Raw genomic sequence first — 72089 nt, 5'->3', positions numbered from 1 at the left:
CTAGCCCTTGCCTCCACATGCTGATAAGAAGCTCTGGCTGCCGTGATCCATTTCGCTCAGTGAATTACTACACTCGTCAACAACACGGAAAACGGCTAAAGCCAATTCATGTCAGCACACTGAACGCACTAGCAATTTCCTTTAGTCTTCCGTACCAGCAGAATAAGTTGGTCAATCACGGAGGATCGCTCACTTCCCATTCCATATTTGCAACAATTAAGATGTCACCTCAAGAGAACCCACGACTTAATTCCAACACTCCCAATGGTGCAAATACTGAAAAACAAAATAAGTTAGGTTAGTCAATTATTTCTGAGGAGCTGTAGGCAGATCGCCGAAAAGTAAGTTCACAGAGATACTCTGCTGAAGTTCTACAGGGTGACTTTTTCCACCGTGTACAAACTCAAGGATTGATCGATGAGAGAATAAGGAACAAAAAAGGATTAATGAACTTATGTCCCGAAACGCATGGTTTCAATCATACAGGGTTACAGAGACTGCGGTCTAATACGCGCTCTACCACGCAGTCACAGTTACAGAATGTGCTGAAAACGGTTTCCATGTGCCTCAACGCATAAGTGTACGCTTCGTAGCATGTTCTGTCACACGTTCACACAGGCCAGGCTGCATCCGAATAGTGTCATCGGCAGCATGAATACGCTGCTTCAGTGTCCCGACATCTGGAATGGACTCTATAAACGATACTTTTGAGAAGGCCCAAAACCAAAAACCGCACGGGTTGAGATCCGGTGGGCCCCCTCGTCCGATCCATCAACCAGGTAAGACACGACTGAGATGCGTCCGGACGTTAACGGCGAAGTGGGCTAGAGCATCACCATGTAGCCGCCACACAACCCTTCGGGTCATCAATGGTACTTCTTCCAGCAGAGGCGGCAAAGTCACCCGCAAGAAACACCGATAGTTCAGGTCTGTCGGGCGACGTGAAAGGAAGACTGGTCCCAAAATACGGTCACCAATTATCCCGGCCCACACATCCTGGCTGCACCGAAGCTGATCATTCACTGTCACCATACCATGGGTGTTCTGCATACTATCCCACTCGGCGTAAAGGTGGCCTGATCTGTGAATAGGGTGAATGACACAGATCCCGGAATCGCTGTTGTCTGGTGGAGAAACCGGTGGCAAAACTGCTCCCGATGTGGAAAGTTTGTCGCTAATGAGCCTTGCACACGCTGTAAGTGATGAGGGTAGTAACAACTCTCATGGAGAAGGTTCCACACGGTCGCCTGGCTTACCCTGTACTGACGGGCCAGCTGCGTGGTACTGACACGACGGTCGCCTTCCACAGTGTTAATCACGCTTTGCTCCAAACCTGGTGTCCGAACATTTTGGGTAGACCATTTATGATTTCCTGCTTGATGAAACGACCCTGTCTCAGTCAAACGACAAAACACTCTGCTGACATTGAATGCCGTGGTTGTTTTCAGCGGGGATAGATCTCCTGATACAACCTTGCTGCTCGCCGCCATTTGCCTTGGAAGTAAGTAAACACTAAGCCGGCAAGCTTTCGAGCGAATACGGAACCACTGTGTACAACGGTGTACAAGATGAGTCAGCAAGAGAAGTGAATAGGACACAACGTTACCAGTTACTATGGCAGGAGAGGGCGCTAGGGCATGACGTATGAGGAACAAAACCACCCGCTCGGAGGAAAACATTCATTCTGTTACTGCAGCCGAATGCTACAGCGCGTATTAGACTGCAGTCTCTGTAACAATGTATGACTGAATACATGCTCTCTAGCATGGAAACCATGCATTTCCGGAAGTAAGTTCATTAGGCCTGATTTGTTCCGTAGCTTCTCATCGATCAAACCCTAGAGTTTGTACACGGTGGAAAAAATCACCCTGTGCAAGTTTACGGCTACGACTCCACTGCTCTGTGGATGCGAAAACTGGACGCTAAAATATTTCATGCTCTGGGCATTCGCAGCGGTTGAAAAGAATCATGTTAAGAAGAACTCCGCAGACAGCTGCTAAGATTATTGTTTTGTTGAAACACAACCGGTTTCACGGCCTGAAGCCGTATCGTTATGTGCAACAATGTTAAAAGTGTACAGCTGTACCCATCGCTCCTATCAAGATATGTTACTCAGCTGCTAGCTGAATTCTTCCTAACATCGAGGACCTTAAAGAAGAGAGATGAAAGGAAAACGGAAGCATGTGAAGTGAGCTTCCTCAGATGCGTGGCTAGATATACTTTAAAGATAGCAAGAGAAATGACGATATTAGCGCTGGATCGAATATGTAAAACATTATTCACATAAACAACATTAGTGAAAAAGGAAAGAACACACAAAGCGTACATCAGATGCTAGAATCACTAAAATAATGTAAACCAAGAGACAAAAGATCTTCAGGAAGACCAACGAAGAGATGGTTTCACCAATTTTGAAGGGGACAGAACGGACCAAGACTTCGAACGCTTGACGTGGGTGATGATGGTCGTTCGGGCACGCCAGGCGGTAACGTTAGAACAGAGACGGCTGTGAGACGAAGTCACCCAATTGCATTCTGACTGACCCCTTTCCAGTACGACAACGCGATGGCAGCGCCCTCTACACACAGTTGTGCGAGTTCTACGGGAAGAGTCAACACCAGCTATCTGAACAGAAGCATTCACTGTATTACTCCTCTTGTATTACGAATTGGATATGCTGAAGAGATTTCTTGTTTGTCTGTCACCCTTTGCTCCCGACACATCTGTAATTCTCAAAGTTAAGTATTTTCATTTATTTTCTGTGAATAAAATCCGTTAATAGATTTGCTTGAATCGTCGTGTAGTGATCCGAGAAGGAAGGTTTCGTAGGCGCCCCGTATTTAACGAGTAGGCCCCAAGCACCACTACAATTGTTCCTAGATGAGGCTTTATACACAAGACAGATTCAGGAGTAATATGCAGACATTTTCGTTGGCGATTTCTCTCGAGGGCTAACAGAACTCCTCTCGCAGATACTACTATCTGTGGGGGCTTCTTAAAAGTTTATTTCCAGTATATGTAGAAAACACCATCATGGGAAATTCACTAATTACTGAGCTAGAGTAGTGGACTCTTACAACAATCTAGTCAGAAAGATTACGAAAAGACGGACCTATCATATCGGGACGGGACGAAACCTCCTTCTCATGGATGCTGGTAACTAGCTCTGGGTTTCACAATCAGCAAGGAGATGAGCGACAAGATGCGGCCAGGAATGATTCGCTTTTCGTAGAGGATTCTACGAAAATTTCAGCCTCTGACAGTTACTCCAGAAATCTCCAATGATGCACGAACTATTACTCCACTCGTCACTTTGTACTAAGATTCCCAGTTCGTTAAACCCCTTTTATGTGTACAGCCGTTGATTCCACAGTCAACACGTCGCTCTCTTTACCTGTAGTACATGAGTGAATTCGTCCCAACTAATTCAACACAATAAATAAGTTCTATATTTCCATGAATGGGAGCAATTTCTTCACGTGCCTGCTGGTCACAAAGTCATCAGATAACTGGAGCGGCACATGTGCGTTTAAAAGACTTTATATCCTATACAGGGTGTTACAAAAAGGTACGGCCAAACTTTCAGGAAACATTCCTCACACACAAAGAAAGAAAATATGTTATGTGGACATGTGTCCGGAAATTCTTACTTTCCATGTTAGAGCTCATTTTATTACTTCTCTTCAAACCACATTAATCATGGAATGGAAACACACAGCAACAGAACGTACCAGCGTGACTTCAAACACTTTGTTACAGGAAATGTTCAAAATGTCCTCCGTTAGTGAGGATACATACATCCACCCTCCGTCGCATGGAATCCCTGATGCGAGCACGAAGAGTCTCTACATTTGGTACCGGGGTTGAGTAGACAAGAGCTTTCAAATGCCCCCATAAATGAAAGTCAAGAGGGTTGAGGTCAAAAGAGCGTGGGGCCCATGGAATTGATCCCCCTCTATCATTCCATCGGTCACCGAATCTGTTGTTGAGAAGCGTACGAACACTTCGACTGAAATGTGCAGGAGCTCCATCGTGCATGAACATGTGTCGTACTTGTATAGACACATGTTCTAGCAGCACAGGTAGAGTATCCCGTACGAAATCATGATAACGTGCTCCATTGAGCGTAGGTGGAAGAACATGGGGCCCAATCAAGACATCACCAACAATGCCTGCCCAAACGGTCACAGAAAATCTATGTTGATGACGTGATTGCGCAATTGCGTGCGGATTCTCGTCAGCCCACACATGTTGATTGTGAAAATTTATAATTGGAATGAAGTCTCATCCGTAAAGAGATCATTTGCACTGAAATGAGGATTGAAACATTGTTGGATGAACCATTCGCAGAAGTGTACCCGTGGAGGCCAATCGGCTGCTGATAGTGCCTGCACACGCTGTACGTGGTACGGAAACAACTGGTTCTCCCGTAGCACTCTCCATACAGTGACGTGGTCAACGTTACCTTGTACAGCAGCAACTTCTCTGACGCTGACATTAGGTCTATCGTCAACTGCACGAAGAATTGCCTCGTCCATTGCAGGTGTCCCCGTCGTCTAGGTCTTCCCCAGTCGCGAGTCATAAGCTGGAATGTTCCGTGCTCCCTAAGACGCCGATCAATTGCTTCGAACGTCTTCCCGTCGGGACACCTTCGTTCTGGAAATCTGTCTCAATACAAACGTACCACGCCACGGCTACTGTCCCGTGCTAATCCATACATCAAATGGGTATCTGCCAACTCCGCATTTGTAAACATTGGACTGACTGCAAAACCACGTTCGTGATGAACACTAACCTGTTGATGCTACGTACTGATGTGCTTGATGCTAGTACTATATATATATGTATATATATATATATATATATATATATATATATATATATATATATATATATATATATATATACGGCCACCCATGCGCGAATCCGTGACCGTTGGTATCGCATTCTCACGCGCTAACTAACGCCAAACAACAGACACGTGCTCATTTGTTTTAGTATTGTGTAGAGGAACGTAGACTGACTTCGTTGCCAAACGGTGCTCCGTAAATCATAAATGGGTGATAGTTTGGAAGGTTTCCAATATCAGGCTTCACATAATTGCCTTCCATTGTTACTTGAAAGTTGGCCGGCCGTTGTGGCCGAGGGGTTCTAGGCGCTTCAGTCTGGAACCGCGCGACCGCTACGGTCGCAGTTTCGAATCCTGCCTCGGGCATGGATGTGTGTGATGTCCTTAGGTTACTTAGGTTTAAGTGGTTCTGAGTTCTAGGGGACTGATGACCTCAGATGTTAATAAGTGCCATAGTGCTCAGAGCCATTTGAACCATTTTTTACTTGAAAGTTGTAAACACGTTTCGATAATTACTAACTAACCTATTTGTGGGAAAAAGTTCACAAAGGCACTAGTAACGTCAGTTCACACTCATGTAATGTACGTAAGCAGTGCCGATATCTTGATATTTAATGGTCTTTAAACTCTTATTTTGAGAGAATATTGACCGAAAACTTTTTTTTGTATGTAATCATTCACAGTAACAATCTAACCTAACCGTATTTCTAACAAAGGAAAATAGTCTATTACGAACGCACTTTACAACTGGGTGCGTCCTCAAGTGATTCTTTAGTAACACAATCACTAAATCCAAAGCTGAAACCGCTAAATATGTTTAAAATAACAAATTATAGGTGTACATAAACCACAGCTCACCGATCGACAGGGCCAGACCGAAATCCAAAACCTCTCGTTACAACTGTCGTAAAGTCGGTGGAAGGACCGTTCGATAACAAGTCTCAGATGCTTACTGAATAGGATATTTCGATAAAGAACCGAAAATGACGTCACTACCGAGACTAACCTACTACACCGATCGGTATGAACGATACCGAATAGGGCCCCTGGCAACGCGATCAAATCGGATTGAGGCAGACAGCCGTAGGGTTATTTTTGGGGCAGGCCACATATTCCACGTAATGGGCGTAAAGTATCTTACGCCTTCTTCTCTGTCGTTCACTCCACTTGTCAGACTCATACTTTATGAAGAGCTTTCGGTGTAACATGTGGAAATGGGCCTGCAGCTACTGCCGTTGCCTCGGTTACAGTGCTGATGCACGAGGGATGCCGGCCTGAGAGCGCAGCGGCCGCCACTGTACAGAAAGACCTCGAGGGAGAGCCTCGGAGCGTGACGCGCGCCGCAGAAGAAGCGCGCCCGCTTCCGGCGCCGGCGCCGCAGACCGTGCGACTGGGCGCGACGCTACGCCAGGTGTCCGTCACAGCTGCCCGCGGCCTGCTGCCTGCTGCACGGCCGGCCCATCATTTGCTACTACTCCCGCACCGAAACTAGCACTGCCGATATTGTTAAAAGCTTCGGGAATTCGATACATCTACACTACTGACCATTAAAATTGCTACACCAAGAAGAAATGCAGATGATAAACGGGTATTTATTGGACAAATATATTATACTAAAACTGACATATGATAACATTTTCAAGCAATTTGGGTGCATAGATCCTGAGAAATCAGTCCCCAGAACAACCACCTCTGGACGTAATAACGGCCTTGGTACGCCTGGGTATTGAGCCAAACAGAGCTTGGATGGCGTGTACAGGTACAGCTGCCCATGCAGCTTCAACACGATACCACAGTTCATGAAGACTAGTGACTGGTGTATTGTGACGAGCCAGTTGCTCGGCCACCATTGACCAGACGTTTTCAATTGGTGAGAGATCTGGAGAGGGTGTTGGCCAGGGCAGCAGTCGAACATTTTCTGTATCCATAAAGTCCCGTACGGGACCTTCAACATGCGGTCGTGCTTTATCCTGCTGAAATGTAGGGTTTCGCAGAGATCGAATAAAGGGTAGAGCCACGGGTCGTAACAAATCTGAAATGTAACTTCCACTGTTCAATGTGCCGCCACTGCGATCAAGAGGTGACCGAGACGTGTAACCAATGGCACCCCACACCATCACGCCGGGTGATACTCCAGTATGGCGATGATGAGTACACACTTCCAACGTGCGTTCGCCACGATGTTGCCAAACACGGATGCGACCATCATGATGCTGTAAACAGAACCGGGATTCATCCTAACAAATGACGTTGTGCCATTCGTGGACCCAGGTTCGTCGTTGAGTACACCATCGCAGGCGCTCCTGTCTGTGATGCAGCGTCAAGGGTAACCGCAGCCATGGTCTCCGAGCTGATAGTTCATGCTGCTGCAAACGTCGTAGAACTGTTTGTGCAGATGGTTGTTGTCTTGCAAACGGCCGGCCGCGGTGGTCATGCGGTTCTAGGCACTGCAGTCCGGAACCGCGGGACTGCTACGGTCGCAGGTTCGAATCCTGCCTCGGGCATGGACATGTGTGATGTCCTTAGGTTAGTTAGGTTTAAGTAGTTCTAGGTTCTAGGGGACTGATGACCTAAGATGTTAAGTCCCACAGTGCTCAGGAGCATTTGAACCATTTTTTGTCTTGCAAACGTCCCCATCTGTTGACTCAGGGATCGAAACGTGGCTGCACGATCCGTTACAGCCATGTTGATAAGATGCCTGTCATCTCGACTGCTAGTGATACGAGGATGTTGGGAGCCAGCGCGGCTTTCCGTATTACCCTCCTGAACCCACCGATTCCATATTCTGCCAACAGTCATTGGATCTCGACCAACGCGAGCAGCAATGTCGCGATACGATAAACTGCAATCGCGATAGGCTACAATCCGACCTTTATCAAAGTCGGAAACGTGGTGGTACGCATTTCTCCTCCTTACACGAGGGATCACAACAACATTTGACCAGGCAACGGCGGCCAACTGCTGTTTGTGTATGAGAAATCGGTTGGAAACTTTCCTCATGCCAGCACGTTGTAGGTGTCGCCACGGGCGCCGACCTTGTGTGAATGCTCTGAAAAGCTAATCATTTGCATATCACAGCATCTTCTTCCTTTCGGGTAAATTTCGCGTCTGTAGCACGTCATCTTCATGGTGTAGCAATTTTAATGGCCAGCAGTGTATATTTTACAAGGTACTGTTAGCAACCGCCGATGGATGGAAAAATTATCGATATATGCCAGGAACAATATCGAAGTACCGGTGTTTTAAAATATCGCCTGCACATTCTAAATATACTGCTGGATTTATGGCTCTATATTTAAATACCGATTTATTGTGAGATATTCTGCACATCAACAAGCTAGCAGCCTCCTTATCCCCCCCTTACAGCTAGAATTGAAAGGAAAAAGATGCACGTTCACGCTTGTCAGTAATAACTTTGCTACCAATGGTAACTGAATGTAAGTGGCACAATAAAAGGTGTGCGATAGGTACGTCGTTTGGTTTGGTCACGTCCCGGACTTGTAAAGAACACTTCATGCCGACTTCCCTGTTTTATGAGTTCTGCAAACGCAGCGACCCTAGCATTTGTAACGTCACTATTGTGTGGTGAAGTTAAAAGTTGCAGTTTCTACTGGTAGCGTAGAGCGCGGATTACGTCGGCATTTCCCCTTACTCGTCTCTGCCCACTCCAAAGACCAATCTTGTCATTTACATTTTTGTTCATCATTTTCAGCACCTGCTTTTAAAAAATGCCGATGTGAAGAAATAGCCCACTAGTTGCGTTAAAAAAATTAATGCAACTGGTATGTTATTTCTTCGCATCGGAAATCTTGTTATTCTATGCAACCACCAGCCCCCACTTCAATCGGACTACTACTTTGTGCCAACTATACTTGCTTCACATAGTCAGAGAGAAAGACTGGACGTGATGAAAGCTCAAAAAGTAGTAAGACTCCTTCACACAGTGAAAGTAAAATTATGTCCCACTACGATTTCAAACGGTTTCAAATATTTACCGAAAATTTCGAACTAAGTGTAGTACAAACTGAAAACTTCGGCACTCGATATTCCCATTTCGGTATCGGTAATCGATATTTCTGTGAAAAGTTTTATCTTGGATATCTATCCTTTGTTGAAGTAGTAGATATGTCGATATTTTGTGTATAGCTATACTTCACATAGACTGTGTTACTGCTCAAAACTCTTTAACTCGCTTCGCGTTTCTGTATCTGCTCAGTTAAATTTTACTTCAAATCAGTTAAATCCCGTATTGCCCTGGTATTCATCTCGCCAATTTCCTATAAGAAATGAAAACAGAAACTTAATTATGTTTGCGGTTAAGTATCGAAAAAAGGTCATTTAAATGTATTCGTCAAAGCATCTGCCAAATTAAAAAACAATCTTCTTCTTCTGCTTTCACGGCCTCATTGGACCACTTCAGTCAATCATTTCTGGTCCTCTTCTTTGGTATTTTCCCCTTCCCAGTGGCCCAGTATCTCTTCATTCGTTCCGATGCTTTTCGTCGTTCCTTATCTGTAAATACCCTTTTCATTGTATGTCGTTTGTCAATTTTTGGTTTAAATCTTATTTCTGTGTCCCTCAATTTCTTTAAATTTGGCGTTTTGTTCTGCAAATCATCCAGAGTTATTTCCAGTTCTTCCATATCCTCTCTTATTTCCTTAAGCCATCCTCCTTGTTGTTTCAAATTCCAGAGTTTCTCAATAATTTTCCTTGATAATCTGGTTTCTGGTGTCCTCAGAATGTGACCACAAAAAGAGATCCTTTTCTTTCGTATAGTATCAGTGATGGGCTCCAGTTCTCTGTATACCACTTCATTTGGAACTATCCGCCATTGCCCAGCTTTTTGATATTTCTTATTTATGCATGTTCTAGCAATTCTTACGAAGAAATATGCATAATGTACAAATCTGTAAGTTCTAATACGACAGCCTGTTGTAAAGGGAAGAGACACTTCATTCAGTCACCAACACGCAACCGCAGACGCTCAAGTGGCGGCTAAGACCGCGTCGTATTCATATTGACAGCTAAAATCAGCTTGACAGGAGCACGTGGATGGGGCAGTTTCACACTATCTCGCCAATTTCCTATTAGAAATGAAAACAGAAACTTAATTGTGTTTGCGGTTAAGTATCGAAAAAAGGTCATTTAAATGTGTTCGTGAAAGCATCTGCCAAATTAAAAAACAATCATACGAAGAAATATGCATAATGCACAAATCTGTAAGTTCTAATACGACAGCCTATTGTAAAGGGAAGAGACATTTCATTCAGTCACCAACACGCAACCGCAGACGCTCAAGTGGCGGCTAAGACCGCGTCGTTTTCATGTTGACAGCTAAAATCAGCTTAACAGGAGCACGTGGATGGGGCAGTTTCACACTATGCTCCACAGATTTGGTTGTTGTCCGCCCCCGGTAGCTGAGTGCTCAGCGCGACAGACTGTCAATCCAAAGGGCCCGGGTTCGATTCTCGGCTGGGTCGGAGATTTTCTCCGCTCAGGGACTGGGTGTTGTGTTGTCCTAATCATCATCATTTCATCCCCATCGACGCGCAAGTCGCCGAGGTGGCGTCAAATCGAAAGACTTGCACCAGGCGAACGGTCTACCCGACGGGAGGCCTTCGTCACACGACATTTCCATTTTTACGGAACTCCCACCGGCCGCTACAGTGACCGCGTGACTGATAAAACCCGTCCGTGGGGCAGCACAATGGCTACTCGTTTCTCAAGGCCGCTTTTCGCGTCCAGTGTAAAATTAAAGCTTTCCCCAAAATTAACAAATATTGAAGCATGTGTGTCACTGAAGAGGTAGTAGGCTCATCTGAAGCGGAAAACACGGACGGTCCGCAGCTCGTGGTCTTGCGGTAGCGTTCTCGCTTCCCGCGCCCGGGTTCCCGGGTTCGAATCCCGGCGGGGTCAGGGATTTTCTCTGCCTCGTGATGACTGGGTGTTGTGTGATGTCCTTAGGTTCGTTAGGTTTAAGTAGTTTTAAGTTCTAGGAGACTGATGACCATAGATGTTAAGTCCCATAGTGCTCAGAGCCATTTGAACCAAAGACGGACGATTACGCATGTAAGATACACCTTCGATGTCCGCATTAGTTTATATGATATTGTAATATTAGTGTTATAAATAATTCCTGAGCTGTAAAACTGAATGCCACGGCAAAGAATTATCCACTTGCAACGAACTAGGTGTCTACGGATACATCTCGCAGAACTGTGTCGGACTGTGATAGCAGGTATACTGAAATTATTCACATACTTAAAGCAGACGCCGAAAAGTGAACTTCCCACAACTAAAAACAGCTTTTCTTACTAAATAAATAGAGAAAAATTAAAAGTAATGGTAATACTGCAAACTTTAAATATATAGCAAATTATGAAATGTATCACTTAATTTCTTTGTTACTATCTACACTTATAAATCCGAAAACGGAGGAAAACCATTGAAATTATCGTTTATAAATAAACTATTGTAGGAAAACGAAAACATAACAGCACAATAGTTCTCGGAAAATTTCCGACTGGTTTGCTGTATCATATGAGTATAAAAGGTTAAAATTAAGAATTCCAGCAATTTTCACGTCCAGTAGTTTAACAGACTTCATTGGTGCTTGTCCGAGGCTTGCTGGGTAAACAGCGGCAATTTGGAGGGGAGTCTAGGTTCGGACGCCGTTGGAGGCGTTAAGACTGTCTTAGTTTGTGTTAGGAGAAAGTTTTATACCAGGAGCGGTGAAACAGCCGCTAGTTCGCGTGTGCGAATCGTTCAGAGTTCCTACTTTTGGACATAGATATTTTTCGGCATCTGATGAACTTGGATACTTTTCGGGTCGCGTGTGATACAAGCCAGACAGACGAGGTTTCAGTGTGTAGCCATTATGGAATTTATAGTTTGATATACCGTGGAACTTTCTAAAGATAAATAATTAGTTGTGGTTTATTCTGTCGCTTCCAAGATCTTAAGAAACTCAGTCAGGCTCTGAAATTAATTTATTGTGAACTGTGGCTTTCGATTTTTCTGTCTTCTTACTAGAAATAAACTCGAATTTGTGAAACTTTGAAAACTACGTGAGTACATAGGTGATTTTTGTATAGCAAATCCTGACTGCATTTGTATTAAATACTTTTGTGGACCATCGGATGCATTGCGGCGAATGTGAGTTGGCGCCCCATAGACGAAAACTTGTTAGTCCAAGCACATTCTCGGGGGCTCATTGAAGTGTTTCTGTGTGAAATGTGTGGGCAAATCTTTTCGTGCAGTAGAATGTGAGGGCTTAGAGCTGATACAAAACTTGTGAACAGTTTAAAACTTTGACTGTTGGCGAGTCGATGAAAGAGATTTTATTTTACTTCGTCATCCACACAACATACACATTCCCAAACAAGCCGTACGGCTGCAAAGTACAGTATCCACATCAGGAAACAGGATCCCGGAAAGTTTCTGTATGCTGCGAGCAGCTGCTCCGCTTGTTTCTAACGTGATTTCTTAAGTGTCTCTATGGCAACGCCTGTTCATAGCTCTATAGACGGGTACAGTTTTAGCCTACAGCTGTTTGCGCTTCGCAGTTGAAAGCTGTCAAAAGCGCTGCCTAACAGAAATTTCCTTCAGTTGAATGGATTGTATGTCTCATTAGTGAAGTATAAATGTTTTAAAACTTCAGGAATGATTAGGACCCTTTTTTTTCACGCATATGACTGTTTATGGCGCCACATCTCCTGATCTGTGTGTTAAAATGATATAATTTTCTACGTACATTCAGCGGCATATTTGGATATTGTTAGCGAAATATGTTGCGAATAGAGTTGGTAGCAAAGAAGCAATCAATTTAAACCTCACATACAATGCAGTTTTTCATGCGTCGCGTTGTTTATGACATCATATCTCCTCTCAAGTAAGCAAGCGCATTCAGGGACACACCGTGTTTACTGTCGAGTGTGACACATAAAGCTTTGCTCTAGAGCTGGGTGGCAGTCTATGACGTTCGCATGACCAACCCTCTGAATTCTGAAACAACAGTTTCCTGAGCATAAACCTCTGAGGCGTGGCCCCAAAGATACTTGACAAGTGCTCACTTGACGTGTGTACTCCTTGAGCGTGGACATCAACACGCATCCAGCCTCACTGTTCCCATGAAAAATTGAGAAATTTCGTACCATGTCAACAGTACATCTGTTCGGCCAATCCTGTATATTGCCTCCCCTTCTTGACTTTCTTTACGCTTTGTCAACAATAGTAAAAGAACTTTCGAACTCGGTATCAACCCAGCGTGTTGTTTATGCATCATGTCATGGAAACTTTTGCAGCGTTCTCCCCTCTATTTTCGTGCTTCGACGCACTATCTGGTTCGTCACGTTGGCTAAAAGCGTGCTGTCACCTCTCCAAAGAGAGTTTGTACTCGGAACAAAGCACTTTCAGTTATGACCTTTCGTTTTCTTGGTGTCGTGGAGTGCCAACCATCATCCATTTCGTGGCTGTCGTTCTGTGATGACTGTGCAATTCGAAGATGTAAGCATCGCTTTTTGCTATAGCACCAGATGCCAGCCTCATGCTTCACAGTCCGCTCTCTAAGTAGCTCATAATTTAGCTGATTCTTTGTGCATTTTGAATGCAGAGTTCACTGAGTTATTTGTCTATTTTATTTGAAAATGTGAGCTGCGTAGATCAGGACCCATGAATTTGTTCATCTTTCAGTCTTACTAACGATGTCAATCAAAGTCTACCATTACTAATCTCACTATTTCATATTAATTTTCTATGCTTTTGGTATTCTAGTGCAACATTCCACGTCATTTTAATTCTCAATAAAAAGCACGTCGAAGTCATTACGTTTCAACAAAGCTCAGATCTCTTTATCAAAACTTCTACCAATAAGTGATAAGGATTCTGAAAGTGAAACCTTTCTGAATAAAGACACCACATCGGAGCTGACTAATAGTTCAGAACCGTTGACTTTCAGTGATTTTATCTTGCCAATGAAGTCTGTAGAGAGCCGGCCGCGGTGGTCTCGCGGTTCTAGGCGCGCAGTCCGGAACCGTGCGATTGCTACGGTCGCAGGTTCGAATCCTGCCTCGGGCATGGATGTGTGTGATGTCCTTAGGTTAGTTAGGTTTAAGTAGTTCTAAGTTCTAGGGGACTGATGACCACAGCAGTTGAGTCCCATAGTGCTCAGAGCCATTTGAACCATTTGAAGTCTGTAGAGAAGAGTATGACATTTTCTCACAAGAGGGCTTAATTATGACTGCAGGTGTCTGGGACAGGCATAGTTTGGAGAGCCAATGTTACTCACTATTGGACGCATAGGAACATCTTTCTAATGGATCTTTGGAAGATCATAAAGCCTCGAAGGGAACGCACCACTTAGTTTCAACCTTAACACAACTTCTGTTGGAAAACGGGAGGCGTAGAGAAGTGGCATCCTCCGCGAAATTAAAATGATTCAGCCAGTGATAGTGAGTCAGCTTTCTGCTCACTTTGAAGATGGGTGAACTACGTGCAGCCGAACTATTAGAAGAAGAACCCGAATTCTCGCGGCTACTTACCTGAAATGTAATGGAGCTATCATTCCGTCGCGAAAACATGAAGATGCACGTCCTTGTCACTTGTTCATTGCAATGAACAGTATATAGAATGCCTGTTTAGGCGTACAAGAAGGTCTGATGACCATAACACATCTTTGTCGCTTTCCGTGTCTCAACGGGGTCAGCATGTTATTTGGTTTTTGTCAGTGATAGCGTTAAGTCGTTGCCTGATGCCATTCCTGACGCAATATATGAAAAAAAAAAAAAATGGTTCAAATGGCTCTGTGCACTATGGGACTTAACATCTGAGGTCATCAGTCTCCTAGAACTTAGAACTACCTAAGCCTAACTAACCTAAGGACATCACACCCATCCATGCCCGAGGCAGGATTCGAACCTGCGGCCGTAGCGGTCTCGCGGTTCCAGACTCAAGCGCCTAGAACCGCTCGGCCACAACGACCGGCCAATATGTGCACTCCGTCTGTCTGCCTCTAGAGTAGATCTTATGTTTCAATGTGACAAACGATTTCTAAATGTTTATTTAACGTCTATCTGAGGCGAGACGTGGCTAACAAGCCATAAAAGTTTTCAACTATCCGGGCGGTTCATATTCTTGCCAGAAAGATGTCTTCTTTTCCATTCACAAACGTCTGGGTCGCACTGTGTGAACCTACAACAGTTGAAGGATTTAGACTTTTGTGAGTCATCATCAGAACAAGTATCTTGTTACAAAAAGGAACATGTCAAAAAATAAACGGCTACACTGTTCACTTCAGATGAGTCAAATTGCGGAAAAAATAATTTTTCAAACTACGATGATGTTTTTATTAGTCTGATAATTTTCCAAGAAGGAAGGGAACATTTTTGTTGCGCCCTGATGGTTGTTAAAATCCTTTATACGATCCTTGGACTAATCCATCTTACCAACGTGCAGCGCACAGTTCATTATTAACAACTGTCTGAATTGGACAGTGTGTCGACTGTTATTGAAAAAGTTGCATCCTGTTATTACAAATTTACGTTTGGAGGATTGGGCTGCCGCACAAACAGAATTACATGAAGTTCACGCGGACTTTGCACCATCGTTGAAGGCGATTTACTTTTGGATGAATGAATTTAAGGCTACAGGCAACTCAACTGAGCAAGTGCACAATGTCCTAACCGAAGAAAAGGCTATGAAGTAGCTGTGTGCGAAACAAACAGTTTTTGTTACTTTTACACCGGACTTTCAAACCACCCTCGCACATCGCATGAATAAATAAATAGCCATAATGGATCATGAAGTTTTCGTCTCGAGGCTACAACATTACATCCGAGATGGCTTCTTTTGCAGACTGGACTGCAACCTCATGATGTCCAAAAACCAGAACAATCTCTGACTGCAGTGGACACGGAACGGCTGGGACTGAGGTGATGTACGTCACGTTTACTGTCATCTTACATGCGCCGCTTCGGTCTACCCTACGATAAGAGTCAAGTACGTTTTACGCGCTACTGTTCCATCTAGCATTCGTGAATGAACTGCGGAATAACACAACGGTGGGTGGTTCCATATACCACTGTAGACAATTCGCAGTCCTTGGGGTACGCAGTCAGTGGCAGGTAATTCCGCAGTAACAACCATTATCAGTACAGTGCTGAACGGCCACATACCGGGACAGTATATTTTCTTCTTTCTTAAACCTGCATCAGAAAACACTAACAAACCTAGCAAGATCCTGAAACTAAACTTTTCCTTCCAAACGTAATCCAGTTCACTGTCTAAGATTTTTATTGGTGGCCAAAAGGGAGCACAATCCTTGTGAGTTATCGTTTCCATCTCTTGCGGGGTTTCTCCGCGCTTCTAAGATTTCTGAGACACACGAACGTCTACCCAGCCAGCATCAGAGACGAAGAAATGCAATGCGCTGCTAAGCGTCAACGAGGAGGGCGAGCTGAGAATTTATCTTTCCGTCTGCTGTCGTCCCGTTCTTACACAGGCGATCCGAAGCACCGCTCCCCCTCCCCTAACCGAAGACCGCTCACTCGTATCCTACAGATCGATGTAACTTCATTTCACGTTTTACCGCTCCCCCCTCCCCACTCCCCCACCACCCCCACCCCAACCAAGGTAACTTTTTTAACTGATTGCGCGACGGAGGGAGGGGGAGCGGCCTGTGATGTTCCATCACTGGCCGAAGTAATCACGAAGGTTTGTTTTTGGTGGCTCTGATGTGAATGGCATGTTTGCTGGCCTCTTCTTATCTCAAACTGAAAGCCACTTTATTATTTTTTTCTTTCTTTTCGCTTTTCTAATCGTTTGCTTTACTCACGCTGTCGAGAGGCAACATGAGACGTGCCCAACTTTTACTATCCATCCATCTGACTGATGTTCTTCGCGGAGCGCTCACATCAGAATTGTTTGTCCAAATACCAAACTACGTATGCTTTCCGAAACCTGCCAGTTAAATTTACCCATTTATAAAGCAACTACAAACAAATCCAGAACCATCACGTATTAAGTAATTCGTACTGGGCAACTTTGAGTTGCCACGAAGGTCGGGAATATATTAACAAACGGTTCGTCATCCAGAACAACGAAGTTTGGAGCCTTCCTGAATACAAAATGCCTAGACAATTACAGGAAATAATACAGTAGAGTTCACCCCAGTGTTTTGATGGCTCCAGATGCAGCATATAAACTTACATCCCCACGTCATTAAAAAAAGCTGTCGTAATTGTAGTTGTAATAGAAGTCGAAATCAAAGTATTTTTTGCTGTATATAAAATCCTAATAGGAGAAGCAATGTTGTAGTTGTTTAGTTATCTGTAGTTGCAACAGTGATACTAACAGAAGAATTTGAACGATGAAGATTATAACTAAGGAAAGAAGATGCTGTTCATTAGTGACGGAGCATAATATCGGATCTGTGCACTTTTTTCAAGAGAACTATCCATTCAGGGAAAGCACGATAAACTTAGACCAAGATGACGAGGCACCAGTCGCTAGAAATGCGAGTCCATCACCTTAAGTACTGCATCACCTAATTCTGTCTTAACAAAAAATGAAAAAGGATTAAGAACAACAGGAGACTTTGATCAAGGTAGAAACACCGTGCTTCTTCTACGCAGAGGAAATGGCACCTAATTGAATTGGGAATGGAAACAAATTAACAGGAAAATAATATGCAGTATAACATAACATAGCGTCTATCGTTAAATAACATAGCAGAAGTAGAAGAAGAAACAAAAGGAAGCTTTAAAGGAGAAACATATTTATTCAGTGAACAAGTGTAAGCTGTGAGTGTTGCTTGCAGTGGCATAATAATGCATTGGGAAGTTATACTGGAAAGTAGAAAACAATACTTAAAACTAAATGTCCTGGTTACTTTCTATCACCAGTTTCAAGGCCAAGTTCATAACCGCAATATAGTTTACAAAGACGGTGGGTAACAACATCTCTGATTTAATTTCGTGTCCATGTAGTCTTTCCTCGAAACGTTCACCCCGCGTTCAGTGGTGGGGTGTGGGGGTGGTTCCCGTTAGATCAGAGGCGGACTATCAACCACGTACCCGTCGCGTACGTGGCAGACTTTCTCCAGTGACACTGACCAAATCTCTCTGGTCCCTGCTCTTCTCATCTACGAAGTTAGGTTAGTAATCTGATCCCACACCCCTACCAACTCCGAACATAGTGGGGATAATTTCAAAATACCCCCATTCTCGCGTTCACTCATACATATTTACGGGGTAAGGTTGATATCAACGGGCTGAGGAGAGATGAATAAACGAACAAAACCACTCTTCTCTTTTACAGAGGACGGAAAAGTTCTCGGCTCACCCAATAAAGGCTGTCAGTAGTTCAAATGTTTGTGGCTATTTCTCAACGTATGGACGATAAATAGTTTGGACAAGAAGAGAATAGAAGCTTTCGAAATGTGATGCTACGGAAGAATGCTGAAGATTAGATGGGTAGATCACATAAATAATGAGGACGTATTGAATAGGATTGGGGAGAAGAGACGTTTGTGGCACAACTTGACTAGAAGAAGGGATCGGTTGGTAGGACATGTTCTGAGGCATCAAGGGATCACCAATTTAGTATTGGAGGGCAGGGTGGAGGGTAAAAATCGTAGAGGGAGACCAAGAAATGAGTACACTAAGCAGATTCAGAAGGATGTGGGTTGCAGTAAGTACTGGGAGATGACAGGATAGGGTAGCATGGAGAGCTGCATCAAACCAGTCTCAGGACTGAAGACCACAACAACAACAACAACAGTCCTAATCATCACCTGATCGAAAATGGTTTCCAGCTATATGTTTCTTAAGCATAGGGAAGAGAGCAAAGTCAAAGGGGACGAAATCTGGTGAAAAAACTGGGTAGCGAAGCCACAGGAATCGATGGCAGACATTACAATGACAGATGCGTGAGCGGGTGCGTTGTCCTGATGAAAGAGCACTCATTTTTTCAACGTCCCGACTCGTTTCACTATCCAGAAAGAAATTTTCAGTCTGCAGCGGAGAGTGCGCTGATATGAGACTTCCTGGCAGATTAAAGCTGGGGGCCGGACTGAAATTCGAACTCGGGACCTTTGCCTTTCGCAGGCGAGTGCAAAGGTCCCAAGTTCGAGTCTCGGTCCGGCCCACGGCTTTAATCGTTTCACTTTGATGACCTCCCGCAAACGCAGCATAATATGCTCCGTTCACTGTTTCACCCCTTCGGATGTATTCAGCCAGGATAGCTCTCATCTTCATCAAGAAAATTGCCGGTTTTCAGTAATAATGCTGACTCTGCGATAGGTATCATCGCCAATTGTCGTTGTAAATATATGCTGTGTGTCACATTTCATTCGACGTCTTTCTTTCATAGACGAGTTACAACTGTCTACAGTATTTTCCACTAGTTGGCGTCCACCTTCTTAATTGGGTGGTAGCGTACTTGCCTCCCATACTCTGGGCCCGGCTTCGATTCCCTGCTGGGTTGGAGATTTTTCTCCGCTCGTGCACTGGGTGTTGTGTTGTCCTCACCATCATTTCATCCTCATCATCGGCCGCAAGTCGCCCAATGTGGCGCCGACTGAAATAAGACTTGCACTTGGCTGACGAACCCGAATGGGACTTCCCGGCCAACAATGCTACATGATCATTTCATTTCATTTCCACTAGTTGACGGTTCCAGTGTTGCATTTGAATAATTCGCTCCTTTGTAGTAATGAATCACAAGTTATCGGACATTTTTTGAGGCTATTCTATATAGTTAATGCTTTATTGACTCGGTAATGTACTGAGATAACTTAATGCACCAATAGTTATACTGGCTGAGCAAACGACATTCAAGAAATTGCACTCCAGTTTGAAATCGCCTTGTTGACCCCATGATAAGACAAGTTCCAACTTAGCGTCCGCGGCTAACCGACCACTTTCCACGAAGTGGGGCTGGGGCTGTTCCTCAGCTAAGTAATGTAGCTTGACATGGTACCTTGGTACTTCAGCTTTTTATGTTTGACCGAGCTTGTTCTGACATGTTTCCGTTTATTTTATGCTTCTGAAGAAGGCTAGATTACGCTAGCTGAAGCTAGGGTAAAGACCAGTAACTTTTCGCAACTGAGGCGGATTTTTGACGTATTATTTTCAGATTATTTCCATTATTTCGTAGCTACTCAGTATTTGACGATTCTTATTAATTTCTAATACTGAAGGGAAACACAATATTTGAAGATTAATTTTACTAACTGACCTTCAACTTAACATTTTGGTTAACTTTTCCATCTTGACCCAGAAGACAAAGAATAACAAGCGCTACTTTCAAACGCAATATGTGATCAAATCATTTATGTTTCCTCCATTGTGTGAATGAGGGCAGCTCAATACCGCATGATTAACGGAACTTGCTTTCTGCATTAGTGATTCGATGGATTCGTGCACCCCTCTGAATTTAGATGATTGGTATGTAATATGTAACCTACCAATCGACGCACCTTACCGTCACTAGGGTTTTCATAGTGCGTACTAGCACCACCCTTAACAGCGGAGAAAACGCTGCACACGCCTATAGCAGTGTTCCCAACATTTCGGTCAGACTGTCATTCGTTCAATATTCAGATTCAGTGTTATTTTTTGTTGTTTTATTCATCTTTATATTCTGGCAAGATGAGGACGATTAAACTGTCATACATTGAAACCAGTCATCCTACATTTCTCACATTATGCTCATTACGACATCTGTTAGTAGGCATCAACATGAGGTGTGTCCACTGTTCGCGTTTATGAACTCTGCTGGGTACACTTTCCGTGAGGTGTGTGACTATCTGTGGAGGAACTGCAGCCCATTCTTCCTCAAGAGCTGAAATTAGAGAAGGGTGTCATATTGGACGCTGGAGCGAAGTCGACTTCTAACTCCTGCCGAAGCTGAGACCGTAATTCTGAGCAGGCCAGTCCATTTAAGGTATGTTACTGTCCACAAATCATTGCCTCACAGATGGTGCTCTATGACAGAATGTCATGTCATGCTAATACGAGGCGTGTTTTTAAATAAGTACCGTTTTGAAACTGAAAAAAAGACGCGCTAAAATATCTCAACAATTTTATTTTTACATGAAAGCCTGTACCCTAATCTACGCACTGACGCTATTACAGTCTGATTTTTCCTTGTTTGTTTTGTGTACCGAGTGTTTAAGATGCCTCCGATAATCCGCCGACTGTGAAGTACGGGCTATTATAAGATTTATTAGTGCTAAAAGCCTAAAAGTGATCGATATTCATGGTGAGATCTGTGCAGTTTACGGAGAAAACATTATGAGTAATGGAATGGTATGAAAGTGGGTGAGAGCATTTAAAGATGGCCGCACAAATGTGCATAATGAACAACGGACTGGGCGTCCATCGGTCGTTCATGAAAATCTGGTGCAGGAAGTGGACAATAAGGTGAGAGAAAACCGACGCTTTACGATTTCCTCCTTGCGGGATGACTTTCGTAATGTTTCTCGTAGTATGTTGTGTGGCATTGTGACCGAGCACTTGAATTACCGAAAATTGTGCGCACGTTGTGTATCGAAAATGTTGACGGATGTGCACAAAACCAAACGTTTAGACAGTGCATTGACTTTCCTTTAGCGGTACCACAACGACGGTGATGATTTCATAAGCCAAATTGTTACGGGTGATGAAACATGGGTGGCCTACGTCACACCAGGATCAAAGCAACGATCCATGGAACTTGAGCAAGGGCATAGTTTTGCTGTAAGACAATGCCCGTCCGCATGTGGCGAATCAGACCAAAGATCTCATCACATCTTTTTGATGGGGAACTCTAGATCATCCTCCGTACAGCCCCGATGTTGCGCCCATGACTACCATCTGTTCCTGCACTTGAAGAAACACCTGGGCGGTCAGCGTCTTCAAGATGATGACGAAGTCAAAACAGTCGTAATGCAGTAGTTAACAAGTCGGGCGGCAGACTTCCATGAGGAGGGTATTCAAAAACTGCTACAACGTGATAACAAGTGCCCCAATATTGACGGGAACTACGTAGAAAAGTAGATTAAGGTACAGGATTTCATGTTGATGTTGTTGTGGTCTTCAGTCCTGAGACTGGTTTGATGCAGCTCTCCATGCTACTCTATCCTGTGCAAGCTTCTTCATCTCCCAGTACCTACTGCAACCTACATCCTTCTGAATCTGCTTAGTGCATTCGTCTCTTGGTCTCCCTCTACGATTTTTACCCTCCACACTGCCCTCCAATATTAAACAGGTGATCCCTTGATGCCTCAGAATATGCCCTACCAACCGATCCCTTCTTCTAGTCAAGTTGTGCCACAAACTTCTCCTCTCCCCAATCCTATTCAACACTTCCTCATTAGTTATGTTATCTATCCATCTAATCTTCAGCATTCTTCTGAAGCACCACATTTCGAAAGATTCTACTCTCTTCTTGTCCAAAATATTTATCGTCCATGTTTCACTTCCATACATGGCTACACTCCATACAAATACTTTCAGAAACGACTTCCTGACACTTAAATCTATACTCGATGTTAACAAATTTCTCTTCTTCAGAAATGCTTTCCTTGCCATTGCTAGTCTACATTTTATATCCTCTCTACTTCGACCATCATTTTGCTCCCCAAATAGCAAAATTCCTTTACTACTTTAAGTGTCTCATTTCCTAATCTAATTCCCTCAGCATCACCTGACTTAATTCGACTACATTCCATTATCCTCGTTTTGCTTTTGTTGATGTTCATGTTATACCCTCCTTTCAAGACACTATCCATTCCGTTCAACTGCTCTTCCAAGTCCTTTGCTGTCTCTGACAGAATTACAATGTCATCGGCGAACCTCAAAGTTTTTATTTCTTCTCCATGGATTTTAATACCTACTCCGAATTTTTCTTTTGTTTCCTTCACTGCTTGCTCAATACACAGATTGAATAACATCGGGGAGAGGCTACAACCCTGTCTCACTCCCTTGCCAACCACTGCTTCCCTTTCGTGCCCCTCGACTCTTATAACTGCCATCTGGTTTCTGTACAAATTGTAAATAGCTTTTCGCTCCCTGTATTTTACCCCTGCCACCTTCAGAATTTGAAAGAGAGTATTCCAGTCAACATTGTCAAAAGCTTTCTCTAAGTCTACAAATGATAGAAACTTAGGTTTCCCTTTCCTTAATCTAGCTTCTAAGATAAGTTTCATGTAAAAATAAAATTATTGAGATATCTTAGCACATCTTTTTTTAATTTCAAAACGGTACTTACTTAAAAAGGACGCCTCGTATAAACATTCCTCATGTCTGAACTGTTCCTCTACTGTACGTTACACACAGTACCATAAAATGTTCATGTCCTTCCACATGTAACGTTTTCATAAGTGTCATGAGAGGGCTACATCTTAACCATGAAAAACGTCCAGACACTGTAACACCTCCTCGGCACTTCATTGTTGGCACCATACGTGATGGCAGGTAACATTTTCCAGGCATTCGCCAAACACAGACCCTTGTGTCGGATTACCACGAGGTATAGTTGATTCAACACTCCAAATCAGTCCTTTCTAGCCACCCACTGCCCAGTGGCGTCGCCTATACACCACCTCAAGCGTCGCTTAGTACTGACTGCAGAAGTGTGTGGCTCGCGAGCAATGTTTGGCCACTGTACCCCGTTCTTTTTGACTCCCTATGCACACTCATTGTGGTATCAGCACTGCTAATAGCACTATGGACCTCACGAGTGATTCCTTCCGCTGATTTCATTCTACGGAACCACCCTCCACATCACCAACAGTCGTCTTGAACATCTTTAGAAGGGCTGAACTTGAGTCGATCCGCTATCGATATCCAAAGATATCGGGGACGCTTCTTTTGGTGACGCCTTCCCAGGCGTCCTGCAAGGTGGATGTGTCGAGTGATGAGGCTTTTAAGCGCGTCCTGCAGGGTCTTGTCACCTCTAGCGAATGTAAGAGCGAGTAAGTCCCGTGGTACAGCGGGGGAGGTGTTCGCGTACGGAGCTGATGCCGCGGGGCTGGCACAGTTTTACTTTGCACGGCAGTTCGGCGGCAGCGTTTGTAGTAGACTTTCACAGCGTCATCTGCATGGGAAGCGAAGTTCGAGTTACACTTGGAGTTTAAGCTGGTCATTCAGAGAAAGGTTACGCTTGCCAGCCCATCTACATCACCGTCGAGATTACTAGTGTGTGCCCGCTTGTGCGCTTGTGTGGGCTGCCCGTTTTATCTGAAGGACAGCATGAGGCGTAGCGCCGTATACCGATCCTACCTTGGAGGCGGTTAAGTGGGAGATGTGTCTCAGAGCTGGATAGTGACAGATGGTGACGCGAGACTGGACGCGCACGTAGTTTATGTATCAGCCGATAGAGGACAATATTGGATAGGGGGGACTGTGATTTTAGTTTCGACTGTGCCCGCTAGAGTGCACTAAAGTAATAGAATGTTTTTTGGTAAACTGTTCTACTGTTATCATAAAGTGTTATTATGTCTTTTTGTGTATGTAAAATGCTATAAATGTGTTTCAGCAGCATGAATGATGCGTGAGTGTGGTTTAAGGTTAATATGAAGATAATTCTTTAACGAGTTATGTAGTAGGATTTAGTGTGGGAACATTTCGAAGAAGTATGGACATGAACAAAGGGGATTTTTGTAGAATAGATATGTAAAGTAAGTTTATGTTAAAGGGAAAGTTAATTCAGATATAAATAACAATAGTAAATAACTTTATGCATAAGCAAAACTTCAGCATATTAGAGAATTACATCAGTAAAAAGTGCAATCGTTAGGTTTACTATTTTGCGATTGGTTATTGATGAAAAGCGCTGATTGACGCGGGAGGATGTTGTTTTGCTATTGGCTGCTGAGTAAACTGACCAATGGTAAAGCAATATTCCTCGCGCGCCTTTCTCTGCTGGTAAAGAAGACTTAGAGTATTCTAGGGAAGAGTCGGAGCCTAGCCATGAAACAGTTCGGACTTGTGTAGTAGTAGTTCCGATGGAAACGATAAGTTGCCCGATCTAGCAGTGTTTCATACATCAAAAGTGTGGTAAAGTGACGGCATAATTATTCCGATGGGTGTGTAGAAATTTCGGAATTTTTAAGTGAATTTTGTGACGAGAAAAGACGTATATTCCGCGTGGCGTATTGAGCGGGTCGGTGGCTAAAAACTGTGACTACATTTGGTACCGACAGACTTAATATTTGGCGAGCATTCTCAATCTAAAACAATCAGTATTTTTGTAGCTATTACGTTTTCGGGAAATGCAACGCCTTAAACTTGCTAACGTGAGTGAAAGGGATTGTGAGTGACTGTGTTAAGGCTAGCACGGGCTTGTCAGTGATACTTGTTCACCTAAGTTTCAGAATATATTAAGGACAAAATTTCCAACCTTTCATTTCGTGTGAAAACTTTCTCCCAAAATATGGATTAGTGACTTTAAATGCTGCCTGGTTCACGTCGAAGTACAGTAGGTTTCACTCGGCTTTCCTACTGATGATGTGCTGAGACAATGTTCACAGGTAGGTGCAGGTCCGTCGTAAAGGGACGGAAAGAACCGCGCCGCCGCAAGCAGGCGCAGTGAGTACGGCTCTAACATGTGGTAATTTAGCCGAATATCGCCGTATTGCCTGCAGATTCTCGTCGTAGCAAGGGAAGAGCAACTCAAACGGGCGTTACAGTTTGATACGTAAACATTTGTCAGCTTTGGCATTAATATTGCATTAATGTTGTTGCTGTTGTCGTCGTCTTCAGTCAGAAGACTGGTTTGATGCAGCTCTCCGTGCTAATCTATCCTGTACGAGTCTCTTCATCTCTAACTACTGCAACCTACATTATTCTGAATCTGCTTACCATAGTCATCTCTTGGTCTCCCTCAACGATTTTTACCACTCCACACTTCTCTCCAAAACTACCAACTGATCGCTTCATTTGGTCAAGTCCTGCCACAAATTTCTTGTCTCCCCAATTCCGATCACCACCTCCTCATTAGTTACGTAATATACTCATTTAATCTTCAACATTCTTCTATAGAACCATATTTCGCAAACTGCTAATCTCTTCTTGTCTACACTCTTCATCGTCCATGTTTCACTTTCATACATGGCTAAACTCCAGAAAAACATACCGAACGATGTGGCGCAGTGGTTAGCGCACTGGACTCGCATTCGGGAGGACGACCATTCAAACCCGCGTCCAGTCATCATGATTTAGGTTTTCCGTGACTTCCACAAATCGTTTCAGGCAAATATCGGGATGGTTCCTTTGAAATATCAGGGCTGATATCCTTCCCGATCCTTCCCCAATTCGATGGGACCAATGACCTCGCTGTCTGGTCCCCTCCCCTCAAATCAACCAACCAACCAATCCAGACAAATAACCCCAGAAAATATTTCCTAACACTTATTCGATGTTAACGTGCGTCGCCGATTAATCTTGCTTAAGTCTTCTGGTGTTTGAGAGCATTCTGTCTATATTATGGGGGATAAACTCTACGCCCGGACGCTTCCCCGAATTTTCGGCTTTTTCTTTTGGCTGAGTGCCATTGAATTCTGTGTACTAGTGCTGATGCTTAGTAGTGTAGTCTTTGCTGAGCATTTCTCCTCTAAATCTTTTTAAAAGTAAATATATTTTTATAGCTCTACTTTTGATTAAGATTAATGAGCTATTTCCCTTAGGAAGAATGATTTTGGCAGAACTGAGAGTCATGTCGACCAAAGTGTTTTGAAATCGTGTAGTGCTAAAGTTATTTTAAGCTTTTAAGGGCTGATATTTGTCCAATTTCTTTGAGCCAGCCCACTGCACTTTAGGGGGCAGCATCTTGCGGTTACTGGTTCCACAAAGGAATTATATCAGATTCAGTGTTTATATTGCACTTGTCTTAAGGGAAAATAATTGTTTCCGTGGGTGGCCTTTAATCTTGTTTCTATTTGAGCTACCCGTTTCAGTTTGAGTTATTTGAAAAAATAATTTTTTTAAATGGTACGTGTTTATTTGTGTGTGTGCCTCTGGCTTCTTTCACTAACGAATTGAATATGTGGTATTTGTTCATTCGGACGTTTCGGCACCAATTTTTAAATTTCCCCGTTAGTTTAAATCAATTCCCACTCGCAGCTAATATGTGTAATGCCTTGTGGCCGAATTGAATATTCTATGTTAAGGTAATTTTGAGATATCTCACACCCAGACCTGCAGATGTCAGGCACACAGATCGGTACCAAACGTTGCGTGGCGATAGAGTATCAGCCAAAGCACCGATTTAGTTCGTGCTGCGTGCTGTCGTCCAGTAGAACATCCATAAACGGTAATTGAAAGTAAGACCAGAAGTACGAAGCATACGGCAAGCGTACCTGTGAATGACTGCCTTGTAGATCTCGCGTGTGTGAGATGTTAGAGCCTGAGGCCGTCGTAGCAACGGTCCTGAGCTCATGCCCCGCTATTGACAAATGTTCTTGCACTGTTTACGCGTGAAACCGTTATACTGGAGAACATTTATGTGACATGTAAAAGGACTTTTCGGAGTTCCTACCCATGTTCTTTTGGTAGTCTGCTTTCGCTTCGTTAGTTGAAAGTAGCAAACCTATAGAGAATATTTGTATCGATAAGTGTGGTGTTCTGTCCGACATGTGCGACAGAACGGACATCGCTCGTGATGAAGCAGCTAGCGCATTTGTAGTTTCACAGACTAAACATAAATAGTCAGAGCATTAGAGTAAAGAAACCACTGCATCACACATGCGGAAATAGTAATAGTCCCATATAACTCTTTCAAGCTTAATACAGTAAAAAATATTGTTATCATCACAATTTGAACTCAGAACCCTTCACATGATGGCCCAATGCTCTACCAACATCCCCACGGAAGCTATACAGACTGACTCGTCACAGTTATGCTTTTCCTGTGATCCGTAGTTCTCGTGTTACTTTTAATTGACGTTAAAGCTCGTCCTGCTTAACAACGGCACATAGTACGATCTAAATCGGAGTTTTGGTTGATACTCTATCGACGAATAACGTTTGATACCGATCAGAGTTTCAAATAACTTCCGGGAAATCAGCCAGGTAACACCTTCAGCGGTCGCTGAAAGTGTTACCTGGCTGAATTTCCGGAAGTTATTTGAAAGTTGCATACGCCAGGAGAAACTCAGGCCTATCAGAGTGTCAGACATCTGTTGGCTTGGATGCCAGAAATATTTCTGGTGGATATTCATCGCCGGCCGGGATGGCCGAGCGGTTATAGGCGCTACTGTCTGGAACCGCGAGACCGCTACGGTCGCAGGTTCGTATCCTGCCTGGTGCATGGATGTGTGTGATGTCCTTACGTTAGTTAGGTTTAAGTAGTTCTAAGTTCTAGGGGACTGATGACCTCAGAAGTTAAGTCCCATAGTGCTCAGAGTCATTTGAACCATTTTTTGATATTCATCTTTTGAATCTGCAGCTCTTGTCTTTCTTTCCATACTTGCAGTTACATTATTGGATATGAGTCCCGCCTTTTACGCAAAAAGACTGTTTTTTTCTTGTTGCCCAAGCATGTTTCGGCTCGTCTTTGCCTCATCAGAAAAACGAACAAAAACTTTCTTCATGCCTCTCTTTGTTAAATCAGTTACTACCTACAATACGTTCACTTTTTACACAGGAGCCGAAACCTGTTCGGATAACAAGAATAAACAGTGTCTTTGCATAAAAGGCGGAACCTATATCCAATAATCTCTGAGGTATTTGTTTATTCACGTGACACGCAACGACTAGTGCACATTCAACGCCACTGAATAGTTCAGAACGACCCAGTCCACAGTTACAACCTCTTTACTGACAACACAACACTACCCGCGTCTCTTCACATTGGCTGATGTGCCTCTCGTGACAACTAATGGCCGATTCCTCATTACATAGTGGTGTCCGGACACTTCTGATCATAGTGTAGGTGATGTAACTGTAGAGCATTGAAGTATGCGATGTAGTCGCTAAAGGTCAGACCTGCCGCTCAATCTCGGAATGTCAGCAAACGAAATCGGAGCTGACGCGCTCTGTGGTACGTGGTAATGGACACGGAGCGTCCCGCACCGCTGACCGGAATTTACTGGCAGCGCCCCACTGGGGGGCGGCACCTGCTACCAGAGGCCAGTGCAGGTGGGCGGCAGCGGCTGGTGCCCGTGGGCGGCGCAAGGACGGCGGCCGGCGTGCCGGGACACGCCGGAAAGCGTGGCATCGACGGCGGGTCTTAAATGGAGCGCCAGCCGGCACAGCGACCCAGCGGCCTCGCTACGAGCCGAGCTGGCGGTCACCGCTGCCGCCTCGCCAGTACCTTGCCGAAAACCTTTAAAACTCACCTGGCTGAGCCTCATCCACTTCGTCACTAGTTGTTCCCTGCCTGCAGCTCCACCCGCATGCGCATATGTCACGTGTATTCCACACTGGCAACTAAGATTCTCTGCTGTATTGCACGACGCGCCTCCATAGACGATTCTGAACGTGTCTGTGTTATTCATCCAGTGGAAAAATCTTTGTCCCGAAGCATTCTGACAATAATACTTTCTTGCTATAGTGATCATTTTTGTACGTTCGGAGGCATTCATGAATACAGAAACACAAACCACTGAAGAATGAAAAAAAATAGGAAGTTCAGGGAAGCCAAGGCGAAATCGCTGCATCAAACATGTGAAGAAATCGAGAAAGAAATGATAGCTGGAAGGACTGACTTAAAATATACAGGGTGGTCCATTGATAGTTACTGGGCCAAATACCTCACGAAATAAGCATCAAACGAAAAATTACAAAGAACGAAACTCGTCTAACTTGAAGGGGGAAATCAGATGGCGCTATAGTTGGCCCGCTAGATGGCGCTGCCATAGGTCAATCGGATATCAACTGCGTGTTTTAAATAGGAAACCCCATTTTTATTACATATTTGTGTAATACGTAAAGAAATATGAATGTTTTAGTTGGACCACTTTTTTCGTTTTGTGATAGATGGCGCTGTAATAGTCACAAACGAATAAGTACGTGGTATCACGTAACATTCCGCCAGTGCGGACGGTATTTGCTTCGTGATACATTACCCGTGTTAAAATGGACCTTTTACCAATTGCGCAAAAGGTCGATATCGCGTTGATGGATGGCTATTGTGATAAATACGCCCAACGGGCGTGTGCTATGTATGCTGCTGGGTATCCTGGGCGACATCATCCAGCCTGCCGGTGTGGCCGTGCGGTTCTGCGCGCTTCAGTCTAGACCCGCGTGACCGCTACTGTCGCAGGTTCGAATCCTCCCTCTGGCATGGATGTGTGTGATGTCCTTAGGATAGTTAGGTTTAAGTAGTTCGAAGTTCTAGGAACTGATGACTACAGATGTTAAGTCCCATAGTGCTCAGAGCCATTCGAACGTTTTTTTTTTTTTTTTTTTTTTTTCTTTCTGACATCATCCTAATGTGTCCGGACCGCTCGCCGGACAGTTATGTTATTTAACTTCACTGGAAACCACGCGTTATGTTTTTCAGAGCAATGAATGAACCAAAAACAAACCAAAACATTCTAACAATGCAACTAAATCGATCTCATATTGTGAACAATTCTCGCCACATTCAGTGCTCACAGTTTTACATCTTGCTACAGTTACACGACCCCTGCAACGCTGCAAACATGCAATATATATGTACCATCCGATGATGAATCTCTAGGCGATTCGAAACTGGCAAAGGGAAATAAAAGTTGAAGAATGAAACAAAAGGCGATGGTTTCAGTAATTTCTGGAAACCTTCAGTAAGGATTAATTTGATGACTTTATTTGTTGTGTTATCGAATGCATAACATACTGACAACAAGTTGCTACATATCTACCGCTAGAAATTGCTGTCTGATATATGCATTACTTGTTCAATTGTATTTCTCGTAATTGACTTTAAGTAAACATATAACATAAGTAACTCAAAATACGCTCTTTTCGATTCGCACTTTGTCCCGACGACCCCTGCAATTGTTGCGGTGTTTACTCAGAACTAGTTATCGGCTTTATTTTCTGTAAATTAGCAGCGCGCTACAATAGGCATGCTAATGTCGCACTCTTCTTATACGCCGAGGATTCAAATATGAACATGTATGACGTCAGTGGAGCGGTACAGCGGTCCGGTACGGCATTGCGCCGCCCCAGCGCACCTAGTCCGGTAACACTGATTATGTAATGTGATTTCCACAGATCAAGGATAGAAAAGTGGTTCGCGCAGTGGGGATTCTAGAAAAGGTACATGTTTTCTTATTTTCTTCCATGATCATAAACCTATCGGCATACTTTTAAGTATGTCGATCTCCACAGCCAGCAAACTTGAGGCCATCTAACCTACTTCCAACCAGTCCACTATCAACTTAGTAGAATAGAAATTTATCTCCCCTTCCTACTCATGAATGTACGCAAGGACCCTCTTACTGTCCAACTACAGGAAGGTGAAGGCAGTGCGGGGGAGGGGTTGTCGGTTGCAGTAAACGTACAGATCCCCCGCCACACACGTTGAACTGTACCTCGTGTAGCAAAGATGCAGATGTGCACAACAAGCAGATGTGATTGATTATATTCACGTCACCGTCGTCCAATACGTTCTGAGTAAGACAATACGTGCGATGTTGCAGAGCGCAGTGAATCCGTATGATTTGAGACCATAAGATTTCGTAACGTTTACAGTCATAAAGATGTGGCGGGAGCAGGAATAAACCATACCACACACATCATAAAAATGTATGGAATAAAAACAGCCACCAGTTGATGAAGCTCTTGACCTAGGTTCAAACGCATGTAAATGGACCTTCTTCAGAAGTCTTATTATGTTTTACATACTAATCCTGATGTGTTGCCAATAGGCTTAGTCATAATCAAAATTGACAATCATAAAAATAGCCACCTGATTGTCAATTCTAATTATGACGAAGCCTACTCGCGGCACATCTGGATCAGCATATAAAACGTAATAAGACTTCTGAAGAAGGTCGATTTATATGGGTTGAAACCTCGGTCAAGGGTTTTTGACTCCTACTTCCCGCAGCTGGCGGCTGTTTTTAATCCCAATATTACATCTGTGCAATAGCTGCTACAGCCATGCTTAAGGTTCTGTCATATATAATGTGTGTGTGTGTGTGTGTGTGTGTGTGTGTGAGAGAGAGAGAGAGAGAGAGAGAGAGAGAGAGAGAGTGAGAGAGAGAGAGACAGAGAGAGAGGTAGTATGTTACACATCTCCTAAACAGTGGACCGATTTCAACCAGACTTGGTACATATAGCACTTACTGTGTGGAAAGAATTGCTGTGGATGCAAGGAACACCTACCTATCAAAGGGGAGGGGGGTGGGGGAGACAAAAGAAGTGTAGCCCAAGTGCGTGAATACCCAGACTTTATTGATTCAGTATTTCTGACTGAGAGCACTTGGTGCCTTGTAACAAACTTTACACGTAATTTCAAATCATTACGACACTTCTTGTAGCTGATGTTACCCATAAAATGAAATAAGAAAAAAATTATCGCTTACTACGTTTTCGCTGTTAGTACAGTAAAAGTGGCGCATAAGACATGCCGTTTTAATTTATTATTTATTTACTGCAAACTGTATTCGGCAGACATTTTGCGTACAGTGTTCACGTATGTCCCTAATACACCTACAAAATTATATCATTTTACTACCCATACTTCAGGAGGTAAGACGCCATAAGCATTGAGCTGCGTGAAAAACAAACTACAGGGAGAAATTCGCTAAAAATGCAGGTGAAATATGTGTACAAATATGTGTGAAATATTTTAAAGATATGTGAACTGTGGAGATGCGGATAAATTCGTGCGTAAAAAAGTCCTCCCAAACCCTTGGATCGATTTCATCAAAACTTTGTACACACATTACTCACTACCTGGAAAGAAACACTGTGGAGAATAAGAACCAGCAATCTCCTATTGGGGTGGGGGTGATAACTTGCATAGAGAGAACATCGGAGAAAGAGATGGACAGACAGAGAGAGGGAAGAAGGACATCGACACAGATATGGGGGAGGAGGAGATGGACAAATAGAGATAGAGGTGTAAATGGACAGAGGAAGAGAGGAGGAAGAGAGAGACATAGAGAGGGGGCAGGAGAGGGGTAGGAGGAAATGGATATAAGGGTAGGAGTTGGAGTGAGAGAGAGCGGGAGGAGGAAATAGAAGCAGTTAGGCAGAGTCTCAAGGGGCAGGAGAAGATGAACTGAGAGTGGGTGGAGAGGTGATGAACAGAGTGGGAAGGAGCAGGTGGGCTTAGGGAGGATGGTGCCAGGTGAACGGAGAGAGACGCGCAAGAGAGATGGGCAGAGAGAGGGGTAAAAGAAGATGGGCAAGGAGGAGGATGGAGGGGATGGACGGAGAGTGGGAGAAGTAGATGCACTAACAGATCTGGAATAAATACGTACGAGGGCAACGCCTGGTACTTAATCAGGACCCGGAAAGTTGACTTCTTTAGCTGTTAGTTCTTTCTTTCCCTCAACACAAATAACACCACCATTTCGTTTAGTGTCACAGGAAGCATTTACTCAACACGTGCAGCAAATGAAATCGTTTTTTGTCTGCTCAAACGTATTTCGAAACAAGGTGATTGTTAAACCTGTTGTGGCACTGCGTGCAATGTGATACGTCGGGAACTAGAGAGACCGAGGGGACCGTCTATTGATCATTACCATTTGTTCATCAAATGTTACAGGAGAAAAAAGAAGTGTCCAGAGGAATATACTCCATGACGTCGTGGTAACACTAAGGAAGAAAGGGCGGTAAGTTATGCTACACAGTTCCGTCATCGTCCAGTTCGTTACAGCGACAGAATTCCAGCCCGACATGCAAATCGAGGGAGAAGGAAATCGCTCTGGTAAAACGAAATACATATTCGCCTAAAATACTGGTGGATACCTCGAAAAAGTTTACTCAACGTACGCTTTAAAAGCGCACCACATGCGTTTTTCACTACTTAATCCAGTACAATAATATTCTGCGGCATTTACAACACAAAGAACAAATTCTGAGCCTCTAGACACGATACAACAAATTTTCGGCTTCTGTTGTTTAGTAACCACAGATTCTGCATGTATAAAGACTGTATCAGGACACCGAACAAAAAAAATTTTCACTCCCGTGAGAAATCGCACTAATATCGGTTAACGTACCCTCCAGCCTTTGTAAGGGTCTCATTTCGGCGACGCTGTTTGTCCTTAAACCTGTGTGCATGTGTGCCATACCAACCTGAGACCACTCACTGTTGATTAGATTCCGTAGACCGAAGAGCTACCGACTTGCTCTGATGCAAACTAATGCGTTTCGCTCTCTGTCCTAGTCACGGATATTTTCTGTACGATCAAGACCGGGTGATTTTGCTGAACCGTCGAGATTCGTGGGTGTTCATCAGGCCAGGAATAGCCCATGCGGCTTTAGGAAGACAGGAGGGCCCACAATATACTCGTCATGAGGGCGGAATTGGTCACCTAGAATGTTCAGACAAACAACCCGGTTCACGTTCGCGCTAACCTGAAAATACGCCCAAAAATTGGCACGATCATACGCTAAAAACATCACAATACCTTTATAGATTAAACGCCTCATTGGTACATCTGTGTAATGGACGCTTTGCATCATCTGAAAGAACGAAAAATCGCGAATCGTAGCACCACACTACAACCTCCATTCGGCTATGCTCGTGTTTTTGTCCTGCTTGACCGACTGACGATGTCAAAATGCTCGCTCCCTGTTATGCCCATCCCAAAGTTCCCTCGGAAACTGGTTGAGACGCACCTGCATTCACTGGAGGCTGCAGTTTCTGCCCGTTTTCAAATGAACAGCCTCCGGTCTCTGTCGGTTAGAAAAGCAGCAACTGGAACACCATTCCTTGTAGACACGTTGGCCAGTCCGTGTTGATACACCAACAAATCCGGCAACTTCGTCCGTGATCTGATCATGGATACATCCACATAGGACAGCTTCTTTGTCCCGTTCCGTCAACACATCTGCTGCGATGATTCCGGTTAACAAACAGGCACATACACACCTCTTTCAGTGTTGATGCTAATGTCAGTATTTCATCTTATTATACCATCATTGTGTATTACCATTTGGTTTTCATATTTTCATGCCACATTTCCAGTTCAAGGTGCGGAACAAAATGAAATCTGTAGCACGGTTATACAATGTCGCGAACGTAAATTAAGTATGACTGACGCAGCAGATTATTGTTATGTGTGTTAAACTAACTGAGTTGCTGACACAACAGCAGCTCGCCGAAGACATACATTCTGATGCAATGCTTAAGCAGAGAGTTAGTGAAAGTATAAGTATCGATATATGCTGAAGACGGCAAAGTTAAAATCTCAGAGATAGTTCTAAAACAAATACTATATTCCTTGAATAGGTAAAACAGGTTGTGAGAAAATGAAAGAGCCAACAATAGGCGTCTTCCAAGTTGAAGCAGCCAGACTTTCCAACCACCAGATTTGTACTAAATTTGGCAGCTCTATATCTAAAATCAACCTACAGATTTGATCTTGTTGTTTTCCTGCTACATGTACGTTCACAGTGACTAAAATATCATTATTTGCCCCACTTCCTGTTGTTGAAATCGTAGGTTGATAAGAGACACGCTTGAGATTTTCCAAGGCTGTAGAAACAGATATAAGTAACAGCTCAGTAGGCAGTTCAGTTGAAGAAGAATGGACATCTCTAAAAAGGGAAAAAGAGTTGGAAAGAGGAACATAGATACATAGAAGATAACTGCGAAGAAAACGTGGGTAACAGAAGGAATAATTCAGTTGATCGACAGGAGAAGGTAGTACAAAAATGTTGAGAAGGTAGTACAAAAATGTTCAGCGAAATTCAACAATACTGAAGTATAAGTCAATTACGATGAAATAAATAGGAAGTGAAGGGATCCTAAGGAGAACTGGGTGCATGCAACATGAGAAGGAATTCAAAAAGAAGTAACTCACCATATAGAAAAGTCAAAACAATCTTCAATGAAATTAAAGGCAAGGGTGGTACCATCAAGAGTAAAATGGGAATTCCACTGTTAAATGCAGAGGCGTAGCTGATTGGTGGAAAGATTACACAGAAGGCCTCTATGAGGGGGAAGGCTTGTCTGACGACGTGATAGAAGAAGAAAAAAGAGCCAGTATCATGGAGATAAGGGATCCATTACTAGAATCAGACTTTTAAAAGAGCTTTGAAAGACTTAAGATCAAATAAGGCAGAAGCGATAGATAAATCCCATCAGAATTACTGAAAGCCGGCCGGTGTGGCCGTGCGGTTCTAGGCGCTTCAGTCTGGAACCGCGTGACAGCTACGGTCGCAGGTTCGAATCCTGCCTCGGGCATGGATATGTGTGATGTCCTTAGGATAGTTGGGTTTAAGTAGTTCTAAGTTCTAGGGGACTGATGACCACAGATGTTAAGTCCCATAGTGCTCAGAGCCATTTGAACCATTTTTGAACCAATTACTAAAATTATTGGGGTAAGTGGCAACAAACCGACTATTCATGTTGGGGTGCAAAATATATGATTCTGGCGATATACCATCAGGCTTTCCCAAAAATATTATCCACAGAATTCCGAAAATTGCAAGAGCCGACAAGTACGAGAATTATCGCAGAATCAGGTTAACGGCTCATGCATTCAAGTAGCTGACAAGAGCAATGTTCAGAAGAATGGAAAAGAAAATTGAGGATCAGTTAGACGACAATCAGTTTGGGTTTAGGAAAGGTGAAGGCACCAGAGAGGTAGTTCTGACGTTGCGGTTGATAATGGAAGCAAGACTAAAGAAAAATCAAGACTCGGTCATAGGATTTATCGACCTGAAAATAGCACTCAACTTTGTCAAATTGGGCAGCATGTTCGAAATTCTAGAATATGTAGGAGTAAGCTACAGGGAAGACAGGTAATATACAGCACTTACAAGAACCAAGAAGGAGCAATAATAGTGGACGAACAAGAACGAAATTCTCAGATTAAAAAGTGTATAAGACTGGGACGTAATCTTTCGCCCTTTCTGCTCGATCTATACATCGAAGAAGCAATGACGGAATTAAGAGTAAAGTTCACGAATGGAAATAAAGTTCAAGGTGAAAGGATATCAGTGATACGATTCGCTGATAACGTTGCTATCCTAAGTGAAAGTGAAGAGCCGGCCGCTGCGACCGAGTGGTTCTAGGCGCTTCAGTCCGGAACCACCCTGCTACTACGGTTGGAGGTTCGAATACTGCCACGTGCGTGGATGTGTGTGATGTCCTTAGGTTAGTTAGGCTTAAGTAGTTTTAAATTCTAGGGGACTGATGACCTCAGATGTCAAGTCCCGTAGTGTTCAGAGCCATTTGAACCTTTCTTTTTTCTTTTATAAGTGTAGAAGAATTACAAGTTCAGCTGAATGGAATGAACAGCTTAATGATTACAGTATACAAATTGATAGTAAATCGAAGAAAGACGAAAGTAAAGAGAAGTAGAAGAAATGAGAACAGCGAGAGACTTAATATCAGGTTGGTGATCACGAACTAATGGAATTCTGCTACCCAGACAGCCAAATAACCAATGGCAGACGGAGCAAGGAGGACGTCAAAAGCAGACTAGCTATGGCAAAAAGAGCTTTCGCGGCCAAGAGAAGACGACCGGTATTAAACATAGGTCTTAAACTGAGGAAGAAATTTCTGAGAATTTACGTCTGGAGCACAGCAGTGTACGTTAGTGAAACAAGAACTATGGGAAAACCGGAACAGAAGAGAATCGAAGCATTTGAGGTGAGGTGTTATAGGCAAACGTTGAAATTTACGTGAACTGATGAGGTAAGGAATAAGGAGGTTCTCTGCTGAATAAGCGAGGAAAGGAAAATACGAAAAAAACTGACAAGAAAGAGGGACAGGATGGTAGGACATCTGTTAAGACATCGGGGAAGAAATTCCATGGCACTAGATGGAGCTGTAGATGGTAAAAACTGTAGTGGTAGATAGAGATTGGAATACATCCAGCAACTAATTGAGGACATTGGTTACAAATGCGATAGTGAGATGAAAGGTTTGGCACAGGATGATTATTCGTGGCGGGCCAAAAAAAAAAGAAAAGTGTAACTTCTTGGCGATTAAAACTGTGTGCCGGACCGAGACTCGAACTCGGGACATTTGCCTTTCGCGGGCAAGTGCTCTACCAGCTGAGCTACCCAAGCAAGACTCACTCCCCGTCCTCACAGCTTTACTTCCGCCCGAACCTCGTCTACTACCTTCCAAACTTTACAGAAGCTCTCCTGCGAACCTTGCAGGACCAGCGCTCCTGAAAGAAAGGATATTGCGGAGACATGGTTTAGCCACAGCCTAGGGATGTTTCCAGAATGAGATTTTCGCTCTGCAGTGGAGTGTGCGCTGATATGAAACTTCCTGGCAGATTAAAACTGTGTGCCGGACCGAGACTCGGACCCGGGACCTTTGCCTTTCGCGGGCAAGTGCTCTACCAACTGTGCTACCCAAGTAGGACTCACGCCCCGTCCTCACAGCTTTACTTCTGCCAGTACTTCGTCTCCTACCTTCCAAACTTTACAGAAGCTCTCAAATATCTTTCGTATCAGCGCACACTCATCTGCAGAATGATAATTTCATTCTGGAAACATCCCCCAGGCTGTGGCTAAGCCATGTCTCCGCAATATCCTTTCTTTCAGGAGTGCTAGTTCTGCAAGGTTCCCAGGAGAGCTTCTGTAAAGTTTGGAAGGTAGGAGACGAGGTACTGGCAGAAGTAAAGCTGTGAGGACGGGGCGTGAGTCGTGCTTGGGTAGCTCAGTTGGTAGAGCACTTTCCCGCGAAAGGCAAAGGTCCCGAGTTCGAGTCTCGGTCCGGCACACAGTTTTAATCTGCCAGGAAGTTTCATATCAGGGCACACTCCGCTGCAGAGTGAAAATCTCATTATAAAAAAAACAGGTGGGTATAACAAAACCTGCAGTTCTTGAGCATTACCTTCTGGTGTGTCGAGCATTTCCGTATAACGTCTCCATGCGTCACCAACTTGTTTGTGGTCTACGGATGGTCATGATTAATAAAAACTGGTTGCAATCTAGAGTGACTGTTTTTGTTATACTGCGTAACAATAACAGTGATAAATCTTACCGTGTATCGTGGCTCAAACAAAACTGGGTATTCTTATCTATAATGGTGCTATTAGTGCAGCAATGTATAGAAGTAATCCAGGTCCACCAATAAACGTTTCCTCATAAATTCAACGTACAATTTTTGTCGCTGGATGCCACCCGCATCTATGACCAGGAAAGTACTTGGGCTCGAACAAACACAAATACGTCAAAATTGGGACCAGTAGGGACAGTGCAGTGTGCCTCTGAAGTTGCGTTTTGTGACATTATTTATGTATTGAAACGTCAGATGGCTCGACGATTGGTAATCAATCCTGCTAATGCATTGCGATTGGTTGAGATGAAGTTACGAAGAACCCTTCTTTGTGATGATGGTATTGGTGTGGAAGACGAGTCATTCGCATGTTTTCTGGTATCTATTATAGTGCAGAAATATGAGCATAAATTTAGAAACAGATACTGTTGTATCACTAACACAGAATGATGATGATAAGGATGATAATGAGGAACAACTCATTGCAAACGGTAGTGCTACGGCAAGTGCGGGAAGAGGCGATGGAAGCAGTGACAGTGAATACCAACCGTCTCCCAAAAAGAATGTTAAAGTTGCAAGTATCATCACGGCGTTTGATGACAACACACTGGAGAACATGTACGATGATTATTACGTAAGAGTTTTCGACACATACGGCAAGCTTCTGAAAAGATACCCTAAACTGAAGTCTAAAAGCATTATTAAAAACCTACTGGATTACGTGGCAAAGAAATGAGAAGGAAATACAGTTTTCAAAGGAAATCGTACACTGCTGTTCAAGACCATTAAGGAGCGTGTAATGGCGAAATTCGATGAAGCGTGAGAATGCTGTTCCGCCGTTCATTATTGGCATTTACAACATTGGGCATTGGACGTAGCCAGAAATCTCGGGTGTACAAACTTTACAGCTTCACTAGGATTTATTACTAATTTGAAAAAGGAGTTTAGGATAACATCACGCCGTATCACTATGCTCCAAGCACGAAAAGATAAGGATAATGAAGAAGAGCTGATTGAAAGAGCCCAAACGTTTGTTGCTGTCCTCAATGAGCATATCACGAGAGAAAACATCGATATTAGTTCTGTATGGAACTGTGATCAGAGTCAGTTCAACTATGAACTTTCTTGTGACAGAACACTATCCATGAAAGGGGAGAGAAACACTGTCGCGATATTGCAATCAGTTAACTTTGCAACACATAGTTACACGATCGATGTTGCTATATCAATGGACGGACGATTGGCAGACAAACTCTATATTTGCTTCCAAGAATCCAGTGTGAAGTTTGGACCCCGCGTGTCAAGGGAAATAGAAACGCGGTGCCCTCCAAATGTCGTCGTCGATGCAAGTGTGAATGGGAAGATGACGAAACAACATCTGAAGACGTTTTTTCTGTCAGTTTGGAATCCAAATTTGTCGAGAAAGGCATCAGTACTTCGTGACTCCTGGTCTGGACATACGGATGAACGAGTACTACTGGAAGCATCTGGCGGAAAACATGTAGATTTAAAAATCATTTCGCCTAAAACTACAAAATATGCACAACCTCTGGATGTGTATTTCTTCAGGCAATATAAAATATATGCCAGGAGAATAACAGACTTCATTAAACCACGTTCCAGCAATATGCAGCCGAAATTGCACGACAGATTCTTTACCGTGAATATGCATCCTGTCATTTACAATCAGTTATCTGCGGGAGTATACAGACCAATGCTTCGCTACGTGTGGCAGAACGCTGGCTACGATATTGGCGAACCAGTGGAACAACTTCAAAAGTGTCATTGACGTGGCGTTCAACACTGATATTATAGAATGTGCAAATACGCCATGCGATCAACTTGCATTTCTTCACTGTGCGTTTTGCACTCATTCGTATTGCTCGGAGCATTTTATTGACATTCCGCATTTACATTTGTAGTTAAGATTGCTACATTGCGTATGGCGTCTACAATTACATCTACAGTGATATCTAGAGCATGACTGCAGAGTTTTGCAGAGAAACGGCACCCACCAGCACATTCAGAGGTACATAATGGTCCTGCAACCAAATGTTCATACAGATCTGTTTGTTCGATCCCAAGTACTTTCCTAGTGAGATACGTTTCACTGCGACCAACATTTAACCACATTCTCCCCACCCACACTGTATGCCAAAGCAGCCGGCCGAAGTGGCCGTGCGGTTACAGACGCTGCAGTCTGGAACCGCAAGACAGTTACGGTCGAAGGTTCGAATCCTGCCTCGGGCATGGATGTTTGTGATGTCCTTAGGTTGGTTAGGTTTAACTAGTTCTAACTTCTAGGGGACTAATGACCTCAGCAGTTGAGTCCCATAGTGCTCAGAGCCATTTGAACCATTTTTTTTATGCTAAAGCAGCTGTGCAGTTCTACTTGGACGGAACACCTTCAACTGACCACTACCTGTAATCCCGCTGGTCAGTACGAAGCAGGCGAGGGTCACACAGGCTAATACCTCGAACGTATTCCGCGGTGTAGCAGGACTTCTGTGTGAAGCACTTCGCCAGTGAGGCAGTATTCGGTGTGCGAAACGTGTTTTGGTTATTAGGAGACAGTGGCGCGGTGAATGGGGACCGTGCCTTGGCGGCTATTTCTGCACGCTGAGCGAACACGGCCGGACGTGAATGGGGGGCGCGGTACGCCTGAATGAGAGCCCCAGCGACCAAAGAAGGCGACGTGGCTGGGGCTGCGCAGGCGCAGAGCCCGGGCCGCACCGGCACAAAGGAGGCAGCGCGCCGCACAAAGGCGAGCCACGCAACGCAGTACAGCAGGTAGGGCCGCGCTCACCAATTATGCCGCCTCTTTGCTTTACGCTCACGTCCGGGCACGGCGTACTTTTCACTGCTTGTTTTCCCCGGAAGGATTTATGACCGCGCCGTTGTGCCCGAGTCGAAATGCCATCCGCCGGACCCGCAGCGGGGTTGACGCTCAACTTCCGGTCGGGGCCGAGGAGAACGAGATGTGAAAGACTGGTGGAAGCTGATCTCGCGGGAGATCAGTCTCAGATCAGGACAAATGTAGGAACGCTCCAGACGATGCTTACTCTACGACTTACCTTAGGACACAGGATCAATAAAGGCAAACAGAAACGGGGTGCTCAAATTTCGGGCTTGCAGCCGGTCATTGTCCATTGCAGCCCACAATATTTCAGCTGGTCATCTGCCAGTCGCAAACAGCCACGGGGTGCTCAAATTTCGGGCTTGCAGGCGGTCATTGTCCATAGCAGCCCACAATATTTCAACTGGTCATCTGCCAGTCATCTTCAAGTGAGCCATCGAAGACTGACGAAGACTTACTTCGTTCTGCAGTACACGGCGCGCTCTGAGTATTCCCCGCATGCGTCAAAATCAAGTTGACAGACTTCCCGGCGGCAGCGCCCTCGGTAGTGTTGTTGTTGTTGTGGTCTTCAGTCCTGACACTGGTTTGATGCAGCTCTCCATGCTACTCTATCCTGTGCAAGCTTCTTCATCTCCCAGTACTTCTTGCAACCTACATCCTTCTGAATCTGCTTAGTGTATTCACCTCTTGGTCTCCGTCTACGATTTTTACCCTCCACGCTACCCTCCAAAACTAAATTTGTGATCCCCTGTTGCCTCAGAATATGTCCTACCAATCGGTCCCTTCTTCTTGTCAAGTTGTCCACAAACTCCTCTCCTCCCCAATTCTATTCAATACCTCCTCATTAGTTATGTGATCTATCCATCTAATCTTCAACATTCTTCTATAGCACCACATTTCGAAAGCTTCTATTCTCTTCTTGTCCAAACTATTTATCGTCCATGTTTCACTTCCATACATGGCTGCACTCCATACAAATACTTTCAGAAACGACTTCCTGACACTTAAATCTGTACTCGATGTTAACAAATTTCTCTTCTTCAGAAACGCTTTCCTTCCCATTGCCAGTCTACATTTTATATCCTCTCTACTTCGACCATCATCAGTTAGTTTGCTCCCCAAATAGCAAAACTCCTTTAATACTTTAAGTGTCTCATTCCCTATTCTAATTCCCTCAGCATCACCTGACTTAATTCGACTACATTCCAATATCGTCGTTTTGCTTTTGTTGAAGTTCATCTTATATCCTCCTTTAAAGACACTGTCCATTCCGTTCAACTGCTCTTCCAAGTCCTTTGCTGTCTCTGTCCGAATTACAATGTCATCGGCGAACCTCAAAGTTTTTATTTCTTCTCCATGGATTTTAATACCTACTCCAAATTTTTCTTTTGTTTCCTTTACTGCTTGCCTCAATATACAGATTGAATAACATCGGGGACAGGCTACAACCCTGTCTCACTCCCTTCCCAACCAATGCTTCCCTTTCGTGCGCCTCGACTCTTATAACTGCCATCTGGTTTCTGTACAAATTGTAAATAGCATTTCGCTCCCTGTATTTTACCCCTGCCACCTTTATAATTCGAAAGAGAGTATTCCAGTCTCGGTAGTAGAAACACGAAACTCAGCTGTTCTCCGCATTACCGCTCCCCGCGTCCGTGGTGCATTTTGTTGCCTTAGATTAGAAAAAATCTTTGAGATAATTGGGTTCCTTGCACCGTCCAGCTGGTAGCCGCGTTCATCAGCTTTTCCGCCAGGCCTACTTGCACGGGTTCTACAATGGCTAAGTTCCAGAAAGCTATTGCTATGATCAGAATCATAATTTCATCATACTCCACTGAATGTCCAGCGGAGATACATTGTGCAGTACTAATTGACATCATTGGCTGCAAAATGTGAGTGCAACGTTGATGCTAAGTGAAGCGTTATTCCACAGTAAGTGTAGTTTGTCCTGTGTAAGCCATGCCACCTTGAGAAGTTCGGCCTTCCACAATGACGAGTCGTCCTTGACTGATCCCTAAAGATGTGCAATCTTGGAAACGGTTCAAATGTCTCTGTGCGCTATGGGACTTAACATCTGTGGTCATCAGTCCCCTAGAACTTAGAACTACTGAAACCTGACTAACAGCACACACATCCATGCCCGAGACAGGATTCGAACCTGCCACCGTAGCAGTCGCGCGGTTCCGGACTGACCGTCTAGAACCGCTCGGCCACCATGGTCGGCTGCAATCTTGGACGATGGGCGGCAAATCACTTTCACCTGAAATTTACACAGGGTTCTTGCAATTTTAAACGAAATGTTGCCCACAAAATGAGGAAAAGCTAAAGATTTTGTCGACGTGCTCTCCTCTTTATCCACTTCCTCATTCTTGGTTCTAACTGACAGTGACCTATTAATTTGCCGGACGGAATATCAATTTTTTCTGAACACTGTCTTTAACTGGGCGACCTCTTCAGGCAAACTATCTGACATGGGACGAGGTGCGTGAAAAAGTGTAGTTTGCGGAAGTGGGTGACAATGTAACGCTTTCAAATACAGGTCTGTATGAATGGGCTTGTCATAAGCTGAATGCCCCGGAGAAGCATCATTCTTTAGTCTAACCAAGACATCCAACAAAAGCAGACGACCACCTTTCCCTACTTCCATAATGAACCGAATGTAGATATGAATGGAGTTGAGGTTCTGAAGAAACTCCATCGATTTATCTTCTCCATCAGACCATACTACGAAATAAACGTCCATATGCATCCAAAATGCAGTTGGTTTAAGTGATGCTAATGCAAGCACATTGTCCCCAAAATCCCCCATAGAAAGGCTGGCCAACAAAGGAGAAAGAGAGCTGCCAATGGCGACGCCATCAGTCTGTTCAAAACAATCTTGGTTGAACATAAAAATGGTTGAGGATACAGTGTGCTGAAACAAAGCAGTCATGTTGATCTGAATCTTGTTGCCAATTATTGCCAATTTCACAAACAGGGGGTGAGCCAAAATATGGAAACATCACAAACACACCGCAGTGCAGGAAACCCATTGGAATTCAAAATAGGTTCCAGTTATCTGGTAATGGATTAATACAGGTCCTCCATGGTATTCAAGGGAATCTTGTAACATACTTCTTGCCAAATAGTTGAAAGGTCTCTGTTGAATTCCTTTCAAGTCAATTTCTTAAATCTGCTGTCATTCATGGCATACATTCCACTTCTGAATTTACTATGGTGTTTCTGACTCCATCTGGGGGGAGACAGCAGTGGAAAAAAATGGTTCAAATGGCTCTGAGCACTATGGGACTTAACTACTGTGGTCATCAGTCCCCTAGAACTTACAACTACTTAAACCTAACTAACCTAAGGACATCACACACATCCATGCCCGAGGCAGGATTCGAACCTGCGACCGTAGCGGTCACGCGGTTCCAGACTGTAGCGCCTATAACCGCACGGCCACTCCGGCCGGCGACAGCAGTGGAACGTGTGACTTTTACAAATAAAAAAGAACGATCTGTCACACTACTACACTCTAGAACACAGTTTATATGTAATTAATATCACACAGTCTCATATGGAACCTACATGCGCTTTTTTTTATATAGTGTATATGGTAAGATACTGTCACCCCCTTCCCTTCTGTGTAAAAGGATGAATGAGTAAATGTATTTTTAGTTGCATGCTTGATGGTAGCAGACAACCTGTCTGCTAGAGAACAGTAGGACCAACATCGGAACAGGTAACTTCGCTTTCTAAAAGCAGAGAGGTTTCTATTCTTGGTATGGTCATGTCTGTCTCTTGTCATGTTGGTATAGGAAGCCGCCTTCTGGTCACTTCCGTTTGTATCTGTGAAGCACCCTCGGTAGGGGCCCACGCCAGTTGGTCGGCGGCGAGTGTCTCAAGTGGTGAGATCTCCGGCTAAGCGCGTCTCTGCTAAGTCCATAGGACAATGGATTTCTTAAGTTCAGCCTAACTGAAAATTTAATGACCTTTATTTCAGGTTTAGATCTCAAATATCTAATGTTATCTTAAATTGCAACGCAGTGTAATTCGAGTGTGAAGTTCAGAATATCTTCCAGTAGTTGGTTTGTCACGACTTTGTGAGTAAAGTGGAACCACGTGTTGATGAGCTGTAAGATCAGCAATCTTAAATCCAAATGTGCATGAGATTATAACGTCTCGTCTTGACAATATTTTTCAATATAGCAACTTTTCTTTATGTTCAACCCAAGTGGGGTGTACTTTGTGAGACCAGTACCACGTGCTTATACAATTGTTTGACCCATCAGGTTAATAGTAAGACGATAGTAACCAGTTCGAGGTTTTTCTTTAGTAAATTGAGTTTCGATGTAATTCATTTTAATTATCAAAATTATCGTGGAGTTACACTCTTTGACGACCTAAAGCATGTGGTGTAATCATCAAAGTAGCCCTCAACTACTCTTTTCAGGAAGATTCCACAAGGAGTTAGTATGAATTTAGTATACCAGTGTGTGGTAATTTCATGACGGACGTAACCTCTTTGGGTGAAAATTGAATCGGTTGGTTGTGGTTAATTTCCTCTTGCATATGTTTCAACGTTCTTCGTGTGTTGTTTTATGAGTGCAGTGTTGTATGCAGTCTCCCAATCTTGTCTCCATAATTGATGTGTTCCGTAAGATTACAAACTCACATTTTCACAGTCCTAAGTAAGGCACCAGTTTAGTTACGAATCAAGTTTAATATACTGAAATTTTAACGGAACAATGATCAATGGTCCAAATATAAACTGATTTATATCTTTTTATTTAACTTCTCTTTTTATATATATATCACCGGTTGTCGTAAGATGACTATTAAAAGATTATAATTAATGTTAGTCTGGTTGGGAATTTGGTAAGCCATACTGGATACCTGGTGAAACAGTTTCTCAGTAATGCAACGTTAACTTCTCCAGATAGCTCACAGCTTTTAATCCGCTTTTATTGTCTAGAATATCAGCAGCGCTTTCAGAACAACTTAATGCATCAACATTACACCTTGATGTCTTAACAGATGTCCTATCAACCTGTCCCTTCTTCTTGTCAGTGTTTTTCATTTACTCCTTTCCACTCCAATTTTCCGGAAAAGCTCCTCATTCCTTACCTTATCAGTCCACCCAAATTTCAACATTCTTCTGTAGCACCACATCTGAAATGGTTTAATTATCTTCTGTTCCATTTTTCTCACAGGCTATGTTTCACTACCATACAACACTGTGCTTAAAACGAAAGTCCTGAGATATTCCTTCCTCAAACTGCGGCCAGAAATACACTTTTTCTTTGGGGTAGTCTGCTTTTTTTGTCCTCCACGCTCCGTCCGTCATAATCTAGTTTGTTACCTAGATAACAGAATTCCGTAACTTCATCTACTTCGTTATCGCAAGTCCTGACATTAAGTTTCTTGCTGTTCTTATTTTAGCTTCTTCTCATTACTTTCGGTTTCCTTCGATTTACTCTCGACCCATAGTCTGTACTCATTAGACTATACATATCATTCAACAGATCCTGAAATTCTTCATTTTCACTCAGGATACCAAGGTCATCAGCGAATCTCATCATTCATATCATTCACCTTGAACTTTAATTCCTCACTTAAACTCTTATCTCCGTCATTGTTTCTTCGATGTATACACTGCTGGCAATTAAAATTGCTACACCAAGAAGAAATGCAGATGATAAACGGGTATTCATTGGACAAATATATTATACTAATACTGACATGTGATTACATTTTCAGGCAATGTGGGTGCATAGATCCCGAGAAATCAGTAGCCAGAACAACCACCTCTGGCCGTAATAACGGCCTTGATGCGCCTGGGCATTGAGTCAAACAGAGCTTTGATGGCGTGTACAGGTACAGCTGCCCATGCACATTCAACACGATACCACGGTTCATCAAGAGTAGTGACCGGAGCATTGTGACGAGCCAGTTGCTCGGCCCCCATTGACCAGACGTTTCCAATCGGTGAGAGATCTGGAGAATGTGCTGGCCAGGGCAGCGGTCGAACATTTTCCGTATCCAGAAAGACCCATACGGGTCCTGCAACATGCGGTCGTACATTATGCTGCGGTAATGTAGGGTTTCGCAGGGATCGAATGAAGGGTAGAGCCACGGGTCGTAACACATCTGAAATGTAACGTCCACTGTTCAAAGTGCCATGAGAGCGAACAAGAGGCGACCAAGACGTGTAACCAATGACACCCCTTATCATCACGCCGCGTGATACGCGATGCCGAATACACGCTTCCAAGGTGTCGCCAAACACGGATGCGACCGTCATGATGCTGCAAACAGAACCTGGATTCATCCGAAGAAATGACGTTTTGCCATTCGTGCACCCAGGTTCGTCGTTGAGTACACCATCGCAGGCGCTCCTGTCTGTGATGCAGCGTCAAGGGTAACCGCAGCCATGGTCTCCGAGCTGATAGTCCATGCTGATGCAAACGTCGTCGAACTGTTCGTGCAGATGGTTGTTGTCTTGCAAACGTCCCAATCTGTTGACTCAGACTCGAGACGTGGCTGCACGATCCGTTGCAGCCATGCGGATAAGATGCCTGTCATCTCGACTGCTAGTGATACGAGGCCGTTGGGATCCAGCACGGCGTTCCGTATTACCCTCCTGAACCCACCGATTCCATATTCTGCTAACAGTCATTGGAGGATCTTCTCCACCAACGCGTGCAGCAATGTCGTGATACGATAAACCGTAATCGCGATAGGCTACAATCCGACCTTTATCAAAGTCGGAAACGTGATGGTACGCTTTTCTCCTCCTTACACGAGGCATCACAACAACGTTTCATCAGGCAACGCCGGTCAACTGCTGTTTGTGTATGAGAAACATCTGGAAACTTTCCTCGTGTCAGCACGTTGTAGGTGTCGCCACCGGCGCCAACCTTGTGTGAATGCTCTGAAAAGCTTATCATTTGCATTATACAGCATCTTCTTCCCGTCGGTTAAATTTCGCGTCTGTAGCACGTCATCTTCTTGGTACAGCAATTTTAATGGCCAGTAGTGTAGATTGAACAGTACGGGCCAGTAGTGGTGAAAGTCTGCATCTCTATCTTATACGCTCTCTAATCCGAGCACTTCTTTCTTGGTCGTCCACTCTTATTATTCCCTCTTGGCTTTTGTACATATGGTATCCATATAGCTTACCCCTATTTTTCTCAGAATTTCGAACATATTCCGTCATTTTACAGTGTCGAACGCTTTTTGTAGGTCGACAAATCCTATGAACGTGACTTGATTTTTCTTTAGTCTTGCTTCCATTATCAACCGCAACGTCAGAATTGCGTCTCTCGTGCCTTTACTTTTCTGAAAGCCAAAATGATCCTCATCTAGCGCATCCTCAATTTTCTTTTCCACTTTTCTGCGCATTATTCCTGTAAGCAACTTGGATGCACGAGCTGTTAAGCTGATAGTGTGGTAATTGTCATGCATGTCAATTCTTGTAATCTTCGTAATTATGTGGCTAATGCTTTTCCGGATGTCCAATACTATGTCACCAGACTCATACATTCTACACACGTACGTGAATAGTTGTTTCCCGAATGATTTTAGAAATTCTGATAGAATGTTATCTACCCCTTCTGTCTTATATAACCTTAAAGTCTTCGAAAGCTTTTTCAGTTCTGATTCTAATATTGGATCCCCCTCTTTTCTATATCGACCCCTGTTTCTACTTCTATCACATCAGACAAGTCTTCCCCTTCATAGGGTCCTTCATTGCACCCTTTCATCTATTAGCTCTCTCCACAGCATTTCAGCGAAATTACCATTGCACTCTTAATGTTACCATTCTCGCTTTTAATGTCACCGAAGGTTGTTTCTACTTTCCTATATGCTGAGTCAGCTTGTCTGACACTCTGGCATTTTGGGGCCTGTCCTGCACGAAGATCATGCGGGCAGCAGCCGGCAAATTCCCAGCATTGGGTTTTACCCATCTCTCGCGACACTGCTCGTCTTTGTACCTGGACAAGCCCCTACCGGTCAACCAACCAGGCCTATCAAATGGTTCAAATGGCTCTGAGCACTATGGGACTCAACTGCTGAGGTCATAAGTCCCCTAGAACTTAGAACTACTTAAACCTAACTAACCTAAGGACAACACACACATCCATGCCCGAGGCAGGATTCGAACCTGCGTCCGTAGCGGTCGCGCGGTTCCAGACTGTAGCGCCAGAACCGCTCGGCCACCAGCGGCCGGCAACCAACCAGGCCTATCGCAGAGCGCTCTGAGCTCAAGGCCATCTAGGGTGCAGCCGTATAATTCTCCCCTCATTCACCCCAAGGCAGCCAAATCGCTCCTCTACGTATGTGTCACGTTAATACTATCATTCACCACACACGTTCGTGAGCAATGTGTCTTTGCGGATGATGTTTTCCTGCTTTATCTGTGTGTGGAATGAATCTTCGATAAGGTGCCATTTGGAACACCAAAACACTTTGGCTCCCTTGGTTTTGGGACCCCTCACCAGACGAAGACCTAAAATTTGACCACGTTCAGATTCACTTAGCTCCGACATGACGCGGTTACAACTACCCAGAACACAGTTCTGACCATGACTGTTACTTGCAATGTCATGAGAAGATTACCCAGGTACCGTTCGTGGTGAAATAAAACAGCACAATCTGCAGGCTTACCAAGCATCTCCATTTATATTCAAGCTTGCACTGTTACTGTGTTTCCATATTTCCATCCAAACCTTGTATCTTTACAGCGGTTGTTGGTTTAGAGAAAGCTTTTGAGAATGTTTTACGGAGTATGATTCGAAGATCATCAAAAGGATACAGTAGTTTGATAGGAAGTGAGACAGTTTTACAACCTCTGCCAAGGTTAGTCAGTTTGTACCCCAATCAGGCCACAAATGAAATGAAGCAGAAATCTGTAAAGAAAAATCTGCAGGTTCGCAAAATAAAAACTTTGCCAATGACACTGTAATTCTGTGAGAGATGGGAGAGAACTTGGAAGATGAAGTAAATGCAATGTCATGAGAAGACTGCACAGGTACCGTTCGTGGTGAAATAAAATAGCGCAATCTGCAGGCTTGGCAAGCATCTCCATTTATATTCAAGCTTGCACTATTGCTTTGTTTCCATATTTCAATCCAAACCCTGCATCTTTACAGCGGTTGTTGGTTTAGAGAAAGCTTTTGAGATTGTTTTCCGGAGTATACTCTTCGATATCAAAACAGAAACATCGCTAATGGAACATAGTCGGTTTAAATCAGGCGCTGTTAAAGAAATTACGTTAGGAATTGAGATTAACGGTAATAGATTAGTTTTTCTGTTAGCGTAGAACCATAGTTGATAGCCGAAGCGGAACATGAAATGCAGACTTATAATCAGAAGAGGAACATTTACAAAAAAAATGTTTCTTAACATCGAGTTTAAATTCCGGGAAGTATTGTTTGGAGTGTAGCCTTGTATGATAGCTAAATTTGGGTGATAATCAGTTCAGACACAACAAGAATAGATATACCTGGTACTACAGTAGATCATAAGATCGTGTGCTGCCGTAAGCTGTCGCCAGCACACCGGTCGGCAAAGAGGCTGCAAGGAGATCGATAATAGTCGCTGAATCAAGTGCTCCTATCAGGAGAGAGGCCATAGACAGACTCGCAAGCAACGTTGCCGCCAACGCCCTCTCGACCGCCAGTATTTAGATCGCCGCTGCGGACCGGAGAGGCCCACGCAGTCACAGAAGTCAGCCCAGTCAGAGACAGTCAATCGCAGTCGCAGTCAGCTCATTCTAGTTGATGTGTGTCAGTCCACGTCACCAGCTACAAGAGTGTAGTGTTTAAAACGGGACTTGTACTTCACCAGCATTGAGACTAAGTGGACTACTACGAAAGAGCTTGTACCACAACAACTTGCTTAAAGATAAGTGGCTTCTTGTTCTTCTGAATAAAGAACTCTGTTAATACATGTGTGCAGTTGTGTTATAGAGAGAGGATACCGGCCACCAAACGACATCCTCTCCCTTGCTTCACCTGGAACAAGACGACACAAAAGATCGGATAGCCAATGAAGTGGTAATAAATGAAATTAGGAAGAAAGAAATTCACTGACAACTTTATTATGCTCACAAACTAACCTACCCTAAACAAAGGCGGTCTGTCCAGCAGCTCAGAGCATACTGCCTGTAAGGTACTGACACGTGGAGCCCTATAGTGTTACAAACATTCAAACTAAACAAAGAACACAGTTCCTCGGTATCTACATCAGCCCATCACAAAAGTTCAGATTAAAGGAAGCCAGAGACGAAATTGAGCAGTACTGAATGTAAGCTTGAGGGCGAAGGGTGGAGTGGAGTGGCCATTACTATTTTCAAATATCGTGAGTGAGCGGAGCATGCTGGTTTTCAGTCAACACATACACAGCGCACACGGCCGACGTTTGCCCCGCTAATGCAGTTATTTTCAGTGCAGTGCAGACGCGAAGATAACGAGGAGAGGAAAGCAAATGAAATGCGATAACTCGGTAGCCAGCCACCGGAGACCAGGCGGTCCTCATTACAAAATGCTCAGACAATATCATTCAGCTTTCTCCGACCTTTTGTCGGAGGCTTTCTGGTTCGCCCTGAATAACGAAGTATTATCTGAAAAAATTAATGCCGGAGAAAGGCAGACAGGGAGGTACGCGGACTGCATGGTTCACTGGAGATTTGAGGACACCACCTGTGCTGCCAGGCAGCTTGGCATCTGTCCGTTCTCGAGATGGAAATAATGGAAATGTCCACAACTCTCCGCTTTCAGGCCCTCGTGTCCGCATCTTTCCGAAAACGGCCAGCACATAGGGGGCCTCCACATATTTAATGTTTATTAACAACCAGGGGACCCATGTGAAATTTTCCCACTTTAATAGTTTTAAATAATCGCAGTATTTGGAATAGGTGTTGTCGTTTATTAGGGTGGTTGTGAGAATAAAGAATAAAATCTCCAAAAAAGAAATCGAAAGACGTGAAATAATGATCATGAATTTACGATGTATCTTTGTATATACATTTCCATATGTCCAAAAATTTTTGTAAATTTAGCTCGACAAACATTTTCAGTTATAGAAATCATTTAGTAGCAACAGGTAAATCAAGGCGACAAAAATGTATTTGCCGTTTAGGAAAGTATATTCGGTTAGAAATGTCAAAACGTACAATGGCCAGGGATTATGTTCTACCTCAGTGTTCACGGTTATTATCTATGGCAATGCTGTATATAAATCATTTACTTAATAAGCAACTTAAAACAAATAAAACGGTATTTTTAGTAAGATTCCTTCAAAAGGGAGTCTCTTACCTGTTATTAATAAATTAACTTCATAAAATAAAGGTTTAAAGATGGAAATTCGTGATGCTCTTTTGCCTATGTTAAAAGTCTCTTTTATGTTAAAATTTTTCACATATAGTATGCCTTAAGGCAGAATCTGTATAGAGTCTCAGAAGCTGGTTAAAAAACCTTCTAATGACACCTCATCCATCCCTGTATGGTCAGTGTGCGTTGAAAAAAGGTATGTTGACATGGAAATAATACAAATGATACTATAGTGTCCCTTCTTTAGTATATTGAAGCCACCATCACACCGTCAATGGTTGCGTAGTTATTCTCGATATGGATTGAGATTTCAGGAAGCCAAGATGTTATAGGATACTGCTGCTATTTTATTAACTATAAAAAAGCAATAACAAAAGAAAAAATTGGATATGCGCATGGTTAAGAAAAGAGAACGAGATACGGTAGTCCACGTCAATTTGCCGACAGAAATTCAAAGTCTCTTGCAAAGCCTCTGGCAGAAAAGAGAAAAAATATGTGCTAATTAGGGACGAAACTGTAGTTGGAAAAATGTTAGTAATAATGAAATTTTCTGGCAATAGGAACGTCATTTTCGCGATGTATAACGTTGTAATACCAGCAAACGCCAGGCGTATAACTGTCACGAAAAGTTGCAAGCAGTCTGTCATGCAATAATGCTTTAAGCTAATTAAATAAAAGTAAAGAAACAATTTTTTATGTTTTGTGATTATTATTTCGTGTGGCATGAAGGCAAATATTGCAGTGGTGTAATATGAAAATGCAATAAAAACAGACATAAAACTCTAAATTATTAAGTATTTAGATTTTGATCAGCATGTAACTAAGTATGGCTACAGCTGGATCCAGTTCCTTAATAATTTGTAAAATTCCGTGAGACTGACGAGTATTGTACAGACTATAAAGGTCCCAATTGCAAGCAGTTTTCGTGGCTGCAGTGTGGAAAACTGCTGTGACTTATGGCGCTAAGATAAAACTGTTTCTTGATATTTAAAATAAAAGTAATGTTCCAGAGAATCATTTTCGAACCACAGTCCGAATGTTATAGTCGTTATTACATGAACTTACACTGCCTAAGAAGTTCGTATTAAAGTGGAATTCAAAAAATTTAACCTGAAGAACTAGGTTTTCGTTTCGTTTTAAATATCTAGCACGAAGCATGCATGCATGCATGCATATTTTTCTATTTCAATTGTATTCTGATGCCAAATAATACTTTCTGCTTGTTTATAAATTAGGAAACACAGTGAAATGTCTCTTTTAGATTCGTTTCGTACTATGTAACATGTATTTCGTGCTGCCACACTCTATCATTTGTACTTTAGCTTTGTACTTCGTGTTTGTCCCAATTCAGTGGTACACAGTTACATTAAAGTATCAGTTTTTCCAGTAAGCATCTAATCCTCTGTACATAACCTACATTTTGTACTCCCAAGTTTCCTTTCTCTCTTTATCATCTGTATGAATGACTTAGTGAAAGTGTATGCTGAATTTGTCTCATATATGGTAGCAGTACGGCATCTGTCTGTCTGCTGTGATAACAACATTGCAGCCAATGTAGTTTTCTCAGTCAAGGAAAAGAGATTTGTACCATTTCGGTAGTTATTCGACAGTAGTTTAGTTGGCGGCGGAAAGGACTGCTCTGGTCTCTTCCAGCTACCTGGGAGAAGTTCGTTATAGAGAGAACGTGTTCTCGGCACTCTGGACTGGAGCTTTGGTGACAGAAGACGGGACTTTTAAGAGCGACCTGGCACTGGTGAGTGTGTTAATGTGTGATGGCGAGTAGCTATTCCAACAGATGTACACGTTGATCTGCTAGCTCATTTTTAAGTTTGGTAGTCGGATTCTTGCATTTTTCAGAGTATAGTTTTTTGTGTGTAATAACAAAGTAAGCGGTCCTCGCTTTGTGTAAGCAGAACACGTGATGAAGACAGTTCGTTACTCCAGCACATGTTTAAAATTCAATTGTCTGACTTCTCTTTTAACTGGAATGTACGTGCGAACTTTCCTCGTACATATGAGTTTTATTTCTTCTACTTTTCATTTTGTCAGTTTTAAAATTGTGTACCTTTTTTCATACCACGTGGTCGTAATTTCACCGTGTGTGATTTCAGTGCCATCTTGAATAAGTTTTATTCTTAATTCCGCGTAGTATTTTACTGCTGTTCGTGTACATACGATTTATATTAGTGTTCTTGAAGTGTTCACGAGTGTTAATGATTCTGCATTGTTCATAAATATTCATGGCGCTTGCTGGTGTTTCACGTCAAAGTGACTTAGTCTGATGTACAAGGTTGATGCAGATGGATTTATTTGTCGGAAATTCAGTCACAGCGATAGGGATGAATCTCTGAGCTCTGACTTACCGTGATGGGCAAAATTCATTTTATCCCGCTTGTCGTGTGCGAAATGTGAATGTTTGTGTGAACTTTCCCATGAGCGCGAAGATTTCCTTTTTATTTATCACCGCAGTGTACCACAGCACTGAATATAATAATAACATAAGTGAGATAATTAAGTACATAACAGACAACGACAGATCATAATTTAGAATTATTTTGTAAATTTTTAATATGATGCTTTATTTTAATAAATTACGTTAAACTGTGATGACTGTTTCTGAGACAGACCCATCCCCTTTTGTAAGATTACTTTTAATACACCCCCCTGGCGTTTCTGAAGCGTAGAACGCAGGCCTTACGTTTATAGACTTTGTCTGATTATCTTATTCTTTTTGTTGAGGTCTCAGCTCGTGCTTGCTCTGAATTATTTGTTTTAACGGTTATACTTAAATTGTTTCCAAATTCTTATTCCAATTATTTACTTGGATTTTTTATTAATATTAACACGTTAGTTATACTTACCAATTCAGTGATTAGTTCTTGTATTAAATTTTCCCAATTTTAATTACAATGGATAGCGACCCAGAAATTTTGTGTCACGCGAAAGTTACAGCAGACTGCAGAGTTTCATACTGGCTAACGTCCCACAATTTCTGTTTGTAAATCGCTCTTCAGATGACCATTGAGCCATTAATAACCATTTAACGGACTGTTATTTAGGCAATTCACCTTTCATGTTTAACACTATCGTGAGGTACTCTTGCTTTGGACGCAAAGTAAGCACAGTGATTTCTGTGTCCACCATTGCGACCACACATCTCTTGATGGTCAGCGGAGGGGGACAGAGTACTTGCCGAGGCGAGGGGGAGGCGACAGGTAAGGGCCAGGTAAAATCCAACATTGAACCATTTGTGTCAATAAATTTTCCGTTGTCCGCAAATCTACTTCTCGGCCTGTGTGCGGACAGCGAAAAAATAGTGCACGTCACACTACGCAGAAGCTTGTGGCTGTAGTAGTGGCAAGCTCATACTAGTGACTGGGTGTAGTAGTTTGTATGGATATGATTTGAACGATCATGTAGGTCCCGTCATAGATAAAACAGATAGGATACTTGGATAAAGCAGTCACTCTGCGATGGTGGTTCCTCACCAAACATTTGTGAAACTCATTCTATGATAATGCTTAAGAGTGTGGGACCCAAACCAAATAGGAACCAAAGATTATACTGGACGTGTACAAAGAAGGACAGTACGAATATTAATAACTTTTGAAATATTAACATAAACTGGCATACATTTGTAGGTAGACGCCAAATATCTCATGAAAAGCAACTATCAGTGCTTCAGCGTTTCAGTATCAACTATCTAGGATTATACTACAGTCATCTATGTTTCCTCCTCATAGGTACCATAATGGGCTTTGTGGGATGGCTAGGTGAGGGTGGTAATTCTCTGCTGAAGACGGATACAAGTGTAGCAGAAGAAGACAGTTAGTAGATACAAGAACCTCTTTATTGCTGTTTGTTTACATTCACTAGACATAAATGCCGAGCGAGGCCTAGGTGACAGTGCGGAACGTGCACTACAGTTGCAGCTGCTACTGTGCTAGAAATCTCGCGTACCGCCCAGCCCACAGCGTCACCCACACGGCGAATACCGTTGTCTCTGTGAATAAATCAGGCTGCGAGCAGCCTCCAGTGGCACAGGGCGAGGAATTCCTCTGTTGATATCTCAACATAGGTCTGGGCAGCTGAATGCCCCGTGTCTTAGTTCCGTGAAGGCAGCAGAACGCAGAGTTGCCCAAATGTCCAGATACTCGGGCGGCGGGCAGAGGTTCGAGGGTCAAATGACTCTGAGCACTACGGGACTTAATATTGGAGGTCAACAGTCCCCTAGAACTTAGAACTACTTAAACCCAACTAACCTAAGGACATCACACACATCCATGCCCGAGGCAGGATTCGAACCTGCGACCGTAGTGGTCGCGCTGGAGGTTCGTGGCTCGGCAAATGCAGTGGCGGCAGCGTCATCGATACTGTAACGACCAGCACATGCTGGACGTCATATTGCTACCCACCTGTTCGTCGATATCCTACTGGTCCGGGGCAGGGTTCTAAATGCATCTGCTCCGTGCTGAATTTGTGGAAGAGGCCGTGTTCGTGTGTCACTCGGACATGTCTGGGAAAGGGGCCGATGGCCGAGGTCCGGACGGTGTCATCCAGTGGTTAGTCGACTCGTATAAGCTTTCTGAAGGCTCGTCAATTCCTACGCAGGGCGTTGACACACGGAGACAGTCACAGAAGCAGCTCGCTGTTGCTGAAGGTGCTGAACAAGCAGGTCGACGACCGGTTGCAAAAAAAAATGGTTCAAATGGCTCTGAGCACTATGGGACTCAACTGCTGTGGTCATCAGTCCCCTAGAACTTAGAATTACTTAAACCTAACTAACCTAAGGACATCACACACATCCATGCCCGAGGCAGGATTCGAACCTGCGACCGTATCAGTCGCGCGGTTCCGGACTGCGCGCCTAGAACCGCTAGACCACCGCGGCCGGCGACCGGTTGCAGACAGCGCCCGTGTCCTTCTGCTCTAAGCACTGCTGCGGTTTATCCCATTATACGATTGTGAACACAACATTACAGCACGTACAGAGCCATTTCAGCACTCTTCAAGCTCTCCATACCCGACTGAAACTGCAGAAAATCCTAAAATGTCATACAGTGTAATGTACCGTCTGCCATGCAGTTCACAGATTTTTGCAGAATTTGGGTGTACATGCAGTGTTAAAATCTTATCCAAAGCTTTACAGACTGATAAGGGACATAAAAGTGGGAAAATATTAATATGGGATTTAAGTCTGAAAACAACAATATGTAAGCGTATTGTCATATCGCTGGCTTTGCGGGCAGCGCGTTTGCAGAATCGAGCACGGGATACGGAACTGTTATGTTGTGTTGTGGGTAGCTCTGCATGTAGGTAGCATTGTTTGTGTGGAGGTTGAAGTGCTGCTACAAGTGCTATTACAGTAAAGTGATGAAATATGGAAGTGATTCAGAGAAAAGTGCGTCAAGATGTAATTTAAAAAAAAAAAAAATGAGTAGTGCCGCCGATAACGTAATTGTATATCCTCTCGTTGCGTGTCGCACACCATCAGTCATCCGCGCCGTGTCCGGTCTCCCAGAACGAAATGATGTGAATCAGTAAAAATTAGTTACCACAGAAGAGTGCTGTCAAGTGCCAGTGTCTTGCAGAGAGCGTGAGGACGTGTGTTCGATCATCGCGTTTCCGCATTATCAACAATCAGCCGCGCCGCGACGGTTACGCGCACGCTCATACGATTGAGAACTGTGAACTGTAAATTTAACTTTGTGAAAAGTGTTAAAATTTATTACTAGTGTAATGGAGAACTGGTACCAAATACCTGTGTACGTGTGACGAGCGTAAGAACCTTCGGGCGATCATTCGGTTGCCGCATCATCAACAATCACCCGCGTCGTGTCGGTTACGCGTGTGCTCGTCTGAGTGATATTGTGGACTGGTAATTATCCATTAATTGAGATAAACACTCATGAATTAGAATGTAAACAGTGCAACCCGCGATTTTCTTTCATCGTCTCAGAATACAGTTGGTCATACCATACGTAGAACAGTGTTGTGTTTTAACCTTTGTAAGTAGGCTGTTTAGGTTTTTTTTTTTTGGTAACGCCACCTCTGTATAAAAATCACTGGCTGTGCTGTGTGCAGTCTGTGTCTAGCTTGCATTGTTGTCTGCCATTGTAGTGTTGGGCAGCGGCAGCTGGATGTGAACAGCGCGTAGCGTTGCGCAGTTGGAGGTGAGCCGCCAGCAGTGGTGGATGTGGGGAGAGAGATGGCGGAGTTTTGAAATTTGTAGGACTGGATGTCATGAACTGCTATGTATATTATGATTTTTCAACACTATTAAGGTAAATACATTGTTTGTTCTCTATTAAAATCTTTCATTTGCTAACTATGCCTATCAGTAGTTAGTGCCTTCCGTAGTTTGAATCTTTTATTTAGCTGGCAGTAGTGGCGCTCGCTGTACTGCAGTAGTTCCAGTAATGAATATTTTTGTGAGGTAAGTGATTTGTGAAAGGTATAGGTTAATGTCAGTCAGGGCCATTCTTTTGTAGGGTTATTGAAAGTCAGATTGCGTTGCGCTAATATTGTGTGTCAGTTTAAGCACAGTCATGTATAAATTGTTCAAAGGGGACGTTTCACGTTGAGTGGCTCCCCTAAACCCGCTTGCATATTTCGATAGATAATTTCAGGAAGGCCAGCAGCAGTGTGGAGCAGAGCAATACGACCGCCTCGGGATTATCAGGTACGTGATGTGGACAGGGTGCACGGTCAAGACAAGCGAAACGACAACCAGTTGAAACGGTTATCCCCACCCATTTGTACCCCCGGGCGTGTTACAAATAGAAGATAGGCTGACAAAGATTTTAAAAAATATCAATTTTGTTATTTCAGCAGATCATGTTACTTCTGTTACGTAGCATCAGCGATTTACGTTTATAAAACGTTTTGCCTTATGAGTGTAGCCAGCCACTGTGGCCGAGCGGTTCTAGGCGCATCAGTCCGGAACAGTGCTGCTGCTACGGTCGCAGGTTCGAATCCTGCCTTGGGCATGAATGTGTTGTAAGTAGGCTGTTTAGGTTTTTTTATTGGTAACGCCACCTCTGTATGAAAATCACTGGCTGTGCTGTGTGCAGTCTGTGGCTGCTTTGCATTGTTGTAATACTCGCCATTGTAGTGTTAGGCAGCTGGCTGTGAACAGCGCGTAGCACTGCGCAGTTGGAGGTGAGCCGCCAGCAGTGGTGGATGTGGGGAGAGAGATGGCGGAGTTTTGAAATTTGTCATGAACTGCTATATTTATATATGACGATATCAAGGTAAATACATTGTTTGTTCTCTATTAATATCTTTCATTTGCTAACTATCCCTATCAGTAGTTAGTGCCTTCCATAGTTTGAATCTTTTATTTAGCTGGCAGTAGTGGCGCTCGCTGTATTGCAGTAGCTTGAGCAGCGAAGATTTTTGTGAGGTGAGTGATTTGTGAAAGGTATAGTTTAATGTTAGTCAGGGCCATTCTTTTGTAGGGAATTTTGAAAGTTAGATTGCGTTGCGCTAACAAAATACTGTGCTTAAACTGACACAGGGGACGTTTCAGTGTGTGATGTCTTTAGGTTAGTTAGGTTTAAGTAGTTCTAAGTCTAGGGGACTAATGACCTCAGATGTTAAGTCCCATTGTCCTTAGAGCCATTTGAACCATTATGAGTGTATACCATTTCATTACATAATGACAGTCGCTATAATGTATACAGTAGCTAACAATTATGATTTCGTTATTGAAACCACAATCTGTGAGCGTTAATAGAATAATATGGTAAATAAATACATTATAACTTTCATATTTCCTGCTGTAATCAATTAATATGACATTTTTGTACTAATAAGTGACGCGAAAATCATTGCTACGGTAACAATAAAAATAATTATAATAAGCCATGAAGTTCCAACCGCCAGAAGCCTATAAATAAAACGGTATTTTGTAAGGGCAAAACTGGGAGCATTTACATTGCACATAAGAAAAGGCATGAAAATTTGTCATTCATTACGATACTGTCGTAATCTGTACATGTTGTATTCGCATAGAAAATTTGTGGGCAGAAAATATTTAATATCAAAGGAGGCAGAATATGATAATACACATAGAAATGTGTGGAAGAAGGTGAGGAAATTGCTCTAAATGAGTGATAGTACTTGGAGACTTCTGTAAGTAACAGGAAAATGACTGTGCAAAATTTTATGGCCAGCATGTGTGATAAAATGGTGTCCTGACAGCTTTCTAGTTACGATCAGAGACTTAGTACATGAAAGACGTACGTTTTAGTGACTGAGTGGTGGCAGGCCGCTGTGACCGAGCGGTTCTAGGCTCTTCAGTCCGGAACCGCGCTGCTGCTACGGTCGCAGGTTCGAATCCTGCCTCGGGCATGGATGTGTATAATGTTCTTAGGTTAGTTAGGTTTAAGCAATTCTAAGTCTCGGGGACTGATCGCCACAGATGTTAAGTCCCATAGTGCTTGGAGCCATTTGAATTTGACTGAGTGGTGGAGCCCCGAAAAAGTAAATGGAACGGTTGATTCGAGCTGCTCAGGAGCAAGCTATCAAAACGAATCCTATCGAAGCCATAAACAGTAGGAAGAGTCGAAGTAGATGGAGTACAGACGCCTTGAGAAAACTGATGAAACAAGCGACCACAGCGCGGACGGATTGTAGGCTGGTACACGTAACATGCCCGATGCATCGCTTCTACTGGCCAGGAAGTGAGGGGTCATAAACCGCAAACTATGATACTTCCGGCTTCAGATTGATCGAAGACCTGAACGCAATTCACCCTACGCAACAGAGGTAGAGAAAAGAAATTTTGATGAAGTGACACAAGTATTCCAGGCGCCAACAGAATCGACGAGAGATTGTTGGAAAAACTTTCTAGACGTGAGGACTTGAAAATCGAATTTTGATCGGTCTGGTACAGACAAGTTATCCCAGTGGCTCTGAGCATGTAACGTAGGTCCACTTCATTTGCCTCCTAAGAGTTGGATATTTTCTGCCGGTAGATTCTAGCGATTTTCTATTAATATTTGCCAAGCAAATATTCCTAAATTTTTTATTCACTATTAATTACCGATAATACATTGTGCTGAAAATAATTGATCAGATTGCGCGTAGTTATATCTTTTACATGAGTGAAGACTGGTAGTAATTTTAATTTGCACATACGACCACTAAAACTTTCATTTTCAAAATAACCAACTGATTTTACAAGAGGATGTCAGAACCACATATACAACGTTGGGGTACTTTGTACATTTACGTATGGGATCAAAGTTTTCATTTACCTTTCACATATGTTCTGTACGAACTGCACCGGACGCATAAGAAACATTCATACGGTAGAGAGAGTAGTCTCATGCTTTAGCTATTATAACTAGCGTTATTACATTCAGTGCTTTTTCTGAGTAGCACCCAAGTTTCTTTCAGGAATCCCCATAAAAGAAATTAGACACTGCTAGACCAAGCGACCTTGGTCAGCGGTGGAACAACGACATCTGCACGCCCTTTTGATGTAGTGTGGTACTTTCGACGAAAATCACGTCACACAATTGTAATCGAATTACATCTGTCGAAGCAATGTAAAACATCTTTTCTTGCTGTATTGTCGCCATCTCAACTGGATAAACATTGAGTAACGAACAAACAAACGAGCAACCGATGGAGATAGCTGCATCAGGCAGACACTTATCGGCAACCACGTGAAGTACCAACTTGCACTGAGATAAACTTACAGTTGCGATGTATAAGCTAAAATACACCCTAAGTTTCTGTCTTCAGTCGTGTTGAAGACAAAGTCTTCTGATGTCGGATCAAGTTTTTTGAAACATCGTACACGATAGCTTTTACATTGTTGATTCCTATCGCTACACTTGCTGAGTCTAAGAAAGCGAAACCTCTGTCATCAATACGTAGTATTAAGTTCCCCGTGTGTGATGTAGCCATGTGCTAGAGGATACTTAGGAAATCAGACAGTTCGTGCTCTACATTAACACTGACAGTAAGATGGTGTTTGAAAGACGAACGGTAGATAAGATGCATTAGTTCTACCGTGCAAATATTTGGATTTAAATCAAAAACAGCCTTTTAAGAGGATTTATCCGGTCGACTTTACAATTTTAAATAGCGGTGTATATACACTGATCAGCCAAAATATTATGACCGCCGACCGACTATCGACATTAAGCCGTCCATGCGACAGCAGCGTCACCTTGCGAGAAATAACTGCTGGTCACACACATACACGATGCATGTAGTATCAGTGAGCGCGCTGTCCGTGTGTAGAAATGGGGAAAACGCGCTATTAATTTGAGTTTGACCGAGAGCAGATTTTGATGGCCCGAAGGCTCGGCACGAGCATTTTAGAAGCTTCACAATTTGTCGGGCGTTCGAGGAGTGCTCTGGTAAGTGTCTTCAACAAGTGGCGATACTAAGAACTAAGGTGAAACCATATCCAGACGTCGTGGGGTTCAGCGACCATCCCTCGTTACAGATGTCGGACGTCGTAGGCTGAGCGGACAGGTGGCGAACTGTGGTGGAACTAACATCAGACTTTAACGCTGGGCGCAGTAAAAGTGTGTCTGAAGGCACAATGCACCGAACGCTCTTAACGATGGGCCTCTGCCACCGACAACTCGTGCATGTGCCAATGTTAACACCACGACATCGGCGACTACGACTGAAATGGGCACGCGACCATCATCACTGGACGTTGGCGCCGTGGCAGAGCGTTGCGTGGTCTGATGAAACCGATACCTCCTTGATCATGCCAATGGGACGACGCGAATCCGTCGTCTTCCAGGGGAACAGTTCCTTGACACCTGTACTGCAGAATGGAGACAAGCTGGCGACGGCTCCATTTTGCTTTCGAGAACATGTCCGTTGGAGGTCGTGCAAGGCACTATGACAGCGAAACACTGGTTGCAGACCACGTACATCCTTTCATGTCGATCGTGATTCCCAACGGCAGAGGCACTTTTCAACAACATAATGTGCCATCTCAGAAGGCCAGGAGTGTGACGGATCGTTAGAGGAACACAGTGGCGAGTTCCAGTCAATGCGCTGGCCACCCAACTTGCCAGATCTGAACCGAGTCGAACACACCTGGAATGTAATTGAAAGTGGCTTCAGAGCTCATCGCACACGTCCCCGGAATTCATGTGAATTAGGTGACCAGTGTGAGTAGATGTGCTGGCAACTCCCTCCAGCGGCGTACCAAGGCCACATTGCTTCCATGCCACGACGCATCGCCGCTGTTATCCGTACCAAAGGCGGAGATACTGGCTATTAGGTAGGTGGTCATAATGTCCTGGTCGGTCAGTGTACATTCCGCGAAAAGTTTAGGTTGAAATGTCACTATTCTGACAATATGAATGATGATGTTTCCGACTATAGCGGTATCCCTTTCAGGAATGTGATGCTATCTACGGAATTTTTTGCCACAAAATAAATTAGAATTAAAGAGTGAATTATTACAGTGAAAAATCAACTATACGCAACAGCACTAAGTTCTCCTATATTAATGCCACTGGAAACTGTTTTGCAATGGGTGATAGCACGAAACTTGTTCATAAATAAAGTGAACTTTACCTTCAGCTCAAATTTCTTCGTTACAAGTGTTTCCCAGGTGTAAAGCTCGTTCATGAAATACTCACACAACCTAGTTTCGATATAATAAACAGCTTTTCACCGAATCGGACATACAAACTTCAGTGTAGAGATCTTTCTTAAAGCAGAGACCACAGCAGTTACTTTTTGTACAGTATCGTCAATACGATACTTCAGAGGAAGCCGTAAGCATTAAAATGATTTGACTCCGATGTTAAGTGACAATCCTTTAGCCAGAAGCTTATGCTACCAGCCCATTTTCCTTTTTACTAAGTAATTTCTGTTACATTTCTTGTCTTTTTACAAAGACAATTGTTGTCTCTGTAAATACACATTTGACATACGTCAAGGAAAACAGTGGTATTAAAACAAATTACTTTGCACGATGTTCTTTTAGACTAATGACCTCAGATCAAATCTCTTTCCTGTTTGTTTGTGTAAGTGTCGAATCAAGTTCATTACTTCATACGGCTGTATGTATCGTTATGTATCTACAACCATGCAGCAGCATTTGGTTACGTTGCGCCTCGTTGCGAAAAAATCCTTCCCTGTCATAGTTGTTGAGGCTGCGCTTATGATGTGACGGAGTTATAGTTGACAGGGAAAAATGGCCATAACATTTACGATAAGCAGGAACTTTGATCTGGACACACTTCAATTATTATTTGAGATAGGATGTCCCATATTAGATTTATTAGACGTGTCATTATTTTTGTGTGAGTTGAATTTTCGTTGTGAATGAACTTATCGAAAGAGGCATTTTGCAGACTTTATATATTTTCGACTACTAGTGTTCGTGCAACAATCGATAAAATAAATGCTAATTTGCCTTCCGCAATTGACTGTTATAGCCTTCATTATCTGCGTCATCGTCCAATCTAAATTCAGAAATTTCACACTACTAGTGAAGGAATATAATTATATCCAGGAAAACGGAGACTTACGACCCACAGTTCTAAAAAGGATAGGACAGGGGTGAAGCAGTACCATGGGAAAGGAGTAATGTGACATTACGATATCGATGGGAGTGTCACAAATGGACGAACACGTTTAACTTTCCTTTACTTGTGATCCGCACTTTTCTAAAACTTTCCCAACAAACCAAAATCGACCACTCACCTTCCCCACTGCAAACCTTACGTGCTCGTTCCATTTCATATCGCTCTGCAACGTTACGCGTAGATGTTTAATAGATATAAATATGTCAAGTAGTACGCTACCAATGCTGTACTCGGACATTACAGGATTGTTTTTCCTACTCATTTGCGTTAACTTAGATTTTTCTACATTTCGAGCTAGCTACCTTTCATCTCACAAACTAGAAATTTTGTGTAAGTCATCATAATCCTCCTACAGTCACTCAACAATGACAATTTCCCGTACACCACAGTGTCATCAGCGAACAGCTGCTGACCGCATTTATGTGTGTAGAGAATGACAGGTCGTACCACACTTCGCGCGGCCAATCCTGACGATACCCTCGTCTCTGATCAACACTCGCCTTCGAGAACAATGTACCGGATCCTATTACTTAAGCAGTATTCAGGCCACTCATATCTGGGAACCTACTCCGTACGCTCGTACCTTCGTTAACAGTCTACAATAGGACACCGTCTCAAATTGTTTGTGGAAATTTAGGAATATGGAATCTGCCTGTTGTCCATCAGCATAGTTCATAGGGTATCATGTGAGAAAAAGGCAAGCTGATTTTCGTACGTGCGATGCTCTCCAAAACCGTTCTGATTTGTGGACAGAAACTTTTCTGCCTCAAGGAAATTTATAATATATGAACTGAGAATACGTTCAAGAATTCTGAGGCAGACCAACGTTAAGGATATTGGTCTGAAATTTGGAGTGCCAGTTCTTTTACCCACCTTATAAACATTAGTCACCTGATGAGGTCACCGAAAATTTCCTTCCCCTTCTACCGTCCGAGAACTTGTTTCACCCCTACGAACTTCGTTATCACACTTACGTTAAACTCATATCTTCCTCCCTCTCACTGCAAGGCATGTTCAAGTTCCTTTACTGAAGCCGAACTGGGATTACAACAGCAAATAGCAGACAGGGCCTTTTAGCCAAACCTCTAAATATGTGAAATTCAGAAAAGAAAGATATGACAGATGGAGATTTGAGATATGACTGCTTTCGAGAGCATTCTCTTCACATGGTCCAACGTAAATGCGTCACACTGTCTAACGATGTCATCACATATTGTGAACCTTTAAGCAGTACAAGCACTTGTATATGTAGGATGTGAGGTCCGCCCGTTACACAAAACACCGTTTTTTCAAGTACCTAAACAAGTTTCACCACCACTGTGCCGTCATCAGTGGGTTTCCATTTTATTTAATCAGTAATGTGAAATATTTTTACTAAATAATTACAAAATTATGTGGATATTTAGTACAAACAGTAGTTCGTTTCATTTTTAATACCTTTACACTTGGTGTGCATAATTTTTCAGGATCACTTGTGTATTATTTATTACAGGTAGCTAGTCATCTGCAACCAAACGATGTTGATGAGAAATTTTGTTGGGAGTTAACCTATCATCTAAACGCAATTTAGTTTGTCGCAATATTTCGCCCCTACATTCGGTTTTACTTACTTTTTCATGTGGCAAGCCCTTTTATTCTCAGCATCATGGTGAGGTGTCGTTATGCACACGTAAATATAACAAGTATTTTCACAAATAAGGCCATAAAAGCGCTTTGCACTTCACCAAAACACAGTGTAATTGTGGTTGTTGTGTGTCCCAGGCCAGTCAGTGTTCATTTGTTCACCAGAGAGTTCGGCGCCAAATTTTAAACCTTGTTTACATTTTATCTTTGTGTGTGTGTGTGTGTGTGTGTGTGTGTGTGTGTGTTTTCTGTACGCCCTTGAGCTGTCTGTGTCGCCTTTTACATAATGTTCCTTTTGTGTGTAAAATGGTGAGTCTTTGCAGAGTGTAGTGTATCCAGTTTGCCTGTGTGTGTGTGTGGGGGGGGGGGGTAGACTTTATCTATTTGTGTTGTCTTTTTTGTAAAGTCCCTTTAATGTGTTAGTAATGTGTTAATAACCAGAAATAAGAAAATAATCCGTCAGCACGTACCTATCGATCGCCGCTCTTTTCCCCCCAACAATAAACTTGGCGGACGATGTAGTAGACAACCATCTTCAGCAGATGCGGTTATGTTCTATGATCCTTGACATACATGTGCATCAAGGTGGTGGTGAGATCACTGAAATGTACGGTATGTTGAAAGCTATTAATCAAGGAATTCCAACGCTACTTAAAATCATACGAAGAGTGCTACTTCTGACTCATACACGTGTTTAACTATTTCGTAGTTTTCATGATAATTCTTCATTGTATTTCCATTTGCCCTTTATTTCTATGTGCCTAATCCAACGGTTCCTCCAACTCCGCGATACTTTTCTTAAGTAATCCGACCATTTTAAAGGACAAATGACGCTCTCAAATTGACTTGATGAGTATGTATCGTGTGTTCACGACGTACGAGGCGTTATTTATTCGGTGGGGTGGATAAGTTCTCTTGTGAACCCACTTAACGTTTCAGTCTGTTAGTGTCACTTTTCTGAGTTTCAGCTTTTTATGTACCTTTTAATCGAATATGTTATCCACAAAATCTGAGTGCTCGTTCTAATTAATAGTGTATTGAATGGCGTCCACATTTTGGCTCTAAAAGGTTTCTCTGCTCTTCGCTGAATAAAACGCAGCTCGGAGGCTGTATATTTCTGTTAATTTGGTTTTAAAAGTTCGCGTTTCAACCCAACCGTCAGCTATTGTATGCGCGTCCACTTTAACAGGTGAGAGCGGTTTGCATTCGCCTCCCGGCCTGTCATTGGCCATAATTTGTTTCGAAACTCCTCTTTGCCCTGTAATTCAGTATCGCTTTTTCTGTACCTGCGAACGTATAATTCTGCGACAGCGGAAGCCGTTCCTAAACTTTTTCCACCACATCAGCAAGAAGCGATACCTGTCCTGTCAAATTAACGTTGCGTGTTATTTTAACCGCAAGCTCTAAGGACTGTTTTAAAACTTTTCATTTATTTGCAATTTAAATTCTCTGCTAATGAGGACAGGCAGGTAATGTTCATGCTATCCCATTCAGTCTTTGATTTACAGTGATTACAAGGCAGAATTTTTATCGTGAAAAGCACGCGGGCTCCTTCTCTTTCTATAGAGTTAATGGTGGTGGGCGTTCTGGTAAACTACACGGGATAAATAGGCGTTGTAGGAGAACAGATGCCATTACTAAGGACAGCATACGCAGTCGTTTCGGCCAGATATAAAATAACCTAAGAGACCTATTGAAAAAATGTACGACACATTTGGTGCGGAATATGGTTCGTACGATAAGAAATCAGATCCGAATGTGACGGGGAATAGTAGCCAGGAGAATAACGACTTCATTAATAACTGTCCGATTTATTTAACATCAGAACTGGGAACGACGCTGGTTCAAAAAGCGAAAGGATTCTCCCCATCTGAAAATCAATATAACACAGGATGGCCGATGAAAGAAAGATTTCAGATATAGGCTGGCACAGGGGAAGGTAGCTTACTTCAATAAAAGATCCCTACAGATACTGACATGAAAAAGAGGAACATATTCCCGCATGTGTACATCTGGTGCATAGCACTGTATGGAAGTGAAACGTAGGGAGCCGGAGAGTTGAAGAAAAAGAAACTGATCCTTTTGAAATACTGTGTTATCGATGGGTGTTTAAATGTAGATGGAGATATGCCTATAATGAAATATGAAGTGGAGCATTAGAATGATAATGGGGAGGAAGAAGCACTGTGTTGAGTGCTGATTTTTATATTTACTTCCTCGTCGTTTAGGTTTGTGTCCTAACTACTTTGTTAACTATATTATCCAACTGGCACTCACACATGCATTATTCGTACCCTGGAAGAGAGGTGGTAGTGGTTCAAATGGTTCAAATGGCTCTGAGCACTATGGGACTTAACTTCTGTGGTCATCAGTCCCCTAGAACTTAGAACTACTTAAACCTAACTAACCTAAGGACATCACACACATCCATGCCCGAGGCAGGATTCGAACCTGCGACCGTAGCAGTCCCGCGGTTCCGGACTGCGCGCCTAGAACCACTAGACCACCGCGGCCGGCAGAGGTGGTAGTATTGATCAAAACAGGAACAATATGTCCAGTAATCATGGCCTCTATAGTGCATGCCTTTAAGAGCTATAAGCACATGTTCATCTTTGCTACCATGAAACACAAGTGGTCACAGCTCTCAACGTATGTGTTTTAGAGCCCACGGCTACTGGACAATTTTTTTTTTGTTTTGGTCCACAGTACCTCCTCCCAAAATGTAAAAAGAGCAGACCTCGCATTACAAGAGATCCATTGTCATAGGTATCAGTGAAAGGTAACTCTGGTGGGACTATTTGATTGATTGAGAATGTGTATTAACAACATTTACTCGTATTTTCCCAAACTAGACATATATTACACAAATTATAGATAGAATACCCTAAACAATTACCAGGTGATCTGATATTCCACTGGGTGCATCCTGGCTGGCAAAGACAGTGAGTCAAGTACTCTGGCCCTAAAAATGAGGTTAATGCAAGCTGAATTGATCTGAAGCTGAACAGACTTTGATCTACTGAAGTTTCTCTACATAGGTGCAGCTGAGATCAAGTGGAGACTGAGATCTGTACGCCCTGACAATGCCGGAGTGGCAGTACGTTACCCTGTGTACTTAGTGCAGCGGCTTGACTTGCAGCTGCCAAGATGTGTGTGGCGGAGAAGGTGAGACGTGGAGGCGACACGTGTGAATCGATCGTGGCCACGAAAGAAATGCAAAAATCTCGCGGTCACGCGATCAGACAGACAGATCGCAGTTGACTCTCTACCAGAGCCCTGAAGTCACGGTAGATTTCAGTGTGTGACAGATTCGTTCGTTGGTCGTACCAAGGGCCAATTTGGCTCACTTATATGACACAGCGCAGAAGGAGACGAAACGTCAAGACGGGTAAACCAAAAAAAAAAAAAAAAACGAATAAGTGTGCCCTCAGCAAACGAGTCGTCCAAGACGTCTGAAGTCACACTGTCGGTGCAGTAAGAACTTCACCACAGGCTCCCCAGTCTAAACGACTCGCCAGTGAAGTCAGTCTCAGGACAGGTCCCAAGTACCGACCACACATGCCAGAGCTTCGACCACAAGTGCTTACCAGACCAAAGTTCCGCACTCGAGTGCTTCGCACCTCTCCAGAAAAAAAAGGAAAAAAAATCCGTTTTCCTGCAAAGTGCGTGAACATCACCTTCACCCCTTCTTCAGCCAATCACAAGGCTCTATAGGAGCTAAATTTCCTCTCCTACACAACAGCACAAACTCATGTCTAACCAGGGCAAGAGTTAAGAAGCCTGCATCCCTAAAGAAAAGGAAACCACCAATTACTGGTTTTTTTAAGTTTTCGCAGAGGGGGAAGAGATGATTTTTTACCAAGGTAATGTCGCTTCCCATGCAACAAGGGAACAGATACAATCTCAAAGATCTTTATCTAAATCGCCTGTGCCTTGCAGCTTTTTAGTCCTAGCTCTGAGGAGTAATAAAGTTTATATCTCTAAACGTTTCTCAGACGCCAGAGTTTTCTTATACAACCGAGGCGGCCGAGGGAAGAGGTTCACTAACCTACTTCCAGTACTAGCAAACACAAAAACATGTGAATTTTTATTACGCATGGCTCTGCACACAATGCCCACTTTGCAACTACACCGGGCAGACGCATTCCTTCAGACTCTGCCTAGGCTTCTGCTGGCGCCGTGGCAGGTAGTGCAGCATTGTTCTGCTGGAGCCCTGTCTCAACGAGGGGCTGCCCTGTCTGCCCTGTATGGCCGTGGACCTGTGAAGCAAGATTTACTAAGGGATGGAGTCGCCACCAATTGCTTTCAACAGCCAACAAGCCGTTTCTATTAGCTAAGAATCATAAAAATATCTCATGCTTTTAGTGTCCTACCAGGCTCCATCAACATCTGCTCAGGTCGTTAACTCTCTAGAGTCTCGCACAAGGTGCGTCAGGTTGTAATGAAATCTTTAATAATTTTAAGTACGCCAAAAATAGATGAGAGAGTAACTTGTCCTCTCCCATCAGAACGATTTTCGCTTATAATTTTCAACTCTGTCATTTCCGGAGCAGGGACCCTTATGCCAGACGGATAAACATTTACTTTTCTCCATTATCCCTGAAAGTATGTAGCATCACCATCGAATCACCCTGTATATCTAATAAACTGGATGGCTGTTGCTTATTAAATGTGTAACGGTTCACCTTTTAGGCCATTAGTACTAAAGGTTTACTCCGCTCATAAATAACAAAAATAGAAACATG

The sequence above is a fragment of the Schistocerca serialis genome, chromosome 8, assembly GCF_023864345.2.
Source record: "Schistocerca serialis cubense isolate TAMUIC-IGC-003099 chromosome 8, iqSchSeri2.2, whole genome shotgun sequence".
Taxonomy (NCBI): domain Eukaryota; kingdom Metazoa; phylum Arthropoda; class Insecta; order Orthoptera; family Acrididae; genus Schistocerca; species Schistocerca serialis.
This window is presented reverse-complemented; position numbering follows the sequence as displayed.